The sequence below is a fragment of the Tripterygium wilfordii genome, chromosome 17, assembly GCF_013401445.1.
Source record: "Tripterygium wilfordii isolate XIE 37 chromosome 17, ASM1340144v1, whole genome shotgun sequence".
Lineage (NCBI taxonomy): Eukaryota > Viridiplantae > Streptophyta > Magnoliopsida > Celastrales > Celastraceae > Tripterygium > Tripterygium wilfordii.
This window is the reverse complement of record NC_052248.1, coordinates 4,836,004-4,897,644: the sequence shown is the minus strand read 5'-3', so window position 1 is coordinate 4,897,644 and position 61,641 is coordinate 4,836,004. Positions and strand designations below refer to the sequence as shown.

Sequence of the window (61,641 nt, the reverse complement as noted above, 5' to 3'; positions counted from 1 at the left end):
TAATGCAATAGACAGGATCTAACAGAAATAAACAAAGCAGCCATCTCAGCTCAATCAAACCATATGCAAACAACTTCAACACAGATTCCAGCAAAGAAAATCAAATCAAACATAAACAAAACCCACTTCAAAACCAGAAACATGCAGAGATAGAACCGTGGAACAAAACTAGATGTAAAACCACCAGAGAAATGGCAGAGAAATAGAACAAAGAAAATGTACCGATTATTACCTTCTCAGAGAAATAGAACAAACGAAACCCTCTTTCTCTCTTTGCTCTCTATGTTGTGCAGCGGCCAAATCTCCTCAAAGAACACTTCCTTTTGTTCCTTTTTTCCTTCTCTGCTCTTGTGTGGCAGCTCCTTTCTTTTTGCTCTCCGTTTCACTTGCCTTTCTCTTACCGCAGATCTCCACCCGATTTCCTTTTTCTGTTCTTTCTTTTCTGTGTGCGGCTCTCTCTTTCTCTCTTAATCCCAAAACCCTCTTTTCTTTTCCTTGTTTTTGTTCTGTGCGGCTGGCCCTTTCCCACAAGCTTTTCTTTGCTTTTTCTCTCTTTGTTGTGTTGTGCGGCTGCCCCCTTTCCCACTTATTGTGTGCCTTTTATATTAGGCAATCATCTCCCCACTAAAACCCTATCTCTTTCAATTTTTCATTTTTGTCCATACTTTTCCTCTCCTTTTAACCAAGATGACTACCCTTTTTGGTATTTTTCATTTTCTAATTTTTCGTTTAATTTATTTATCTTTCATACTCTAAATATTTTCTAGGGCTTTGTTTTTTTGCAATTGGACCAGAACTAGGACGTGGGTCCTAAATTTTGATTTTATGAGTCCACGGGCTTTTAAGTAAAGAAACGAGTTTGGATTTCATTTTTCTTCCTTTAATTTTTATTTTGGATTTTATTTTTTTATTTTTTTGGGTTTTTTGGCCGGACGAAAACCAGTTACTACAATAGCGAACAAAGAATGACACTAACCTAGCTGAACACTCTTTTGTACTACCAAAGACTGTTCGCCCAACTTGATCTGGCTATCCTAATTCTGAAAACAAAGACGATCAGCGAGCCTGACGGTCGTGGTTCGACTACAGACACTTCGACACTCAACTAAGTCCTCAAGATTGTTATCAATCTAATAATCACAAAATATAGCTTAAAACTATACCTTGAGTGTTTCTCCTCTTTTTATGGTCGAGGAATTAAATACTTGTCTGCCTATTCCGACTTACTAGCTGGGATCTCCAAATCAATTACCTGATTTGGAGGCAGATCGTGCTCGAAAATTATGGGTCAGTTAATTACGACTGGGTCAACTCGTTGACATGACTAATAGGGTTCTAACACGTGTCCATCTTGAATTATCTCCCACATTTGCCCCCTCCCGAAGTCTTATTCGGGCTTGTCGATCTAGGCTTTGTACTGCGATATCCTTTCAGTTCGGCCTACAGTGGCCATTCAGTCTAGACTCTGTCACCAGGGGCGGAGGGAGGGGGAGACTACACTAGGCTGTAGTCCCCCCCAACCCCCACACCCTAATACTATATATATATATATACACCCTAATACTATATATATATATATATATATATATATATATATATCCTACAACACACATATATATAGCATATATATACTACATATATATCCTACAACATATATATACATATATATACTACATATATACATTACTATATATATATATATATACATATATACTTATATATACACTATATATATATATATATATATGTTTGTATATATCTTTTATCTGTATTGTTTGTAAGTGTGTGTCTATATATATATGTTTGTATCTTTAGACTATGAGGTTTTATTACCTAATAGTAATGAATGATACATAACAATAGTAACTTTCATTCTATTATTATTTATATTAAACAATAATACATAACAATACTTATGTGTTCTAGTTGTATCTTACATGGTCTTTAATTAATTTTCATCAATTTTAATATGTATTTATGTTAAACTATTGGGTTACTTTATGATACCAAACATTAAGATGAATTTTCATCCATAATATCATTTTAATAAGTCGTATTGTTGTAAAATTGTCCTAAATTTTTTTTTCAGGGGCAGCCCCCCCCCCCCCAAAATTCCCAAATAAACTAAAATGCGTCAGCCCACCCCATGATCAATTCCTAGCTCTGCCCCTGTCTGTCACTACTAATTTTCGGTTTTGTATGTGAATTGACTAAGACAAACGTATATCGGCTGACTGAAATACGTAATAAGTAGTTCGTTTTTCAATGAAGCAGCATATATACACTTTTTAAATAAATAGTAGTTCCTCATATTTCGTGATTTCCTTTGGGAAGCGTTCACCTTGCTGGGTTGTTTAAAGGCATGGGTGCGCCTCTCACTATATATTGAAAAGATTTGTCATCTACTCGCTTTTGCGAGATCTATTTCTCCTCTCTTGCTCTATTATTTTTTTTATAGAGATCAACTCTAGAAGCCCGAAGATACTTTTCCTTCAATCGGATCTTCCATGTAAGTTGCTGATCTCTTATCTACCATGCCTTGATTTGATCTTCCATGGGGAAGTATTCGGATGTAGTTCTTGATGTTGTGGAGCTTCGTCGCTGGGCAAATGGCTTTGTCTTTCTCCATGATTGTGAGCTCGCCCTTGCCCAAGAGGGTGATCCTCCTCCCGGATGGGTCAAGCTTTTGCGGTTGTCATGGTTGAGGGTGGACTAAGGTTCCCCTTATCTGACTTTTTCAAGTAAGTATCGTCATTGTTCGGTCTTGCTCCTCACCAAGTCAATTCCAACTTCTATAGGATAATAAACGGCGTGGACATATTGAATAGGGTTTATGGGTTCATCCTAAGGCCGGCTAACCTTGAGAGGGTCTACTATCCTAAATGTTGTGGCCATCAAAACAAGTACCATATTTTCTCTAGAGAGTTCGAAAAAGTGCTTATTCATTGCCTTCCCTCTTCAGCCAAGCATAGTGAAGAAGAATATTTTTTGATAGGAGATTATGGATGGGAGTTTGACTCTAGATTTAAAGGGATTCCAAACACTACCCTTTCTACGTCTGGAGTACCATGTTGGTTCAATCTCACCTTGGGTTATTATGTTCTAGTTGGATAATCTTTTCCCTTGTGAGCTAACCATATTGGTGTCTTCTTTTCACACAACTTTCCATGAATCGAGACATTGAAGATCGTGGGGATTGTCCAACCTTGAATCAATTACTGGAACTGGACCATCAAGGTCCTCATGGGATTAAGCCATTTGGCCATTCAACCTTGTACAATCTTGGGTACAAGCACACAGTTGGGCCGAGCAACTTGCCTCCTTGCGCATCCAAAGTTGATGTAGCCAATTTTTTCAGACACTTCAATCCAGCCAACAGATTGATAAATAGGGTAGGTAGTTATTCAACCAATGACTCAAGTAACTTGATACATTCAAATAACCTCCAAGGTTTTCAATTTTGATGATTGGATATGGGATTGTGAGAATGATGAGGTTGGCCTCATGGACTTTGATTTTTTTTCTCTTGTAATCAGATAGTATGTTTTTCGACTGATCTCAGTTTCTAGATAGGTCTTGCATTTCTTTTTGTGTTTTTCTGATCATTCCTTCTTTGTTGTTTTTACAGGCTTTTCTCATGTGCCGTTTGAAGATATACGAGGCCAATGGCTCCATTGTTCTCTAGGCCATCCTCTAGTGTGTGCCAAACTATAACGTCTATATCAATCCCACCTCTTATTGTTTCAATCCTGATATGATTGTTTGACAAACCCCCATACTCTTTGAATATCATATCCATGACATGTCCAAGAATTAGGAACCTTGCGGTCACATATTCAATCTCATTGTAATATATCCAAGGGTTCTATTTAGATCTCTTTTGATGTGGCTTCAAGATAAAATATGTCTCCAATAGCGACCGTGATCACTCGAGAAATATTCATTTTGCTCTGGTGAATTCTTTCCTTAAGTGGAGGCAAACAATGGTGAAGCAAGAGCGTTGTTGTTAGGAATCAACAAAGCAGAGTCTAGGAGATTTTCTAGCATTATCATTAAGAGTAATTCTTTGGTGGTGATTAATTCCCTCAACAAAAGGGCCAATGATGAAGACCTAAAGGGTTAGGTGGACTCACAACTAAAAGAGTTTCCCATTAATTGAAACTATTCACTAATATTATAAGGTCATCCCCTCTAACTATCCTAACCGATGTGAGATCTCAACATTACCCACCCTTCCTAAGCCAACATCTAATGTTGATTTTGGCAACTCTACGGTTTTGTATCTTGGGTTACTAATGACCCATTTGACTACTTAAATACTTTTTTCTTTTCTTTTCTTTTTTCTCTTTCATTTTTTTTTACGCCTTTCATCATTCTTTAACTATAAGCGGTCCTATACATAATTAGGCCCAACCACAGATAACCTGTAAGGGCCTTTGGCCTAAGTTAGTGAGGCGTATATCTGATATATACACTCTGGCCAGGATGTTCTCAACGAAAACACACTAATGATGGAGGGCTAATAAGTTGACTGAGCCTACAACTAAAAGAACAATCTATTAATGAGAATTATCCACCAATCTTATAAGGTTATTACTAGCCGATGTGAAATTGTAATAACATGGGAAAAGAATCGAAAATGCCCTTGAACTTTGATCACTAGGCCGATTGAGCCCCTAAACTTCATTCCGGGTCAAACATGCCCCTTAAATATGATGAATGATGTCCGTTACCCCTCCATCATATTTTCCATCCAAATTCACTTATTTGACCCATTTTATCAAAGTATAGGGGCTTAAATGGACCATTTTTGCAAGACGTGTGCCGTCCATGTCGGCAACATGTAAGGCATTTAACAGAAAAATCTTGCCAATTTGTGAATTTGGATGGAAAATGTGAGAAGGGGTAACGAACATCATTTATCGTAGTTCAGGGACATGTTTGACCCGAAATGAAGTTGAGGGGCTCAATCAACCCAGTGATCAAAGTTCCGGAGCCTTTTCGATTCTTCTCCCTAATAACATTAACATTGATGAAAACCCCACAAGTAAGATGAGCTCATGAATTGAAAGACCAACATATTAACACTCTAACGGTCCTGACTGATGTGAGATCACAACATTACCAATGATGAAAACTTCATAACTAAGATGGTCTCGCAACTAAAAAATCCATCCTTTAATTGGAGTTTTTCACCCAACTTATAAGGTCACCCACTCTCCGTCTCTCAAAATTAACCCCAAGATGGGGAACATAATTAGATTTTAATTACAAAATATTGATTTTCCATCATGTAGTTGATCCAGCAAGTCAAAATCAAATGAGATAGATAAGTGGCATAAACTGAATGCCATACATATTGTATGGGCCAAAAATCGTTTGCCCGAAATACTTGGGCCCACGCCAAAAGGCCCACGAAATCCTTGGTTAAGCCGACTCAAACGTCCGTCCAAAGACAAGCCCATATTAGTCATGTGATATGGAACACTATAAATAAAGGATGACCCCTCTCATTTTCCCTCTCAACTACTTGGTATCTCTCTCTCCCTCTCTCTAAAAGACATTCACTTTTCTCACTAAAGTATTTCCCATCGTTAACATAGATTTCGATCGATAATAACAAATTAATTGCAGATTTGAAGATCTACACATATTTTGAAAAATGCTTAACAAAGCATAACATAAAAGCCAAATTTTGATGGGTCGTGGCCCCAGAAAGGGAGACGTATAATTAAGGTACTAATCACTGAACACAGTCGTTTCCTTCATACCAGATAATTATCAACTCTCCCAATGCTCTATGGTGCCAACCTTTGGGTTTAAGGTATCACTTTGGCTTAATTCGCCTCTTTTTTTTGTTTGAAATATCATTGATAAATATGTTTTGTATTGGAATCGAACATTGAACACATATGTCTAACTCAACCAATTACCAACTGAGCCACTTCTCATTAGTTTAATTCGCCACTTGAGACATTCAATAATTATTGCGTCTTGGACGAGTGAAATTAGGGTGGTCAATTTTCAAAATCTGAACAAGAAAGACGAGTTTCGCGGGACTACTATTACCCCACAACCACACACTGCGTTCTATCTGCCTCAACCAGACAAGTGCAGCCTCCTCCTTTCAACAAGAAAGAAAATAAAATCGGGAAAATTTTACTTTCTTCCATTTTCCGCCCAGATTCAATCTGAACATCAGATGAACCCTCGGCTGGAGAATTACACTGTTCACAACAAGATATGCAATTGAAAAATATGGTAATCGTCGGGACGATTACATACATGGTACAGAAATTCCGTTTTGGTTATTCTCAATCAAGGTAAAGTACATTGTTCATGTTGATGTTTCAAAGTTATAGTAATTAATGGCAAAACGCATTAGCAGATTTTGATAGTCAGCTTAGCTGTGCCAACGAATGGAGCAGTTTCGGCAGATTGGAGAGGTACTGGGAAGCTTGAAGGCTATTATGGTATTCCGCGACAACATCCAAATCAATCAGCGACAATGCTGTTTGTTGTTTGACATCTTCAATTTCGCATATGATACAATAGCACAAGAGATGGCAGAGAACCTGAGATTCGAAGAGAGGCAGGCGAAATGGAGGATACTTGATTTGCCATTGCGAGAGATGTGCAGGATATTCAAAGAAGGAGAAGGTTACATTAGGCAGTGTCTTGAGACAAGGGACTGGTGGGCAAAAGCCATTACTCTCTATAACAGCACATATTGTGTAGAGTTTTGCATTCACAACTTACTTAGCTGCATTCCTGTTGTCATTGAAGCAATGGAGACTGCAGGAGAATTCTCGGCCTCCGACTACGACGAGATGCAGAAGAGGAGACTTGTCTACTCCTTTAAGTATCACAAGGAATTCAGAGATCCAAAGCTATTTCAGTGGAGATTTGGCAAGCAGTACCTTATAACCCAAGACCTTTGCGACCAATTTGACATGGTATGGAAGGAAGATCGATGGATTCTTCTAAGTAAAATTCTTGATAAGAAAATTAGTGGGTCAACAAAGCAAGAGCAGCGACTTATAGATCTGCTGAACAGAAACTTGGATGACTCGGAGAGTTCGAATGGGAAACTCTTGCCCTCTTCAATCCTAGTGGGATCAAAGGACTACCAGGTGAGGCGGCGGCTAGGGAGCGGGAGTCAGTACAAGGAGATTGTGTGGTTGGGTGGTAGCTTTGCTTTAAGACATTTTTTTGGGGACATTGAGCCTCTGATTTCTGAAATATCTTCTCTGTTATCTCTTTCCCACCCCAATATAATGCACTTCCTCTGCTGCTTTACTGACGAGGAGAAGAAAGAGTGTTTTCTTGTTATGGAACTCATGAATAAGGATCTGAATAGTTACATCAAAGAGATTTGTGGGCCAAGGAAGCGGATTCCCTTTACTCTGCCAAATGCAGTTGATATCATGCTTCAAGTAGCAAGGGCAATGGAGTATCTGCATTCAAAGGGAATATATCATGGTGAATTAAATCCGTCTAAAATTCTGGTAAAACCAAGGGGTAACTTTGGAGAAGGGTACCTGCAGGCGAAAGTGTCGGGCTTTGGCCTATCTTCTGTGAAGAACATCAAACCCAAGAGCTCTTTAAATCAGAATGGAACCCTCCCCTTCATCTGGCATGCTCCAGAAGTCCTAGAAGAACAAGAACAGACTGGGTGCACAGAGAACTTAAACTACACAGAAAAGTCTGATGTGTATAGCTTCGGAATGGTATGCTTTGAACTGTTGACTGGAAAAGTTCCATTTGAGGACAGTCATCTTCAAGGAGAAAAAATGAGTCGAAACATTCGAGCAGGAGAGAGGCCTTTGTTCCCATTTTATTCACCCAAATACGTGACCAACTTGACAAAGAAATGCTGGCATTCTGATCCAAACCAGCGACCAAGCTTCTCATCCATATGTAGGATTCTACGTTACATAAAACGATTCCTTATGATGAACCCAGATTACAATAGAGAGCCAGACCCACCAATGCCACCAGCTGACTACTGTGAAATGGAGTCAAAGCTCTTGAGAAAATTTCCTTCTTGGGATACTACAAATTCAACAGCAATATCACAGATACCATTTCAGATGTTTGTTTATAGAAATCTGGAGAAAGAAAAGGCAAGAGAAAATCTTAGAGAAACTTCAGAATCAGGTAGCGATAAGGCTTCAGTTAGTGGAGACGAAGCAATTACCCCAATGGATGATCCACTCCCAACAGCAACAGAAAGAAAGTTTCTCACTTCCCCTGAAGCTATGAACAAGAAACTATTACATTTGAATAGATCTCCAGAAACGAAAGCAAGCAAACAGCCAGGTAAATTCTAATCCTGGCTTCTGTTTATGATATGTCGTTTATTTATTATAGTCAATGCATTGAAGCCAAAAACTGCAATGCAGATGCAATGCTTAAGCCTATTCTGATTGCCCTACATCAAGAATGAGACTGTGACAATAGGAGCTCATATGCTATAGATGACAGACCTGATATTTTTACAAATTGATTTCTGGTCATATGCTTATGTTCAAGTCGTCCATCATCTCCATATTAGCCCCCAATTATAGAGAAAATTGTAAATACAGGAGTAGTGAAAGAGCAACAAGTAGAGAGCAATAACTAAATGGAAATCTAAACAAATCCAACAGTATAGAACTTATAATTATGGTGCAAAGTAATTAAGGGGAAAGATAAAAAAAAACATATTTTTTTCCTACTTATCTAATACTAATAGCAAGCCTCTTGCTGCTTCGTGTTTGCAGGAACCCCGAAGGGAAGATCTCCAAGACCTCCACAAATGATGACCTCTCGTAGTATGAGAATGAATTCAGAAAGCCAGCTGATGGTGATGAGCCCGAGAACGATGAGCCCAAGAATGATGAGCCCGAGAATTAGAAGAATATCTTCTGGTCATGCATCAGATTCTGAGCTTACATAAGCAATTCTGAAACAAGGAATGCTATCTTTGGGATTTTGAGTGACAATCCTGATCAAATATTACAAGAGAGGTGAGAACTCTAACTACGAAAAATAATTGCTTCGTCTAGCTGCAAATTGCACTATTAGCTAATGAAGAAATCAGGCACAGTACAGAAATTCAATTGAAAACAAGGTCAATAAGTAGGACCATTTTGTTCAGGTCCATATTTTGTTGGCGCATAGACATTATCGAAAATAAGCACCTGAAACTCATATGCGCATATATATATATCAAGAATTCTCTTGCAGAAAACAAGTGATACTCTAGTAGGATGAAAAGGCTCATATCTAATCTGCTACAGTGGCTTAGAGTTCATGAAAGGCCCTATCGAAGCCAACCGTACTAGTACATGAAAACTCACCTATGACATAGAAGAAAAATTAATAAAAAACAAGATAAGGCGTATGAAGTAGTCATATTTAATGGTAATTCTATATAGATGGAGAAACATATTCAAAAAACTGTCTTGGTAAAAAAAGTAAGTACCTGACTCCTTGAAAAGCATTTTTAGAAGAACAAGTACTGTGGAGGACAAATGATGTCTTATAATTTGAACGTCCACATATTATAAGACATTATTATGTGAGAGTAAGGTCTACTTACATCATGCTTGTCCCCGATCCCACCCACTGCGGGAGCCTTGCGCAAGGGAGTTGCTTTTTATAATTTGAACCTCCATGAATAGATAGATTAACTAGCAATGAAATGAGGAGTTCATGCTGACAATAAATTTTTTAGGAACATAAATAATTCCTATAATGAATCCATAGAGAAAAAATGTGCTGGTGACACAGCTTTCATTTTTGTCATGCTTACAATTTAGTATGCTCCAACAACCATGCTCGATTTTTTGTCTCCAATTGAAACAAACATTCCATCAGCACTGTAATCGTCACAAGCTCCTGAAATTAGAATCAATGGTTAGTGGGAAGCAATTGGCTTTCGCAGATATGTATAATAACTATATGCCTTGAGAAAAATAAAATAAGACGAAAGTTATCTTGCTTCCCTTGTCTCTTACTTGGGACATGAAGACATGCATTATCACTCTTGTTATATGGTAAGTATATTGTTTCATCTTATCCACCATTAAACTTATAAAAGGTTGGTGTTACTTAAATGAGGGGGTGCCCATAGATACTAGGAGCAAGGTAAGCCAAAAGATGGCCATAATGGCTGCTTCCTTCAAATGGACCAACCACTTCGAGAAGGCTAATGTGGTGTTTGATAGAACTCTGTAAGTTCATCATTTTCAGGAAATGCAAGTACTTTGTTTAAACAGGAAAGGAAAGAGAATAAAAGTACCTCGGCTCTAGTAGTTTTGTAGTAAGTGTGCCAGTTAATTCAGTGTATATAGCTTCTAGAGAGAGCTTTTTTCGAGCACTTCTATGTTTAGCACTTCAAATATAATATAAGGGGTGATCAGGGGCTAGCAATGTTGAAGAGGAGGATAATATATCCTATCATATTCCCCCATCCAGCTTTAGACCTCTTGGCTATAATATCAGCCAAAGCCTGTTTAGCATAATAAGCACAGAAAGCATTACATGGCAAAATTTTCATGCTCGGTTGAGTTTTGAGGATAGATAACTCACCCGGATTCCTGTATTAGGTCTCCAGTTAACTCGTATAGTTGATTGAAGACGAATGCTCTTGGGAAGATCGAATTGTCAAGACGGCTAGCAAGTTCTCACTCTCTTTTTGTCGGCCTAAAATATGATTCCAATTTTTCCAGGGGGGGATTGTGTCCGTTTGTAGACTTGACATTTCCATATGTGAAAAGTTACAAAATTTACAACATAATTGAATTGTTTCTAAGCAATCGTTTAGTATTAACTGCCCAATTGAATCATTTTGTATTTTCAAATTCTCTGTTGCTGCTTTGTTCTTTTTCCTTATTGGAGATGAGTACTTCCCGAAATACATGCCCACCAAATCATGAAACATTTGGCACACCTCAAAGAATTATTCAATCATAATAAAGCACTGCAATACATATATTCCAGACAAGCAATCCACATATTTCAAACAGCAAATACTATATTCACAAACCTTAGCAAAGTTGAGTTCCAATGATTGACAAGAGCATCCCATTGATTTGAATTAAAATCCTTTGACACATTTCTCAGTAACTCTTTCTCTGATTTACCATGGTAGACATGTTTTGCCTCCAATTGAGTTTTCCACATCCTCCAGTAGGAATTCTTTGAAACACATTACCCAACTCGAACCTCAGCTACAACCTACAATACTTATAACTTTCAAATAAAAAAGAAAAGGTTAGTAAGTTCAATACACAATACATTTTTCCATCAAAAATCCAAGTCAAATACATCATCATGTGTTACAAGCCCACCATCTTTCCTTTGTATTTTGTTGACATTCTCCAATTTGGGTAATTCAATAGGCAAAATTACCCATCCCTGACTAGTACACCACAACAACGCCGAACCCCCTTCCACCCCAAATTCTTTTTACGACAAACAGTGTTTAATAGTACATAACCCTAAAATCAAATATGAAATCTGTGTCAAAGAAGATCAAAAATTTTAAAGAAAAAATCAACAGCAGGCATATCTGCTTTTGTTCTGTAATAATCAAAACCATGTATAGTCTGAGTGAACAATTGTTAGAGTACAACAGCATCATTAACAATTAAATGAAGACTATTATTATAAATAACCACTCTACAAAGAACCAAGGGTTCCTGCTAGACAACAAAAATTATAGATCAGTGGCAGCCTTCTTATTTCTGGAATGAATATTCTTTTATAGGGTTTTAATAATTGGGCATTACCTTATAATCCCTCAGGAAAGAGAAACCCACCATGTACTCAAGTGAAGAGATCCCGTCCAGATAGGAAGAGCGCTACATAGAGAGGGGAGGGAAAATTGAAATTTAGAAAAGCATATATGTTTTGCCCCAATGGATCGGTCTACACCTTGACCCGATCCAAATCAGAATTAATTTTTTTCTTAAAGGTTTAAACCCCATCACTTCATTTCATAATAACAAATGTTACACCTAACATCACGTTAACCTCATAGGAATTTACAAACACCAACAGTGGAACTACAAAATCGAAAAATAAACAACAGACTAACACGGGCAACACCGAGTTTTACACGAATATGGATATGGATAGTTAATAATACTAACTCGAGTTTAATTAGATCATTTTTGTGTTTCATGGTTTTCTTTTGCAAGTTTGCGTTGACTTTAAATTTTTGTTTAGACAAAATGACATTTTTCATGGCTCAACTATTATATGAATTTTTCCCTTCACAATTGGCGCTTCGGAGTTATTTTCCTCTTGCATCACATTATTCACATATATAATCCAAACAGATATTACGTATCTCTCTAAAATGGTAATGGGTTTGACTCCTATTTGTGCTCCGGCACTACTGCATGAAATTATCATGTACTTGTCTAGTGCGCGTGATTTCTAAGCTATTGTGCATGCTTGTAGATTAGTCACTACACACTATAACCCATATCACAAAGATATTTGAGTACTTAAATCAACTAACACATGTTGTACGTATGGTTGTCAAAATCTCGATTTTGATAGTAAGATCGTACAATCTTAAGTAACCAAAACGATTCGAATCGATGTAAAATCTCAAAATTGATAAGATCTACCGATTTTACCGATCTTAACCTTAATAGACTTATGGAGTCATGGGCTTATGGGTTGTGATCTACTAATCATGTGTTTATGTTTCTAATCCTAATTTTTGTTGAAAAATTGGTTATAATATACTAACATGATATAATCTTGCATAATTATTGTGTTTGTTTTTCATAGTTCTCTGGAAGTCTTAAAAAATTATAATTTTTATGAAATATTAACATGTCTATAAATAAATAATAATCACATTTTTGAATTTTTTATTACTTATAAATAATAATATATTATATAATGTTAATTATTTATTTAGAAATAAGTAATTATATTATTTTACATTTATTTTTTAAATTTTATAAAATCTTACGATTTCACGATTCGATTTTACATGTCTTCCATCGATCTTATGTAAGTGTTAGGTGTAAAATACACCTATTTTTCTGGGCTTAAAGTTATTATTTTTCTATGTTGTTTAGTGCAAAATACTGTTCATATTGGTATTTTTATGAATAGGTACTACTGGAGGGTAAAGCTGGCATTGGACAGAATTTGCAACCTGTTTTGCAACCTATTGCGGCCGCAGAACGCGGGAATTAGTCTGCACGTTTAAGTTGTTGATGTGGCAAATACAGCTGGGCCAACTTAGGGTTTTAAAGCTATATAAAGGGGCTCATGTGCTGGGGAAAATACACGCTGCAGTGGGTGAAAACAGAAACCTAATTTGGACAAAGAGTGACAACAAGAAGGAGGAGAGGAGGCACATCAAGCTTCGGCAAATCTCAATTCTCCCATTGATTTGAATATTGTTAATGAGTATCTTTATGGTTTTTATTATGATTGTGTGTAGCTAAACTCTTTTCTAGCTAGGGTTTGGTAATTCTTCTACCATAAACCTTGTGCACAGATTTGATTGACAATCAGACTAAGTTTAATTCTTTGTTCTCTGAATTGATTGCTTATTTACTATTGTTATGCATGCCCGATCAACATCATAATTCTAGGAATTGTTAGTTAAACATATTCGGCTGACCATGACCCTGTGTTTGACGAAGTAACAAGAACTTGCGTAAAATCCAAGTTTTGGGAACATAGAACATAATTGATTGGGTAATAGACCATTATCCTAGATTGTGCAACTGTCGATTTCCTAGTGCTTATGCTTGTCTTAGGAAACTCTTAGCATAGACCAACCAAGACTCCTTTGATAAGAAAAGATCTTGCAACTGGATAAAAGTCAGGATCGTTGTTTAGGGAAATCTAATTGACTGCAGCTGGACCAAGGCCTTTCAATTGACATTGTTAAACTTTTAAATTGTGTGATTGCGTATTAATTTGTGTGCACAGGTGGAGGTAGTTGGCAAGCCAAACCCAAGCTAGTTTTCATCTATTGATATTTAGTTCAACTTTATTTAGTTAGTTAATATTAGAAGCACCTGATATTTATTCTACACTATTGTTAGTGGTTATAGTTGGTAATTAATACAGTCCTCGTGGATTCGACCCCATTCACTATTTTATTGTCAGACAGCACGTACACTTGCTAGTGGGATAAACCCGTCGGTATTGAGTTGTAAGTATTTCTTGCAATAAAAAGTATCGATCAGTAAGATCCCGATTTTGACAACCTTGGTTGTACGCATTAGGTGGGTTTAGGTAACTAGAAATATATTTGTAACGCGAAGTGAGAATTTTTCTTTGGATTTGGCTCTCAGCTTGCGTAAATGTTTTGTGGGGAGCTTAAATTGATGTAAAATGATTATTCAAGTAGTCTTGATCACTTTGCTTAATTGCAGATATAAAGAAGAAGGAGATGAGAAAGAGAGAAGAAGTGAGAAGGAAGAAGAACCAGGGCATACAAGTTCAAAAGATACAAGAGATGGAGAGCAGAGTAAAAAGAAAGTGTCACAATGATAATGTTGATTTTGGCCCCCGAAGACAGATAAATACAAAATATGTAAAAATATATTTACTTGAAAAGGACACTTGTCGAATTTGTATACACTCAAAAATATATTTGTCAAAATAATAGAGATAATTATAAAAACATTTTTTTTTTAAGAGAGAAGATAGATAGATTGGATGCCATGGGTCAAATCCTTTTTAGCACACAATCAAGTCCCAACAAGTGGAGTTTTTGTGCTAACCAGTATTTACGTATGAAATGAATTATGTTAATATATATATATGTATACCCAACATATTCATTTTCTGGGGAAAAACTTGTTATCCAATTCCTTGAGGAAATGTATTCGATCAATAGTAATTTGACAAGGCAGCAGTAATGGTGGTGCTGAATTACAAGTGATCATGTGACACACCCAGTATGGAAGTGTGGAGGGCATAGTTAAAGTTAGGTTTTTCACAAAAATGTGAATGCCTCAACATGATGTAGAGAGGATACAGCATGGAAAGCAAAATATTTCCACATTGAATACCCAAACATGAAGCATGTAACCTTCACAAACCCAAACCATAGGCACCACCATAACTGTGCATAGGAGACAAAATGGGGGGACCAAAGTTGAAAAATCATATGCCCAAGCCAGAGACTTGTCATTGTTACCGTACCTGAAATGGGTTAATCAAGTCAGTCAATTTACAGCTTGAAATGTTTTTTTTTTTGACCCAAAAGTCCACAACACTAGATTTTCTTGAGAAAATATTAGTGTGGATTGGAGTGGCAAGCACGGGATCGCTCGCACAACTAATTTGTTTAAAGAAGGCAAATGGTCTAACTCTTTTATTTAATCAAAATATCTTGCCTGCCCACAAAGAAAAGTCATAACTCATATAACATAGACAGAGAAAAGTCCTTAAACGTAGACAGCAGCACACATATAAAACCCTTTTGTAGTACAAGACCAGACCAAGACCCTTCATTTGGAAACTAAAAGATAACTTAATATTATTTACACATTTCAATAAGCAGTTAACAAGGCAAAACTTGATGTAGATATGTACCCAAAAGTAAAAAAAAACTAGTCTTGAGAAGAATTTACCATCAATCAATGGAACAAAACTTCACATTTTGTAACTTTTAACCAAAAGCAGCTGAACAAGTCCCATAGACCAGAAAGGATTCTTAAATTTGGCCAACTGACATATTCACTCGAGTGCCACTGGATCTTGAAAGCAACTCTCCACATCCCACCATGTACAAGACCCCAAATCTTCATCTAAACCCATTGAAATATCACACAAAATACTGTCATCTTTACTTAATCCTGTACCAACTACTTCACTGATCTCCTCCAAAAATATAGGGGCAGGAATTTCTGATTCAAAGTACTCTTTCAACCAACAATCATCTAATAACAAAAACCCATCTGACTCCAATATTTGCTGCTCATCGTTTTTGACCACTCCTGCTTCTGATTGTTGGAATCTGAGAACTGATGTTGGAGAAGGCAGGCATTGAGATTCTTTACCTGAATCGTACCCTGAAACAGCAATACATGGAGGAGGTGGAGGTGGTTTTACAATATTAGTTAGAGCATTTGGTCCTTGGAGGCGAATGGCCGCCTCGTCGTAAACCACAGCAGCCTCCTCTGCTGTATCAAATGTTCCCAGCCACACCCTTTTTTGACGAGTAGGGTCTCTAATCTCCGCCGCCCATCTCCCCCAAGGCCTCTGTCGAACTCCCCTGTACTTATTACCCTGTAGATTGCTCTTTGATTTATGTTCACGTGGCTTCACTTGATTCACTCCTCTGTTTTTTGTGACAGCCGCGTACTTTCTGTAATCCTCCATCCTTATCTCGTTAATGTGCTTCTTCACTCTCTCATAACAAACCGAGTCATCTTCGTCGGAATCGGAATCGGTAGCATCTCCATCAGTTACACAAATCCGAACGATTCTAGTCCCGGTCTGTGTTGATTTCACCATTTTGTTTGTGATATAAATGTGTTCGGTGTACTTGATCCGACCCGATACAGCTCCCATCGTCTTCATCTTCCTATTTGGGACAATCATTCCGGCACTTAATTAATTTCACAAACAAATAACAAAGATTGAGAAGAAGTGAAGATTGGGGGATTTGGAGAGAGACAGAGAGAGCAGAGCTTCCGTTGCATACATAGAGTCAAAATGCCAAGAATCGCTCTTTTAAAGGAGTATCTCACGTTTTTTAAAAAAAATATTATTTTAAAAAGGATAAAATCAGAATTAATTAGATAATTGGTTGATTAAAAATAAATTACAGCCGGAGATTCCGGTCACCATAGGAGATCCGAAACGACTCGCCGCATCTGATATTTCCACCGTACGATTTCCGACACGTTGCGGAGGTTGGCCTGGTAAAAGGTTGCTGGCCCTCTGATTGAACTTGCTCTCCAAGGAAGTTGCGAAAACCGGGTTACGTGTGCGTGAATTGGACTGCCTCTTGATAAGTCGTAACAAGAGATGGAGATGACAGCATGTGACACTAGAATAGCTTTGTGAGTAATATTAGTCACGTGAGGGGACGAGGAGAGATGTTACATATGTTCCTTATATACTTCACATGTCGGTCCGACATGTCAGCTAAAACATTTACCAGGTACCTTTTCTTAAGGTTGTAGCACTAAATCACTAATCAGTAATCACAAACCTGGTATGTGAATTGGGGTATTTTTATAATTAGGGGTGGCAAATCCAATTCGAATTAGAGTTTAGACATAATACTATTACCTGACCTAGGACCAATTTGGAATCGATTTTCTTTTCCACTCATACTTTTATAATTAACACTTTAGTAAATTTAAGGAAAAATCCACTCTAGGTCCCCTCACCGTATGAATTCTATACAAATTGCTCCCACATATCTCTCTATTTCCTTGATTATTGGTCTCTTTTTTTCTCGGATTCGTTGTTTTACTTAATTGTATTTTATTCAATAAGACAACAACCATATATAATATAGAAAAGCATGTATTTTTGGTTGACATGGTAAGATTCTTGTGCTTTGGGTTTCATATTTGATTTTAATTATGGAATTTTAAAATTTTTTGAAGTCAAATAGTGATAGAAGTCAAGAAGCAATAGAAAATATATGAACAAATAAAACTTGATGAGCAAGGAAGAACGGCAAGCCAATTTATTTAATTCATTCTCGTGGGAATCTATGAAAATTCAGACTTGGGCCATATATGTATACATTTCTTAGAAATTAAAACCTTAGCACGATTATTTTGCTATAACGGATACAATCAATCTTCTTAAATTCCTCAAGAAAAAGGGATGAACTCAAATGGGAATTTATGCTACATTATTTGTGCCATAGAAAGAAAAAAAAAAAACAACTACTATTATTATTACTATGAAGATGACTTTTGATTGAAACACCTAATTTTGTTTTTCAACTTATTTCAAGGAAGACAAAGCCAAATATGGGCGCGCGGGTAGCGGTCCTGATTTTTTTTTTGCTTATTAATTAATTATGTCTTCAAAAGGTAGAAAATAACACTAAAAAAAAATTAGTAACATTAAATAATAATTGAAAATTGATTTTGTACGAGCCAAAAACAATATGTATGCAAATCTACTAATACACCCATGAGAGCCCCGATCGACACCTTGGTCCACGAGAGCCAGAGCCGAGCCCAACTAGGCCATGAGAGCTAGTCAACACGTTGGCTCACGAGAGCTATGGTCGAGTCCAACACGCCCACGGCCCAAACAACCTACACAATGAAGGCTTTTGAGCCCATCATATGGGTAGGGAAGCATTCTACAAGTCAACCCAATTGCAATAGGCCCAATACTTGCCAGCCCATTGGTCACTTGCCCATCATGTGATCAATGACTTACAAATATGTGAGGTTCTAACCTCATTACGACTCTCAACCACTTGAGGTATCACTCTCTCTCTCTCTCCAAAGGTCTTTCACTTCTCTCACTACAAATTACCCTCCAAAATTGGAGAAAAAACCATGGATATCTTCAAAAGACAATTAGAAAAGATTTCACTGTGTAAAAAATTTGTACAACCATACACTCACATTTTTTCTCACCAATAAACCTAGGTAAAACCCAAGAATAAACCCTTTTATTTTCTTTCAATGCTTATCACACACAGCCCTTTGATTCTCTATCAAAACCCTCATGAAACACTAGTATTATAGAATAACAACGCCTTTGAGTTTAATTATATCTAACAGTCCCTCCCTAGGATGTTTCTGATTACAAATATGATAGCAATCAGGTCCGTAACTAGAGTTCAACTCGAAAACCGAGATTCGTCAAAGCGGACTTGAGAGTGGAAGGAGTGGAACCAATGGTTTTGTGAAAACGGACTTGAGAGACCCTTGGGATGTAGAGAGCTGAGCCATCAGTAGCTTGACTTCGTTCTATAGTGTGATATTTACAGCGCGTATGGTCGCACTCTCTGCTTTTACCGCAACATTCTCCTTTGCTAGGACTGTCAATTGAGTGACTTGTTCCTCCATATGTTCTTTCAACACTGCTAGTTATGCCACGAAGTTGTTCGTACCGTCTATGGCCATTGGTAACATCGAATGGACTATTGTGAACTTAACTCGAAGTTGATTGTCGAGGCCCCACAGTGGGCACCAAATTATAGACATGATGATCTGCAATCAAAGAGATGTCAAGCAAGGCCTTCGACACTAGGTTGACTGTGAAGCTTGACATCGGTACGGTGCCGACGGGAAAAGCTTTGACGGTCAAGTCAGTTGACACATATATTCTTTTATTGAGATCATTGTTATTCTCTATTTCAATTTCCCTATTGTTCGTTTGATATTTCTGTTAAAAAAGAACCAGGTCAATTTCCCAACATCTAGCAATCTCCAAATCATCCAATCAATTTCACAAATACTGTTGGAACAATTACCATTCTATTGTTGAATTGTTCAAACTATGCTAGGACTGTCAATTGAGTGGCTTGTTCCTCCATATGTTCTTTCAGCACTGCTAGTTATGCCGCAAAGTTGTTCGTACCGTCTATGGCCATTGTAACATTGAATGGACTATTGTGAACTTAACTCGAAGTTGATTATCGAGGCCCCACGGTGGGCGCCAAATTATAGACATGATGATCTGCAATCAAAGAGATGTCAAGCGAGGCCTTCGACACTAGGTTGACCGTGAAGCTTGACATCGATACGGTGCCGGCAGGAAAAGTTTTGACGGTCAAGTCAGTTGACACATATATTCTTTTATTGAGATTGTTGTTATTCTCTATTTCAATTTCCCTATTATTCGTTTGATATTTTTGTTAGAAAAGAACCGGGTCAATGTCCCAACATCTAGCAATCTCAAAATCATCCAATCAATTTCACAAATACTGTTGGAACAATTACCATTCTATTGTTGAATTGTTCAAACTATGCTAGGACTGTCAATTGAGTGGCTTGTTCCTCCATATGTTCTTTCAGCACTACTAGTTATGTGATTGGACCTCTATTTTGAGGTTCTAATGTCCTTTAATTAGGATGTTCTAGCACTTAGTTAATGTATTTGATTGCATTTTAGCTTAATTTTACACTTACAAATATTTCCCCTTGGTTTTGTAGGAATCGGACCTTGTTCGGGCAAGTTGGAGCACTTTTTGGGCACTTTTTGCTGTGAGGTGTCGGGACACTTACCGTCCGAACACCCACAGTACCCGTCCGGACACTTTCTTCACAAATTGAGACAGAGGCTCACAAAGTTGGAGGCATGAAGCGTCCGGACACCCGTCCGGACACCTACGGCGAATCTGTAATTTTCTGCACCGAAATTTCAAGGGCATTTGGGGTAAATCATGTATGTAACCAATGGGAAACGATTTTATGAGGGTAGTTAGGTATTTTCTATTGTAAAAAGAGAAGAAAACCCTAAGATTTGGTTGGCTTCCTCATTATTCATCTCCTCCAACTTCTTGCCTCCATTGTTTTTCTCTCTATTTCTCTCTCTAAGTTTTTCTTGGTTTCTTGTGATTTCGTGTGTAGACATTGATTTTCATCTATAAAATTGATGTTTATGTCCATTATGATGAGTGGCTAAGTTCTCTTTCTAGTTTCTAGTCCCAAACGGTGGGTGCTCGGTTTCAATTGCTCAAGGTATGCTCAAAGAATCGTAGCTTCGATTTCTCTCTTTTAATTTCGTGATAGTTGTGTGATTGGATCTATAGGAATGACATATTTGATTGTATTCTTGGATTGTCTAGTCTAGGGATTGCATCTAATGTGTTCGATTGAGAATTGTTAAACCCATTGCATGATTTCCTTAATTAATTGAGTTTTTCATTGCATATCTATTAATTATGTGTATTGATGATGGGGTTTTGGATTAATTTAGGAATGTGCATGGGAGAGTTATGGTTAATTGATCTTTGAGTGTGAAACTAGGGTGTTAGCCAAGCCGAGCCCCAAGGGGGAACATTAATCCATAATATTAGGTGCTTATCCCTTTGCATTCATCGTAGATTAAGAGACCCGATGGCCTACATGTATGAATTGAAGTCTTATAACCCAATTCTCTTTGCATATGCATGATTGATAGTATCACACAATGCATTGTGTATGGTTGTGTGTGTTTGCAATGATACCTTGAGTAGGAGAACCAAGTAGCCACCGGGACGGATTAGAGACTAGGTTTTTAATTAATTGTTTTAAATCCAATTCGTGCTTACTTTGATTACAAAATCGCTCATGCTACCAAGTCATTCGGCCCATTTCTTTTACTTGCTTTTATTTGATATTCATTGTGTTTATTAGTGTTAGCTAGTCATTTGCATATCATTCACTTCAAATTTGCATTGCTTCCTCGTGGATCGATACCGGACTCACCGGTTTATTACTTGACGATACCCTACACTTGGGGTAAGTACACACACACACTTTGGTGTCGGTCATTATGCCGCGAAGTTGTTCATACTGTCTATGGCCATTGTAGCATTGAATGGACTATTGTGAACTTAACTTGAAGTTGATTGTCGAGGCCCCACGGTGGGCACCAAATTATAGACATGTTGATCTGCAATCAAAGAGATGTCAAGCGATGATGAATACCCACACCGGCCCATAAGACCCAAGGTAGAACTACAACCCAGAAAACCAGCTTACCAAGTGAGGGTGCCTTGGATCCTTATAAACTAGAGTTGGTAGCCCTATTTTTTAGATGTGGGATACTCATCAAACCACCCCCCCTGGACAGCCGACGTCCACGGCGGCTACGCTCGCCTGGCGGCTCCGCTCGCCCTTCAGATGGCAGCCCTTTCCCGGACGGCAACCCTCTCCGCAAACGCGACTCTCTTAATGAAAGCACCAATGATGAATACCCACACCGGCCCATAAGGCCCAAGGTAGAACTACAACCCAGAAAACCGGCTTATCAGGTGAGGGTGCCTTGGATCCTTATAAACCAGAGTTGGTAGCCCTATTTTTTCGATGTGGGATACTCATCAGAGGCCTTCGACACTAGGTTGACCGTGAAGCTTGACATCGATACGGTGCTGGCGAGAAAAGTTTTGGGGGTCAAGTCAGTTGACACATTCTTTTATTGAGATCGTTGTTATTCTATATTTCAATTTCCCTATTATTCGTTTGATATTTCTGTTAAAAAAGAACCGGGTCAATTTCCCAACATCTACAATCTCAATGTCGCAACCGGGGTCACGACGCAGTCCGACGTTTGAAAGGATGAAAAATGTTTAGAGTCGCCACCAATTGATTTAAGGTGCAATTGGACACCGTAAAAAACCTGCGAACCAGAGAAAAGGGTACAGGGATCGATTGAGTGTGGGGAAGGTGTTAGGCACCCCACAACTCCCGTTTGAAAACGGTTACCCGGATTAATCTAATGGCTATCTTATGGAAACTTGCTCTCTGCAAGATATAATTATTTTGAGAAAAAGGTTGGTATGAAAAATACTATCAACTCATGATAGCTTTGGAAAAAGGGTTTGAAATAACACTTATCAACTTATGATAGTGTTTGAAAAAAGGTTTGGAATATTACTATCAACTTATGATAGTTTTTATTTGGGAATACACTGCCAACTTTGGTAGGTTTAAATTTAAATACCAACTTATGGTTTATTGAACAAAATGCCCTACCAACTTTTGGTAAGTTTGATTTTAAATACCAACTTATGGTATAAATGATTATATGTACTACCAACTTTTGGTAGGTTTAATTTTCAATACCAACTTATGGTATAAATGATCTTATGGAAACTTGCTCTTTACAAGGTGTAATTGTTAAAGTTTGAATTATTACTTTCAACACACTTATCAACTTATGATAGTGTTTGAAAAAAAGCTTGGAATATTACTATCAATTTATGATGGTTTTTATTTGGAAATAGGTTTGAAATAACACTATCAACTTATGATAGTTTTGGGAAAAGATTTGTAAGAATACTATCAACTTATGATAGCATTAAAAAAAATTGTAATTTTACTAAAAACTTATGATAGTTTTTATTTGGAGACACACTACCAACTTTTGATAGATTTAGTTTTAAACACCAACTTATGGTGTTAATGATAAAATACCCTACCAACTTTTGGTAGGTTTAATTTTGAACACCAACTTATGATGTAAATGGTAAAATGCCCTACCAACTTTTGGTAGGTTTAATTTTGAACACCAACTTATGGTGTAAATGATAAAATGCCCTACCAACTTTTGATAGGTTTAATTTTAAATACCAACTTATGATGTAAATGATAAAATGCCCTACCAACTTTTGGTAGGTTTAATTTTGAACACCAACTTATGGTGTAAATGATAAAATGCCCTACCAACTTTTGATAGGTTTAATTTTAAATACCAACTTATGATGTAAATGATAAAATACCCTACCAACTTTTGGTAGGTTTAATTTTAAATACCAACTTATGGTATAAATGATTATTTGGAAAAAATGTCATTTGCCAATTTAATCCATTATTGCCAACTTATGGCAAATTCATAAATGAAATCAAATATGGTCCATAATCCAGATAAGTGAAATCAACTTATGATTTCCTTAATTTATATGACAACATATCAAAGAATCAAGATTTGCACAAAACAGATTTTCAAACCACACATTGCGCACAGATTTTTCAACTCTGATTTCACCTATCAAATGAGGTCGAAATGCAACGAAATTTTATATACAATGTCACAACACCTCAATAAACACTATATCAAAATTTCAGAGCAAAATTCAAAGTTTAAAGCAGTCTGCTAATCTCGGACAGATTAGGGTCTTGAAAATCCTGCAGTTTGAAGTCCTTGATTGTAGAGGCTCGCATTGGAGAAGATTGTTGTAACAAAAAAAATAACAGGAAAGCTTGATGATTGATGAACTTGATAGCAAGAAGTTTCTCCCCTTTTCTTTCTCTCTTTTTCTTTTTCTCCCCCCTAGCTCTCTATTTTTGCTCTCTTCCCTTAGCTCTCTCCCCTAGCTCTCTATCTTGCTCTCCTCCTTTAGCTCTCTCCCTTAGCTCTCTATCTTGCTCTCCTCCTTTAGCTCTCTCCCCTAGCTCTGTATCTTGCTCTCCTCCTTTAGCTCTCTCCCTTAGCTCTCTATTTATAGGAAATTAGGAGCTACCCATCCATTGAATGACCAACCATGACAACCTAAGTGGAGTCACCACCATTGAATAACCAATTTGCACTAAGTAAGTGGATTCACCACCATTGAATGTAAATGGAGTCACCACCATTGAATTTGCACTAAAATGATGGATTCACCACCATTGAATGTAAATGGAGTCACCACCATTGAATTTAAGTGGAGTTGCACATCAATTTGCACTAAAATGATGGTGATGCATGGAATGATGTCAAGAGAGATATACATATATGTGTATATATGTATAGGTGGAAATAGTAATGGGTTTGACAAATCATGTGGTGGGCTTTCAAATGATAATCAAGACATTGGTCAAGATGGTAGTGGACACAAGCAAATTAGCTCTTCATGAAATGGGTCAACAAATGTTGAACATAGGTTGGTATGAATTGGGCTAAGATATGAGTATTTGTGGGCTTAAGAATCCAAGAAAGAGAATATTTATGGGCTTATAGGTACAACAAATGTGTTTTTTTTGCATTTTTGTGTTTTTTCTCATTTTTGTATTTTTTGTATTTTAGCCGGACGAAAATCGGGTACTACAGCTGCCCCCCTTTGTATGTCTTTTATGAAATAAAAGGCAAACAAAGGTATAGTCAACCGAGTTTCGTACGAGAATTGAAATGCACGGGATCACTATGGCCATTCCCGGCTTGGCCAAATATTTGTGCAAGAAAATAAAGGGGCACGGGATCACAAGGCCATTCCCGGCTTGGCCAAATATTGGTGCAGGAAAATAAAGGGGCACGGGATCACAAGGCCATTCCCGGCTTGGCCAAATATTGGTGCAGGAAAATAAAGGGGCACGGGATCACAAGGCCATTCCCGGCTTGGCCAAATATTTGTGCAAGAAAATAAAGGGGCACGGGATCACAAGGCCATTCCCGGCTTGGCCAAATATTGGTGCAGGAAAATAAAGGGGCACGGGATCACAAGGCCATTCCCGGCTTGGCCAAATATTTGTGCAAGAAAATAAAGGGGCACGGGATCACAAGGCCATTCTCGGCTTGGCCAAATATTGGTGCAGGAAAATAAAGGGGCACGGGATCACAAGGCCATTCCCGGCTTGGCCAAATATTTGTGCAAGAGAATAAAGGGGCACGGGATCACAAGGTCATTCCCGGCTTGGCCAATGTTTTTTTTTAATCTTTGACTTTTTTTTTTGGTGAAAAGGTGCTCGGGATCACTGTAGCCATTCCCGGCTTGGCTGAAAATTTTTTATTTTTGATTTTTTTATTGTGAAAAAGGTGCTCGGGATCATTGTAGCCATTCCCGACTTGGCTGGAAGAGATTTTTTGATTTTTTGAGAAAAAGGTGCTCGGGATCATTGTAGCCATTCCCGAATTGGCTGGAAAAGATTTTTTGATTTTTTTGATTTTTTGATTTTTTTTTTAGAAAAAGATGCTTGGGATCATTATAGTCATTCCCGGCTTGCCTGGAAAATTTTTATTTATGCAGCGATGATGCATGCACTGACCTATTTTGCTCAATTATGAATGTCTCATGAATGAATGAATGCATGTTTTCTCAAGGCTTTGCCATCCTCCAACAAGCGCACAATTACGAATTGCTAAACCAAATTTGTTTCTCTGTTAGGGTTGACCTTCTGACTCACTGAGCTTTCAATGTATCTTCTCTAATCTGATTAGTGAAGGCCTTTTTCCATTCTGGATTCTAGCTCTTGGGCTATCTCTTTTCTTTTTCCAATGTGCATTCTCATAATCAATTGATTTTCCTTGAAATTTGCATGTTCGTACGCATCTGAGTTCAAAGCTACCCATTTATCTGAATTTCTTTATTCAATTTAATTTTTTTTTTTTGCACGGCTTAGGAATGTGAGCTTCTCTTTCCTGCTAACACCTGCTTCAGCTTCAGGCTTTTCACTCAGATCCTTTCCAGCTTAGGATGCCAAAATCCATCAACTTCCTATCAAAAGTATTGTCCTGATGCACTCATTATATTTCCTGTCAAAACTTTGTCAGTGATAAATTCAAAAGTACAGCCATGCTTGTCAATTATTGAAAGCAAATGATAAATTTTTGGAGTATGAAATGAGAATTGAATTGGGATGTGGAAAAGGAGACAACAAGCAACAAAATTGAAGAAATGAATTTCCTCACAATTTGTTTCTTGGAGTATCAAATGAGAATTGAATTGAGATACGTAAAAGGAGACTACAAACCACAAAATTGAAGAAATGAATTTCCTCACAATTTTTATTGAAAAGGATGGGTGGTAAGAAAATATTTTAGAATGAAATATGTACAAGAAATTAGGGAGGTCAAAGGCAAGAAGGACAAACCGAACTTATTCAAGATGAAATATGTGATAATTCAAAGATTGTACCAAAATTGCCCCAATTTTGGTGTGCACCCAATTAACAATAATCAAAACTGACTTGTATGAGGCTATCTCTGAACCTTCCATTTCTGCCAACAAACTTCTTCTTCTATGTAACAGACTAACACCTTAGCAAGGTAAAATATCTGATGGTATCAAGAGCACCCCAAAATCTACCCCAGTTTTGGGTGCATGTCCAATTAACTGATCTACAACCCTTCAATTACGAAATTAATTTTGCACTCCCACCTATGTCAATGTGAGACAAGTTAACAGTCAACTCAGGCAATACTCATCAATTCAACAGATTCGTGATCCAACCATCTTGCAGCCCAAACTAAAATGCCAATAAGGGTTTTTTTTCACTTTAGCAGAATTCTTCTTGTTTTTTTTTTTTTCCCCTATTTTTGCCTAGAGCGCCCTTGCGGGTTTTCACTCTAGCGGGAATATTTTTTTTATTTTTTTTCTACCAATAAAACTTAACAACTTCCTTGAAATTGTCCCGAATGTGCATTTTGAGGGGTTCAACTTCAACTAGCGTCTTCTCAACCTCTTGAACAAACTTTTCCAAGTTAATCATGTGATCTTCATCCTCACTTGGCTTGGCAATTATGTTATCCCCATGCACTTCAATCTCTTTATGCATCATATCATGAAACAGAATGACCTTGGTTTGCTGATAAGTATCTCCTGCATTTTTAGACCAAATGGCATGACTTCATAGCAAAAGGTATCACATAAAGTGATGAAAGTAATTTCCTCTTTATCTTCTAGTGCCATCGTGATCTGATTACAATCATCCTTCTTCAGTACTGGTGCAATATTTCCATATCATTCGGGGTATTTTACTACAGCAAGACATCCCGCATCAAATTGCTTCTTTATTTCATCTCTAATCTTCCAAGTTTGCACCAATTCAAATTTCCAACCCCAAATTAACAACCTCATCCATTTGAATTATCTTTTCTTTTTGATTAAACTTGTCTCAACATTTCTGACTATATCTCAGATTCATCCTCAATGTTCAAGTCAAACTCGACATTGTTAATGGGTGCCCCAAAATCTGGTTCATTCGGTTCATCTTTTCATTATCATCAATTTCAATCCTGTTAAAATGGAATATGTGAGATTTGGAATTTTGGAGGTGATGGATGAAATGAAATGAATAGATGTGAGAATTATGAGCAACGATTTTTGTGTATGATAAGCATATCAGAATCATCAGAAACATGAGAACATGCAAAGGCTTTACTATGCGAATTCATCAAAAGATAAAGTAAAGACATGCTCATTACAAAAACCCAATCAGTGGCCATGAGCTGGGTCACAGATCATAGTGCACATGGATATTACTCTTGAAGGCTGTTGATAGAGACTGGCAATTCAAAACTGGTCCAGTTGTTGAGCTTAAAACCTGAAGGACATGGCAAGGCTTAACAGCAAAGTTTTGATCATTCCCCATAATAGCAACATGGAATTCCTCAAACTGCTCACATAACTCCCCAAAATTTCTGACTGTTGGATTGCTATGTTTTCACTTCCGTATCATATCCATGACTGCTACCATCATGTGCTCCAGCCTGTGTTGTCCATCTTCTAGTGTTTGTAGCCCCATCTCTAGTCGAGCTATCACTGCACGCATGCGATCTGATTGTGGAGATGCTGCAATTACTGATGAGGAATCACCAGGTGGTGATGCTGAGGGACCTTCTTGGGTCTGCTTCTTTCCAGCAGAAGTTGTTTTCAAATGGCTGATGCTCTGACGCCATGTCCTTCTTTCCAGCATGGTGACTTGATATCCCAAAGAGGCTCGAGGCCGAGGAGGTCGAATGCTTTTGAACAAAAGCAACCTTGTGATAAGCCGTGGGAAAAATAACTTCCCCACCTTTGTTGGCTTCTTCTCGACAAAATCCTTGGCTTTGAAGATCGTGGCCAGATAGATCTTCCCAATATCAAACCACTGCCCTTTATACATAGTAATAATCATACTGTTGGACAGGAATTTTATTCTAGGGTATAAAGAACACTGTCTATTCCATCTGCAACAGATCCAAGTTGTACTGTGATCTCAGTGATTGCTTCGTGCAATTTATCTGGGTCATGAGCACTTGCTTGTCTGCCCCATGACATATATCGAACACCTTGTATGGCATGCTTTGAAACCATAAGTTGCCTTTTGTAGTCTTGAACTTTGTCGGTTGCTTTTTTAAGTCTCCTTTTGATTTCCCTCAAAGCTTCTTGTAGAGATTCGATAGTTTCCTGGGGATCGTCTTCGTATTCGTCTTCCCTTATAGGGGAGAGGTTGAATCTGAGATCATTTCCACCTTCATCTTCTTTAGAAGTAGAACCTTCATCAGTTCTAGACCTTTTTGCAGGTGGAGAGTTAGGAGTATACATCCTTGAAGATTTCTTGAGGAAGAAATTGGTTTCTGCTGATTCTTACTTTTGAATATTTATACGAATGGAATATGAAGGAAGTGTTGGACCAAGACTTAGCGTCTAGGTCAACATTGTGAAGATGGAGACGGAGATGAAGGTGGCTCAGAGAGAAAACACGCTTTTGCCAGAAATGATTGAGATTGAGATGAAGACGAAAATGGCTCTGCATATGCGAAGACATTCGCGGTGCCTGTCACATCAGTACTCACTTTACTGTCACCTTCCACTGTTATTTTCCCGCTTGAGGACGAATTTTTTTCTTCCTACTTCTCTTTTCAACTAGATAATAATCAAAAAAACAAAACTGTCACACTCAACTGTTCATTTCCCCGCTTGAGGACGACTCTTTTCTCTTTTTTTTCTTTTTTTTTTCTTTCTTTTTTTTTCAACTAGATAAAATAAAAATAATAAAAGAATAATAAAAGAATAAAAAAAAAAACTGTCACACTCCCCGGGAAATTACGAATATCTGCACGGTGAGCCAGGGTACATAACGGACGGTCAGGATCTAATCCAAGCAGGGTCTTTTAAACCGTCTGGTAAGAGATTCCAGCGATGGTGGAGAACATGGCTCTGATGGTGATGGTGGTAATGACCATAGATCACAAGTCTCCGGAAGCTTTCTCTTGTTGTTGATGCATCTCTCTTGGTTTCCATCTCTGGTCATGTAACCTTTCAAGCGCTTCACATCTGACAACTTCACTGGCTTTACAATAAAATCCTTTGCTCCTTCTCTCAAGCATCTGTTGATCGAGTCACTACGTTCTCAGATGACATGATTACCACTGGAATCTCTCTCAAGGCAGACGATCTCTTGATTTTCTTCAACAACTTGTATCTTGTCATTCCAGGAATACAGTAGTCGGTGATAATCAAATCCATCTTCAAACTATCAAACCCAACAGAACAATTATTCTCCTCGTCTAATCCCAGAAACTGAAGTACTCTTATTCCACTATCCACCGCCATCACTTTACAGGAAGTAATCTTGAGCAACCTTTCAATGACCATTCTATCAACAAGGTTGTCATCGATAGCCAAAACATGAACCTCCTCATAATCAGATATAAAATGATCTATTCCAACTCGATCAACAAGAAAATTAAGAGTCAATTTCCTCAAAAACTGCCCCATTATATTTTTTTGTTGTTCATTTTCATTGTTTTAGCAATTCACAACTGTAATATTGTACTATAAGGATGGCAAAGACATGAGTGAATTGGTGTTTTTTCTTCTTCTTTTTTTGTTTTTTTTTCATGCATGACTATGAACTTATTTAGTTTGACAAAATGCAATGACTATACCTACGTGAATGCATGAGAGAAGAAACCAGTAATGGAAATTACAATTAAAAATGTGTAAAACAAAACGTCAACGGTAAATGAATAAATCACACAAAAATAAAAATGCCATTATATGGGGTAACCTAAATTTCTGGAGGTTTCGGACATGGATCTAGGGTTTTATAAAGTGCTTGGGTAAGTTTATCTAACTATTCCGCGAGGCCTCAGATCATGTTGCTTTTAAAATCCCAACTATTGGGACAAAAGCTCCTCCCTTAACTTTTAAGGGAAGTCGATCCGGTGAGGATATCTTCCACTACCCATGCGGAGACGGAATCTCAGGAGAATAGTGGTCAACCCTCTCTAATACTAAAGGTAGAGCCCAGCTGGTAGGCTACAGTGAGTGTAAATGTATGAGATGACAAATACTTTACCACAACAAAATAAATCAACATCTCTGACATATAAAGGAAACAAACAATTAATCATACAAGAAGAAGTAACCGTAGCCAATCAATTTAATCATATGGGCTTGACCCTCTTAGGTTTAAAAAAACCTGGTGTCCCCAGCAGAGTCGCCAGTTGTCGCAACCAGGGTCACGACGCAGTCTGACGTTTGAAAGGATGAAAAATGTTTAGAGTCGCCACCAATTGATTTAAGGTGCAATTGGACACCGTAAAAAACCTGCGAACCAGAGAAAATGGTACAGGGATCGATTGAGTGTGGGGAAGGTGTTAGGCACCCCACAACTCCCGTTTGAAAACGGTTACCCGGATTAATCTAATGGCTATCTTATGGAAACTTGCTCTTTGCAAGATATAATTATTTTGAGAAAAAGGTTGGTATGAAAAATACTATCAACTCATGATAGCTTTGGAAAAAGGGTTTGAAATAACACTTATCAACTTATGATAGTGTTTGAAAAAAGGTTTGGAATATTACTATCAACTTATGATAGCATTAAAAAAAATTGTAATTTTACTAAAAACTTATGATAGTTTTTATTTGGAGACACACTACCAACTTTTGATAGATTTAGTTTTAAACACCAACTTATGATGTTAATGATAAAATACCCTACCAACTTTTGGTAGGTTTAATTTTGAACACCAACTTATGGTGTAAATGATAAAATGCCCTACCAACTTTTGATAGGTTTAATTTTAAATACCAACTTATGATGTAAATGATAAAATGCCCTACCAACTTTTGGTAGGTTTAATTTTGAACACCAACTTATGGTGTAAATGATAAAATGCCCTACCAACTTTTGATAGGTTTAATTTTAAATACCAACTTATGATGTAAATGATAAAATACCCTACCAACTTTTGGTAGGTTTAATTTTAAATACCAACTTATGGTATAAATGATTATTTGGAAAAAATGTCATTTGCCAATTTAATCCATTATTGCCAACTTATGGCAAATTCATAAATGAAATCAAATATGGTCCATAATCCAGATAAGTGAAATCAACTTATGATTTCCTTAATTTAAATGACAACATATCAAAGAATCAAGATTTGCACAAAATAGATTTTCAAACCACACATTGCGCACAGATTTTTCAACTCTGATTTCACCTATCAAATGAGGTCGAAATGCAACGAAATTTTATATACAATGTCACAACACCTCAATAAACACTATATCAAAATTTCAGAGCAAAATTCAAAGTTTAAAGCAGTCTGCTAATCTCGGACAGATTAGGGTCTTGAAAATCCTGCAGTTTGAAGTCCTTGATTGTAGAGGCTCGCATTGGAGAAGATTGTTGTAACAAAAAAAATAACAGGAAAGCTTGATGATTGATGAACTTGATAGCAAGAAGTTTCTCCCCTTTTCTTTCTCTCTTTTTCTTTTTCTCCCCCCTAGCTCTCTATTTTTGCTCTCTTCCCTTAGCTCTCTCCCCTAGCTCTCTATCTTGCTCTCCTCCTTTAGCTCTCTCCCTTAGCTCTCTATCTTGCTCTCCTCCTTTAGCTCTCTCCCCTAGCTCTCTATCTTGCTCTCTCCCTTAGCTCTCTATTTATAGGAAATTAGGAGCTACCCATCCATTGAATGACCAACCATGACAACCTAAGTGGAGTCACCACCATTGAATAACCAATTTGCACTAAGTAAGTGGATTCACCACCATTGAATGTAAATGGAGTCACCACCATTGAATTTGCACTAAAATGATGGATTCACCACCATTGAATGTAAATGGAGTCACCACCATTGAATTTAAGTGGAGTTGCACATCAATTTGCACTAAAATGATGGTGATGCATGGAATGATGTCAAGAGAGATATACATATATGTGTATATATGTATAGGTGGAAATAGTAATGGGTTTGACAAATCATGTGGTGGGCTTTCAAATGATAATCAAGACATTGTTCAAGATGGTAGTGAACACAAGCAAATTAGCTCTTCATGAAATGGGCCAATAAATGTTGAACATAGGTTGGTATGAATTGGGTTAAGATATGAGTATTTGTGGGCTTAAGAATCCAAGAAAGAGAATATTTATGGGCTTATAGGTACAACAAATGTGTTTTTTTTGCATTTTTGTGTTTTTTCTCATTTTTGTATTTTTTGTATTTTAGCCGGGCGAAAATCGGGTACTACACTCAAGATCATCCAATCAATTTCACAAATATTGTTGGAACAATTACCATTCTATTGTTGAATTGTTCAAACTATGAACGTCTAACCAATCTCTTCAAAAAAACATTTTGGTATTTGTGCTTGCCAAGTATGACTTCTAGAGTTCTAGTGAAAAGAAAATAATAGAAAATCAAACCTGAATCATTGAGCTGCAATGATACTTTTCTACAGATGACATGTTTCAGAATTAATCAGAAAATAAAAAGAAATTCTTTCCAGGATTCGTGAAGCAGGGTTTGACAACCATCTCAAAAACTTTAGGCCTGCCACCCTCGCTGTGGAAATGGAACCCTTCAGTGTCTCTCTCAGATACTTTCAGGTTCATACTTACAGTTGATTTAAAATTACTGACGATGATTCCTGAAATTAAAGCTATGAGCAAGGCAAAAAACTGCTCAGAAACTTTGCCTCTGAAGATCAAACTGCTCGCTACAAAAACTTGAAGACACAACCGAGAGCTCCAATCGCCCTGTCCATTCCTCACCTGGCTTCAGGGTGATAGGCCTCCCAATGGCAGCTCCATTAACACACAGCATCTGCTTGTACTCCTCATCACCAAAGTCTGCCATTGATTTTGATTTCTTCTCCCATGGATTCCATACCACTTCATAAAAGGGATAAAAGAAAGGTTAGAAGGGGAAAATAGGAGGATCCATAATCTTTTATCCAGTTTCTAACACTTGATTATCCAATTTCTTGTGAACATAAGAACCTACCTAACTACTTGTTACGTCTCGTGTTTTAGTGTTCATTGTGCAAACACAGACAAATATATCAACAAAATGTCCATCACTGGGATTGCAGAACATATGTCCACACTCATTTTTCCTATTGTATAGGCATAAGTATAGAAGCTTACCGCAGTCTGGTAGTCCTTCCTTTTTTATAACAAATGTCCGCTTCTTTTCATGATCAAGTACGGCAACAATACTTGGAGAATTAAGGTAGACTCGATCAATCTGTATGACAAGAACAAAATAACCTTTAAGAGTGGCACTTTTAACTCATCTCATTCAGTTTGCTCGAAAAACAAAAAGGGTATGAAGCATAACAGCGTCGTTTAATTAAAAGCATCTCTAACATAGAATCCTCCATTCTTTACAAATCGATTTAAAATTCAGGAATTTTTTTTGAATCTCCTTCCTTTAATAGAAGCATTTTTGCAAACAGAATATATCTCAAAGTAAACTAGAAAGGAAAATGAGGAGCTAAAAATAATAAGTAAAAACACCAACAATTCTATTCAATGAAAATCAAGAAGAGAAGTTAATTTCATACATGAATTCAAACTTAGACCTCAGTTTCACAGAAAACGCTTGACCTTTTGAGAAAAACTTAATAAAAAGACAAAAGAAATGATAGATCTTCCTTTTTTCAGCGTAGGTAGTCACAGGAAATTCAAGGAAACACCTACTATTTAACAATCTGAAATTGAGGAACCTCAAAATCAAAATCTCTGCATTTTGTCAAAGCCAAAAATTCATTCAAGAGTAAAATACACAATAAGTTTCACGAAAATGGAATATTCTTGGCCGGAAATTGATAAAAAGAAAAGCAAGACTCCGAATTATATGCCTTATAACATCTCAGAATGGAAGTAAAGTTCACTATTTACCTCGGATTCAAAAGTCACGGCATCTCCTTGTTCTGTAAACCGTTCTCTTTGGCAAAGGCTGTCTAGGTAGTCAAGAGTCTCCAATCCTTCTATCCTAACTTCACTGTAGTAGATACAAGTCTACTTAAACAACAAATATCAAATGCAACTAAGACTATTATGGGGCATGTAGTTGAGATATCCTCTCAACGATCGTAAATCATTTATAAGTAAACGAAAATAAAATGGCATGGAACAAATAATATATTCATAGTGCTCACATGGATTGCAAAAATGATACTATCAAAAAAAGGAGAGGGAATTTCATAATAAATAACTCCAATCAAAACCATTCACCATTCCCTGGCAGGGTATTTGAAATCCGTGTTGTTTTGTTATGGCAACTATCCATGTTAAATATCTAAATTTATTTCTCGTATCAGAAAACATACCCCAAGATCAGCGACAATCGAAATCAACATTCAAATACTAAATGTAGAACATAAGAGAATTCTAAAACCTCGTACTCTTTGGTCAAACAGCCTAAGATTCAATATTCTTGGCATATGCAAAAAAGAAAATGATTTTTAGAATATAAAGGAAATATTCCTTGCCTAATGTCGGACACCAACAAGTATGTATGAAGGAATAATCCTTACCTGATATCAGAAACTGACAAGTGAGTGTGGTATGCAAACGAGAAACTAAATGGCTTGCCATTGACATTTCTAACACGTGATATCAAAATCAGATCACCATCTGCAGAAAGGGATACCCTAAGACGAAACTCGAAACTGAAGAAAAGGAAAAAAGAAAAGAAACACTGTTAGTTCTAATGAGCATTCTTACTGAATGTGAATACGACATAGCGAAAGATCAGTAATGCTTTCTGACTTGTCCTAACAAAGTCCTGATTCAGATCTAATAATTCAAAATTAAATACTCACTTTGATTAAAAGTTTATCAAGCTATCTGGTCTCCTATCCACACAAATACAAATCTCACAGCAAATAACACTTTAATAATGAAAATTTTCACTACTATAGTTTCACTGTGTCAGTCAATTAAATAAGTCATTCATGCCGGCAAAGGGCTCATTCTCCATTGAGTGAAATTTTGAATTCAACTAGTCTAAATAAAAAGAACAACTTCAGTTCTTAGTTTCATTTCCTTTATACTGATAGTTTTAATGAATTGACAAGGGATTTACAGGACAAAGCTTGTACCTATGGGGCCAGCACTTGAGGTCTTCTTCGGATGGTTTAAGCAGCAAGTCAATAAAAGATTTGCAATGGGAATCATTAGGGTGCAGCTGTGGTGGATTTTCATCAATAACCCAAATCTTGTTCCTAGCGAAACCATGCTGCTCCGGTGACCCACAATTTCCAAACTTCACAAACATTAAACAATGTTTCTGTGAGATAACTTTTTGTATAGTTGAAAATATGTATACGTGAGAATTAAAAACATTACCTGTGGGAAGCAAATGGGGATTCCACCTCGAATGTCTTTCGGGGGCTTAAAGATTGCCTGCATTTGATACAAAATTCAATCTCTACTATTTTGTACTGAAAGTAACTTTAATATCTCAGCGAATTGATTAAATTACATTCCAAGATTACTAAATCAGTGTCATCTCAAGCATAAGATTTAATAAACGATAAGGTGAGGAACATAATAATTTAGTCAACTTGTAGGAGTTCATGTCAGCCTTGGTAAGCATCAAAACAATCCTAATGGTACTCGAAACCTAAAGCCACTTTTGTAACTTAGTTTGTCAGCCAACCATAAGTAACATCGACTCTCTTGCATTCAAATTGTACTGCTTATCGAACAATTGTTTACAAACAAATATCTTCCTCTAATTTAGTGACTCAGGAAAAAAAAATAAGGGATACGAAGTTTCATTAATGTAAGATGAATTTTTTTAACTGGGACCATAGTTTTTCGTTGAGAAAACTCGGGCAGATAAGGGAATTATATATCACAGCAATAACAACGGAAATCCTACTACTTTGGGAGATAATTGCCCCAAACTTCCAGACATTGACCTAACAAAACAATATAAATCGAAGAAAATTATTAAACCAGATGATTTTAAAAACCACACCTTACTGCTGGTGAATAGGAGTTCCTCCCCTCGTTCATTCCTCCAAGAAACAACCTGTCCTCCGTGCACGCTAACCTACATTATCCAAACAAAAAATGTGAAAAAAAATTAACACTAGACCATTAATTGATCCCAGTAAATCAAAATCAAACATGATTTCCTCCCCTATTTGGCTGCAAGTACTCATAAGTCATACTATAAATCAATTAATATGCATAACAGAATTGATGGCTTCAAAAGAAAAGCAAGAGAATCTCACCCGAGCAGAAGCCCCTTGTGGGTTCCTAAGCAGGATCTGTTCGATCCCATTCCAGTCCTTTGACATCTCAATGGCTGCCTTGCAATCCCACACTGCTGCAGAATGTCCCATCTGGTCCTGAACGACAAAGTTCTAAAACACCAGTCTCAAATTTCACTGGGAAAGGCAACAAGCACTGAAAAGCTCCTCAGATCCAGAGAGTATATTCAACGACAATGGCATTGAAAACCCTAAAACCAGCGAAGACCACAAATAAGGGAAATATATGAAAACTGTGTTTCCATATGGGGATTCATCAGAAGAAGAAAATTTTGGGTACTGGACTCGAACAATTTTTAACTTTCTTGAAAAGGTTCAAACTTCTAATAACTGAAACTGAAATTGATTACTGGGGTTAATGACATTGGAAGGAAAATTTGCTGAAACTGAACTGAATCATTTTTAGATGAAATATATTATTATTTTAAAGTTGCAGAGATCTAGGGTGTGGAGATACGAGGAAGTCATAAAAGCGGTCAAATTTTGAAATGACAAGAATTTCTGATTAGGACAAGTCAATTTTATTTGTCATTTGTATTTAAAAAAAAAAAATTATTTGTCATTTATTCGGTCTATCTCTTCTAGGGTCAAGGATGGCAAAAAATCCCGATCCAAGCACAATTGGCAGGGTATCCGGTCCATTTAAAATCCGAAAATCGATCCTATAGGTTTTGAAAACGGTTTTGGTTTTGATTTTCAAACCGGCCATGGTTTAGGGTCGGGTTTGATTTTTTGGTGTCGGGTTTAGGGTACCCGAACCATTTAATAAAAGGATTCATTATAGTAATAATATTATAAATCATCTATAAAGGTATACTACTAGGATACTAAATTATAACATGATAAAACATATTAAAACGTATATATTTATATAATCATACTAATAAAACTATAAATTACACTAATTTATTTGACTTATAAAATCATAATTAATATAAATCATACTCAGCATTAATTTGTATTAATATAATCATCAAAAGAAAAAATAAAATATTAAAAGTTAAATGGTAAATGGGTACCCGATGGTAAGCGGTTATGGAACAGTTCCGGATTTGGAAATTTAAATGGTTTTTAAAATGGTTCTGGAACGGTTTTGGTATAGAGTATCTTAAATGAGAACGGTTTTGATATTTTCTAATTGGAAGGGTACCTGACTCGTTATCATCTCTATCTAGGGTTGATCATGGGTCGATAGGCCCAGAAATTTACGGGCATGGACATAGATAAGGGGAGTTTTAGTCACACCCCGATATTTACTAAATACACCCCTTATTAATAGTAACCCATGAACACTCTAAACTTTTATAAATACATCAAAACTACATAAATCTTAGACATTTTACAAATACACCTCGTAATCAGATTTGCCATTGCCGGTTATATTGTCGTCTATTGGGGTCATTCTCGATTGAAGCTTGTCAAAAATGTGAAATTTCGGCTCATACTTATCCCAGAGTCAGTATTCGAGACCAAAATCGTCCAAAAATGTCTTGTTTGGGATCAAACTCGGATCGTCAATTTCTGGCAGCGTCTTGACCAGAAAATTGGTGGAATGGAAGCGTCTTGCCACGAGGAGTCCAAAGGTGGTGTTGGTTTCCTCCAACGGTGGCCAAATTATTCGGATCATACGACTTTTCTCGCGGTGGCCATAAACTTTCAAACGTGATTTCGACGATTACGGTGGACAAAACTCATCGGGGTTGGTCGGGTTTAGTTTGTGGTGGCTTGGGCTTCAATTTGGTGGTAGTGGTTACCGGATTGGTGCTCCGATGGCAACGACACCATGGTTGGTCATGGGTGCTCATGAGGAAGAAGAAAGAGATTGTGAGGGGGTGGGATATGAAGAGCATATGTCTTAAAAAAAGATAAAGTCAAAGCAAAGTCAACAAAGTCGGGGTACACTTAGTAAAAATCAGGGTGTGACTAAAGCTTCCCCATAGATAATTGATGATAGGGAAATTTTATAACTTACTATCTTTACACCACTGATGATGTCTAAAACAGGTCTACCCTATCAGACAAATCAGCCAAGTCAGACTGAGCTGGAATAACTTATTTCTCCTTTGTTGGTACGTGATCTCTTCCTTCCTTCCTGCACAAGAAGCGAATGTAAGCTTCGGTAGGGCCCCGAGGGTGTACTCGGGGGGACCTCTCCGACGCTCAAGTCAGTACCGTACTAAACTTGGGAGGATGGCTCGTTGCTTCGAGCGTTGCCTCTTGCTCAGTAAGTATTTTAGAGTGCAGGAGTTAGATCGCTTACCTGAGGGCAGAGGTTCCCCTTTTATATGAGTTTGAAGTGTTTGAGTTGTAGTAGGAGTCGGACTCTCTCTCATTGGTTTTCCAGAGGGTTTCTCGGATGGTAAATTCTATCTGTATCCCTCTCCAAAGGGGAGTAGGACTCTATCTAGAATTGGCGTCCTATGAGGACTCTTCATCAGTTGAACTTCGTGCGTACATGCTTCTGTAGTACGGTTATCGAAGTGCGGTCTTCGGTCTGATAGTGCAGAGGAATATACTTCGGTCGAGAACCGAAGTGTACCCTTCGGTACGTCACCCATATTGTCCTCACTGGAACTTATTCTGCCACGTGGCTTTCTCCCATTAGTGGGGGTATTTTGGGAATATCAGTTGCCCCCCACACTCGTACCGAGGTATCTTAACGATGAACTGGGTATGAGTGTAATAATGTTTGTTCGACGGTTCATCTTTGCGGACAAGATCGAAGGATGCAGAGCGTCTCAACCTACGCACCGTTAGATCAGATCTTCCCCCTATATAAATAGGTGGCCTGCAGTTCTCTTCAATTTTGACTCGCCTCATTTTTACTATTTAGAGCGTTTAATCTGACTGACCGACCGAAGCCTTCCTTTGCAAAACCGAACATACTTCAATCTCTAGTTCTCTCAGTTTCCATACCATAAGGTCAGTCTTTACTTCCTTCTATTGTTTTTGTTTTTATTATGTCTCTAAGTTCCTCCACTTCATCTTTCTCTTCGGGGGACGCGTCCTCTTCCTCTACTTCGAGTGAACGGACTGCGTCTGACTCTGAAGTGAATATCATCGATTCTCCTACCCCCGGCCTTAACGAGGCTTCAGTCCTTCAGTCCTCTTATCCCGAAAATCCTACACCCGGCCTTAATGAGGCTTCAGTATTTCGGTCAGATTATCCCGAAGTTGCTGATCGAAGTGAGCTTCCCCCAAATCAACAAGCGGGGGGAGACGAGGTTGATTTCGAACCGACATGTCTATCTGGTTCAGGATTAGATGATCGTGGGGTGTCAAATATTAAGAGGGACTTCGGTATCCCCTGGGCCTGCCGTCGTATACCTTCAGACGAACACCCCCTTCATCCAAAGGAAGGGGAATTCGCCGTCTCGCTCCATTCCATAAAATACGGTGCAAGGATTCCATATCCTCCTGCATTGACCAGTTTCTTCCGCATCTTCAATATTTGTCCCGCACTTCTAGCCCCGAACTCCTGGCTCTTCCTTAATACCGTTCTTAACCTTTGTGTCAAATATACTATACCCTTCAATTCTTTTATCATCCAACACGTTCTCAGATTAAGTCGCCATGGTAGGGAGGTCGGTCTATACTACTTCCAGTTTCGGCCACCCATTGAGTCTCCTCGTTATCAGGCTTCAATCAGGCATTGGAAGAAGGGTTACTTCTTTGTGAAGGCGCCCCTTCAACCTGGAGAACACCTCCCTTTTCGAACTGAGTTCGGCATTCCACACATCTTTCATTTCAATAACCCTCGCGAGCTAAGGCATGAGACAGATAGGGATTTATTGGACCGACTAAAATCCTACCTTCCTCCCAACCCTTCGGTCAACCTATCTTTTAGTAAGATTGACTCTACGTACACCTACTCTTCGGTCATTCTTCAGAGAGGTGTGCTTCGGTTGGTCTTTTTAGACTTAGAGAAATTCACTTGTCTATATTACTTCTTTATTAACATGTTCGGTCATCCCTTGTGCAGATATGGCGAGCATGGAGGACTACGTCAACATGTTCAGCGCTGGGGCTTCGAAGGGCAAGAAGCACGGCATTGGTAAGGGAAACAGGAGGAAGCCGAACCCGAAGCGTTCAAGGAAGAACACAACGGGAGAGACTTCGACTGCAGCCAACGTGCTCAACGCTCCCACCACTGTTCACAGTTCGGTCAGGGTGACTCAACTGGGATCAAACCCCTCTCGGACTTCGGATTTTGTCAACGTCCCTCTTCCAGTGACCCAACCCCCCCCGAAGGATGGATATTGAAGACCTCACTATTCATACACCGAACTGGGATGTTTTGGTGAGTGACTCTGCCAATAACCCAACTATTGAGGGTAGGATGGTTGCGAAGGCTCCAACTCCGGCTGACTTCAGTCGATACGAAGCGCTTGCTTTGTCAGACAAGGTGTCAGAGCTGAACGTTGCAGCTATGAAGGTATAGTAATTTCACCTAACTTCAGTCTTGCTTTTTTGACTTGTTCATTTTACAAATGAAATTGATCCCGAAGTAATGAAGTCCGTCTTCATACCTATGTAGGTTGTTTCTGTTCTTGCCACATTGCCTGGAGGTATTGCCAACATGGCTCATAATGAAACAGCGGCCATTGAGCGGGCTGAAGCAGCTGCTTTGGCAAAGGCTAAGGCAGAAGCTGAGCTAGAGACATTTCGGGCCGAACTAACGGAGAGGACCGAAGCTCTAAATGCCGCTAACGCCAAGGAGCTCAAATACCGTAAGGAAAAATCCAGGCTGGAGGCTGAGGTCACTAGGCTTTCCCAAGCTGCTGAAGCTGAACGAGTGAAGGCTATTGCCAAAGGCAAGGCCCTGGGGGTTCAAGAGTTCAAAGCCTCTGAGGAGTTCAAGTTAACTCTTCGTCAAGAAGGCTACTTCGGTGGTCGTGGTGCCTTTAAAATGGCCAGGAAGGCTCTAATTGAGGCTGGGCAAGATCCAAGTGTTCTTGATAAGCTTTGCCCAGTTTTGGTTGGAAAGGACGGACTGGAGGAGTCCAAAGAGGAGATATATGCTGAACTTGCTAGGGCTGAGGAAGAAGTTCGTCGTCAGGCTGAAGATGAGGAGAACTCTGAAGAAGATTTCGAGGAGGGGGATGAACTCCCTTCAACTGTTGACCTTACCGCAGTCACATCCGATGAAGATCCTCCTCGTGTCATCCCCGCTGAAGGTGATTCTCCTATTCAAGCAACTGAGCCAGGTGAAGTTCGTGCCTTTACTCCTGAGGATGTTCCTCCTTCAAATCCTCCCGATCTTATCCAGCCTGAAGCTAGTCTGCATGAGCCTTCAGAGACTGAACTGCCTCCTTCAGTTGAAGATATTTAGCTCCTTTTTTTTCTTTTCTTTTTTTTTTTTTTTTTTTTGTAAACGATTAAGTATCTTTTGGTAATGATATCTTTCTCTTTTCATATTCAGTTCGCTCTACTTTGTTGTGAATGCTTGAAGTGTATTTTTTTTTTTTTGACCTTACTTCGGTTGAAGATGCTTGAAGTGTACTTCGCACGTGAAGTACTTGTCGTGGCCGAAGGGTTGGCTTCGGATGAAGTATACACTTCAAGATCGAAGTACTTGATTCGACTGAAGGGTCTAAGGGCCAAAGTGGCCTAATTTTGAGACTTAGAAAATTTTTCTAAGCTTTGGGCCGAAGGGCCTATTTGGACCGAAGGGTCTTATGTGGACCGAAGGTCTTGTTTGGACCGAAGGGTCTAAGGGCCGAAGTGGCCTAATTTTGAGACTTAGAAAATTTTTCTAAGTTTTGGGCCGAAGGGCCTGTTTGGACCGAAGGGTCTTAATTGGACCGAAGGTCTTGTTTGGACCGAAGGGTCTAAGGGCCGAAGTGGCCTAATTTTGAGACTTAGAAAATTTTTCTAAGTTTTGGGCCGAAGGGCCTGTTTGGACCGAAGGGTCTTATTTGGACCGAAGGTCTTGTTTGGACCGAAAGGTCTTAATTGGACCGAAGGTCTTGTTTGGACCGAAGGGTCTTATGTGGACCGAAGGTCTTGTTTGGACCGAAGGGTCTTGTTTGGACCGAAGGGTCTTATTTGGACCGAAGGTCTTGTTTGGACCGAAGGGTCTTATGTGGACCGAAGGTCTTGTTTGGACCGAAGGGTCTTGTTTTGGGGCGAAGAGATTATGCAACAACTTCTGAACTGTTGTTTTATTAAGCTGATTAACAAGTAACAACTTATTGAAAAATTATTGTTCAACTAAACAAAATATCTACGCAAGTTATCAGCATTCCAAGGACGCATCTTCTTCCCCGGGGTTTCTGGGTCTTCAATCCTGTAAGTCCCTTCCTTGAATGTTTCAATTACTCTGAAAGGTCCATCCCACGTCTCCCCTAGCTTTCCGGGGTGCTTTCCTGCGGCCTCCTTCTTTCTTAAGACAAGGTCCCCTGGGTTGAACTTTCTTTCTTTGACCCTTCGGTTGTAATACCGGGCCGTCCTCTGCTTGTACGCAGCAGTTCTGATTCGAGCCTCTTCTCTAACTTCCTCCACCAAGTCTAAATTATTCAGAAGTGCTTCATTATTCTCTTGGATATTGAAGTTAATGATCCTTGTAGATGGGATTCCAATTTCTACAGGTATCACGGCTTCGGAGCCAAATGCCAGGGAGAAGGGTGTTTCTCCAGTAGAAGTCCGTGCTGTGGTTCGATAGGACCATAGCACACTCGGTAGTTCTTCCACCCATCTTCCTTTGGCACTATCTAGTCTTGTCTTCAAACCTTGGAGGATCACTCGGTTTGTCACTTCGGCTTGCCCATTAGCTTGTGGGTGACTGACCGAAGTGACTCTGAGATCAACCCCCAACTCTTCACATAGCTTTTTCATCTTTCCTCCGACAAATTGTCTGCCGTTATCAACAATAAGAGTTCTTGGTATCCCATATCTACAGACAATGGTTCTCCAGATGAAGTCTATTACCTTATTCTCGGAAATAGTTACAAGCGGCTCCACTTCTACCCACTTAGTGAAGTAGTCCATGGCTACTATAATATATGTCCTTTGACCCGATGCTGGTGGGAATGGTCCAAGAAGGTCCATACCCCACTGAGCAAATGGACACGGACTCTGAATAGGCACCATCTGGCTGGGAGGAAGGTGTGGTACATTGGAATGCCTTTGGCACTTATCACATTTTTGAACAAGCTTTTTGGCGTCTGACACCATTGTAGGCCAGTAGTATCCACAACGTAGCACCTGATAACTTAATGTTCTCCCCCCTATGTGACTTCCACAAATTCCTTCATGCACTTCCCTTAGGGCATAATCAGCCTCTCTGGGCGCCAAACATCGCAGGTATGGAAGTGTGAAGGACCTTCTGTATAATTCTCCATCAATCAGAGTATATCTTGCTGCCCTTTTCCGGAGACTCCTTGCTTCATTCCTATCTTCAGGAAGTTTCCCTTCAAGCAGGAATTCTCTGATCGGGTCCTTCCAACTTGGTTCAGCTTCAACCGGAGCAACTTCTAGTTCAGCCGAAATACTTGGTTGAGGAAGTACTTCAATTCTGACCGAAGTAGGTCCTTTGGCTGAACAGGCTGAAGCTAATCGAGCAAGGACATCTGCTTTTGCATTTTCCTCCCTAGGTATTCGATTGATCTCTACCTTGGGAATCTTGGCCAGTAATTTCTTGACCGCAGCTAAGTACTTGACCATATTTGAGCCTCTCGCCTCATAGTCTCCCTTCATTTGTTCAGTTACTAGCTGAGAGTCACTGTTGATCAACAAATACTTAACTTCAAGTTCTACAGCAAGTCTCAATCCAGCTAGTACCGCTTCGTATTCTGCCTCGTTATTTGACGCTTTGAAATGAAAATGAAGTGCATGTTCAATACATATGCCCCCCGGACCGAAGAGGAGTACTCCGGCTCCGCTACCCTCTTGGTTAGAAGAACCATCAACGTAAAGGTTCCATTTTGGGTAGTCCTCTTCGGTCAGTGTCACTAAGGTTGGGCGACGACATTCAACAACAAAATCTGCTAAGGCTTGAGCCTTAATCGCATGTCTTGGTTTGTATTGAATGTCGAACTCACTCAACTCAATGGACCACTTTATTAATCTTCCTGATGTGTCCGGCTTCTGAAGTATGTTCTTCAATGGTTGGTCAGTAAGAACTACTACAGTATGGGCTTGGAAGTAGGGTCTTAATTTTCGAGCCGCAGTAACCAATGCTAAAGCAAATTTCTCTGCTTCGGTATAACGAGTCTCAGCATCTATCTTGACCTTACTAACATAATACACTGGCTTCTGAATTTTATCTTCTTCCCGGATAAGGACAGCACTTACTACATGATCTGTCGTAGCAAGGTACAAGTACAATACCTCTCCTTCTTTTGGACATGTTAGTAGGGGAGGATGTACGAGGTATTCCTTTAAACCCTCAAATGCCTTCTGACACTCTTCAGTCCATTGAAATTCCTTGGCCTTTTTTAAGGCCTGGAAGAAGTGTCTACACTTATCACCCGACCTAGCAAGGAATCTCCCAAGTGCCGCTGCTCTTCCCGTTAATCTCTGAACCTCTTTCGGAGACTTCGGAGGTTCCATCTGAAGAATGGCTTCAACCTTCTCTGGGTTTGCTTCGATTCCTCTACTAGTGACAAGGAAGCCTAGGAATTTTCCTGAGCTTACTCCAAAAGCGCATTTGTCTGGGTTCAATTTCATTTGAAACTTATCTAAAGTGTTAAACACTTTTTGAAGATCTGAAGGATGATCTTCCGCCCTTCTACTCTTCACGACCATATCATCTACATATACTTCTACTGATTTTCCTATCTGATCAGCAAAGACATGGTTTATCAACCTTTGATAAGTGGCACCAGCATTCTTAAGTCCGAAGGGCATAACCTTATAGCAATATGTCCCTTCTGGAGTTATGAATGAGGTGCTCTCCTCATCTCTTGGGTTCATCTTGATCTGGTGGTACCCCGAATAAGCATCCAAGAAGCTAAGGAGTTCGTGGCCTGAAGTTGCATCCACTAATTGATCAATCTTAGGAAGAGGATAGCAGTCCTTAGGACAAGCTTTGTTTAGATCCGTGAAGTCAACGCACATACGCCACTTTCCATTCGCCTTCTTTACCATGACCACATTGGCCAACCAATCTGGATACCGCACCTCTCGGATGAAACCGGCTTCAAGTAACTTCCCCACTTCTTCCTTGATAGCAGCTTGTCTCTCTAAGGCGAAGTTACGCTTTTTCTGTTTGACCGGTTTAGTCCCCGGTATGATGCTCAAACTGTGGGAGATGACTTCCCTACTAATTCCTGGCATCTCATGCGCACTCCATGCGAAGTTCTTTATGTTAGAGAGGAGGAGCTTGGTTACCTCCTCAGCTAACTTTTTATTTAACAGAGACCCTAGAAATAACTTCTTTTCAGTTCCTTTCTCCACAGTTATTGGAAGAAGTGCTTCAACCGGTGTTGGCTTCAGTATCTTCTCTTCTTCCGAACATCTAAGCATCCAACTGATATGGAGGTCTTCTTCTTGTCCTTCAAGTCCGTATAGTACATCATTCGAGCTAACTTCTGATCCCCACTCACTTCTCCTACCCCATTAGAAGTTGGAAACTTCATTTTGAGGTGGTAAGTAGAGACCACCGCCCGAACCTTGTGCAGCAATGGTCTGCCAATGATGGCATTGTAGGGGGATTGAACATCTACTACAAGAAGATCGATCATATGCATAACCGTCCTTGGATAGGTTCCCAGAGTAACAGGTAGGGATATGACTCCCTTGGGAACTATGGATTCCCCTGCGAACCCATATAAAGGAACCGAAAAGTTCTTCAATTTTTCTTCTGAGATCTTCATCTTTTTGAAGGCGTGATAGAACAAGATATCTGCTGCACTTCCATTATCCACCAGAACCTTTTTCACTGTGAAATTTGCGATGACTGCATCTATCACTAGGGCATCATCATGTGGATCCTGGATACCTTCAGCATCTTTTTCTGAGAAAGTAATTTTTTCTTCATCCCTTCTCGGCTTCTTTCTTTCCTTACTTACTTCATTTATTCGAGCATAAGCCCTTCTTGCTGAGGAGCTTTCTCCTCCTGCGGCCAGACCTCCTACAATAACTCCAATTGTCCCAGCAGTCCCCCTTTGGTGACGAGGAGACCTATCCCTTCTTCTTTGTCTCCTTCGGTCGTTATCCCTATCATCACCATCGGTTCTTCTTCTCTTTTCTTCTCTATCTGAAGTGAACTGCTTCAGGTAGCCTCGCCTTATGAGGCCTTCAATCTCATCCTTGAGATGCCTACATTCTTCAGTGTCATGACCATGATCCCTATGGAACAAGCAATACTTATCTGAAGTACGCTTTTCTGTCGGGGCCCTCATTTTCTTAGGCCACTTCAGTATATCCCTGTTACTTATTTCAAGAAGGATATTATGCAATGAATTATTAAGAGGAGTATAGGAACTATACCGAGGGACTGGACCCTGGTCAGTCTTCCTACTAGATTGATCATCCTTCTTTTTGTCATTCTTTCCTTCTACTCTTCCTTGCTTCTTGCCTGGAGGGGGTAAGTCTTTCTCCGTCTTTCCCAGGGCGCTCGAGCCTTTTTTGGCAGGGGCCGAGGAAGAAGAGAACTGAGAAATTTTCATCATGTCCTCTGACTGCATGAACTTATCTCCCCTAGCGTAGAGTTCTCCCATAGTCTTCGGGCGTTTTTTCGTTAATGAGCGTACATACGCTTCATCCCTTACTGTCCTTACCAGGGCCGAAATAGCTACTTCTACCTGGACATGTGGGATTTCCAAGCATGCTCTATTGAACCTTGCAAGAAATGATCGAAGTGATTCTCCATGCTCATGGTCAAGATTCATCAAATCCAAACTAGTCTTTGCCGTCCTTCGTGCGGCGGAGAAGTGAAGCGCAAGTTTCTCGGAAAAGTCTCCAAAACTAGTCACACTGTGTCTCGGTAATCGATTGAACCAAGTTCTTGCTGGTCCAAAAAGGGTTGATGGGAATATCTTACACATTATCAGGGCATTTGCCCCCCGACACTCCATCATTGATTTGAAACCCTGGATATGATCACAGGGGTCAGTTAACCCTTCATACTTCTCCAGCTTTGGAACAATAAGGTGACGCGGCATTTCAGCTTCAAGTATTTCAGGAGCTAAAGGGGTCAACGTACTGTCCCACACTCCCTCCATTGGGGACACTCCTTGTAGTGCTGCAATCTTCTTGTTCATCTCATCTAGGTGTCGACCGACATCTTCATTGTAGGTAGTTCCCCTTCTAGTACTTTCTCCAATGGTACCATCGGGATTCACCCTTCGGCTTGGTTCTCTAGACCTACCTGAGTGTGAACTTCGCACCTCCTCATTGTGCGGGATTTCTTGGTTCACTTGTGTCTGTTGGTTCATGATTAGTTCAGTCAACATTTGCACCTGCTGGGAAAGTTGTTGGAATTGTTCCTGAGTGCAAGGTACTTGGGACGGTCCAGCGTCCTGGTTATGCTGGTTGGTTCGGTCAGCAACATCCTCCTGGTGTTCTACCTCCTCATGATGGGGGTGTTCACCCTGCCCCCGGTCGGGAGCATTAGGGTCATTAACTCGACGGCTTGTTTCTGAAGTAGAAGCGACATTCTTTCTCAATCTGACCATTGTGAGTTTCTTTAGGGAAGTGTACTTCCTTCCCACAGACGGCGCCAAACTGATGATGTCTAAAATAGGTCTACCCTATCAGACAAATCAGCCAAGTCAGACTGAGCTGGAATAACTTATTTCTCCTTTGCTGGTACGTGATCTCTTCCTTCCTTCCTGCACAAGAAGCGAACGTAAGCTTCGGTAGGGCCCTGAGGGTGTACTCGGGGGGACCTCTCCGACGCTCAAGTCAGTACCGTACTAAACTTGGGAGGATGGCTCGTTGCTTCGAGCGTTGCCTCTTGCTCAGTAAGTATTTTAGAGTGCAGGAGTTAGATCGCTTACCTGAGGGCAGAGGTTCCCCTTTTATATGAGTTTGAAGTGTTTGAGTTGTAGTAGGAGTCGGACTCTCTCTCATTGGTTTTCCAGAGGGTTTCTCGGATGGTAAATTCTATCTGTATCCCTCTCCAAAGGGGAGTAGGACTCTATCTAGAATTGGCGTCCTATGAGGACTCTTCATCAGTTGAACTTCGTGCGTACATGCTTCTGTAGTACGGTTATCGAAGTGCGGTCTTCGGTCTGATAGTGCAGAGGTATATACTTCGGTCGAGAACCGAAGTGTACCCTTCGGTACGTCACCCATATTGTCCTCACTGGAACTTATTCTGCCACGTGGCTTTCTCCCATTAGTGGGGGTATTTTGGGAATATCAACCACTTTTAAATTTTTTGTCGTTTAGATAAATATCCTTGTATACAATGACATATTAACCCTCAAGCTAAAATTTTAAAATAATAATTTTTACATATTAACCAATTAAAATTAAAAAGACCGAATCTTCTAGGTCTCCTCTTCTAATAGAATTCTTCGGTTGCGATGACAGAATTCTTCGATTCTTTTTGAATTTTCGTCAAGCTTCTTCTTTAGAGGTTATCGTTGGTAACTCAAGGCAATAGAATATAGTAGTAATATACATGTTCTCGTGCTTAATCTCTTGACTCTCTCTTCTTATCTATTCTTCTTCATGATCTTCCACTCTCAATCTCACTTCAGATCATTCACCTGCAATTAAACATCAAATATAAGTTATTTAGACAACTGCTTCCGCTCTCTGCTTGTTGGGTTCATGTTTTATATGTAAGTATTATTCCTTAATTTCATATTCTGTTTGTCTAAATTTATATATCGAAATTAATTTTTTGAATTGATAACTTATGGGTTTTCTGTATTTGAAAAATATAACACAATACCAGATTTTGCAAAATCAAGTGCTAAATATGCCATGCCCCAGGTAGAGCATCATTTGATTTAGCAAATTTGGCTTCAACCATGGAGTCTCGAGTTGAAAGGAAGCTTCCCGTTGCATTATGCCATGATGGGATCATCAGTGAAGCTAATCTTCTGGTAAGCGTATGCTTTGCCGAGGTCAGAACCTCTAATGAGTCTGCAGGAGTGGCACTAACAATGTGCAAATTGGTAGGTAAGACAGGGTGGGGTTGAATTGGGGTTTAGAGAGACCATGTGTGTGTAAACTTAACAATAAAAATTCTAATATTTTACAAATCAAGGGTATAGTCGTCTTTTCACTATAATTTTGTGTGTAGACTTATAACTTTTTTGTGTAAACTTATCATGTTTAAAAAGTGATGTAAAGATAGTATATTAGTGGTGCATAGATAAAATTTCCCTTGATAATAATGTTGGGCATGATAAGAAAGTAGACTCAACTTAGAAAAAGGGTTAGGCTTGGATTTTATTCAAGACAGCCCCAGTTTGGTCAGGCCAGCTCGATATACATAATTAGGTTACGTTTGGTTGGCGTAGAAAATGGGAATGACCATTACAATGATCCGTTTGGTTACATCAAGAAATGATGATAGTAATGAAGGATTACAAAGTTTGGTATGCAAAATTTTTGTTGGAATGGAATAAGAATTAAATATTAATTGACCAAAATACCCTTATTATATATTTTTTAAAATATAATTTGATTAAAACATTTATATTATATTATTTTTTAAAATGTGGTTATATATATTTTACAGATTTTAAAATATAGTATTATTATAGATTTTAAAATATAATATGATTAAAAATTTATATTATATATTCATATCATTTTTTAAATATTTTTATATATTTAAATTTTAAAATATTGTATTATATTTTTAAAAATATATTCCAATAAGTATAATTATAATATTATTTTTGGTATGCAAAATATATATGAGAGTGGAATGAAAATTAATGGGGGGTATAATGGTAAAAATGTAATAGTTGAACATTCCCATGGGAATGGGAATGACGATCATAAGGGGAGTTGGGAATGGCCATTACCACCAACAAATGAATGACCGTTCCCATGGGAATGCCATTATAATTCTCCCAAAACAGACCAAACATAGAAATGGTAATAAAGTGGTCTAATGCCTATTACCATTTCTTGGTCAAAGAGGCAACCATACATAACCTTTTAGAATGTATAAATATTCTTTGAAATTAGAATGTTATATAACTTTAGAGTTAATTAGGGGTTAATATAACTTTTGGCATTGAAAGATTCCTAAAATTTTCAATTTAGTCATTAAAAGATTAAATGTGTCACGTTGAAAGAACAACCAATTTCGATATTAAGATTATATCAAAAATTTACAAATTAGTCACTAGAGAATTGTATGTGTATCAAATAGATTACTAGTAAAACTTACATCAAACGGTAATATTGAAAAAGTTATTAAAACTCATAGATGTAAGATAAGCGTAAACCGGTGTAGATCATTCAAACACACTTTAAAATCAAGAACTCGATTAGGGATACCATATTGGTAGGGTTGTTATGGTAGCGGTAAAATATTCAATACCGTACCATTATCGACACATTGGTTATCGAGATGATAGTATACTGGTATAACGGGAATGAAAGTTTAAAATTGGAAAATTTATCTATTACCGACATATATATTTAAAATATATATTAATATTGTTTTTAACTTTAGTTTTATTTAATTACTGACATATATGTTGCACTCCCTGATTTCTCATTTTACGAATAATGAATTCCTACTTCCTAGTGTTCAACTATTGAAATCAGTAGAAAGATCCCTATTTCTATAGATAAGTTTTTTGAGTTTTACTTCACAATTTCTTTTATTGCTCATGGAATGGGGACAACATGGAGAAAAAGAAGAGGATTAATATTATGGGTAATTATTTGGCTTATGAGTTAGGGAAAAGCTAAGTGCGAAGATAGTCACTGAAACTCTGAGAAGCAGAAGGATTAAACTGATTTTCAATATTGGTAAATTTACCAATTACCTGTCTACCATTATCGATGGATCGGTATACCGATTCTACCAGTAACGGTAGCGGTAGCATTTTTTTAATTACTGAAGGGATTGGTATAGTAATGATATTCCGTGTTTGGTAACTGTAACCGTTACTATAACATCCTTACATACTGGGGATATGGCATTTTAGATTAATCTGACGTCTTGTAATGTAAAATAGAGTACCATATGTTTGTCGGGAACACATACACAAATAGAATTTGTACGAGACAAAATGAATTTAACATAGTGATTTTGATAGAATACTTTATTAGAAAGATGACTCAAGTAATTTATCTACAATAAGTAACTATTTATCTACATGTAAAAACATAACTCTATATTGATAAATGAAAAGTTATCTACAATCAATATCTATTTATTTGCATGCAAAAACATAACTCCGTATTGAAATTTATCCACAATCACTAAATATTTATCTGCAAAAATAACTACCTTGGTCACAATCTTTTACAGTAGTAGCAAGCAAAATGTCCCATCAAGAAATAGAATGGGACGATATAAATTGAAACCTAAAATTGAAGCATTAAATGCAACAAAACCTATCTTAAAATAGCAATTCAACTCGTCATATTTATCTCAAAACAACTACTCGGATTACACTTCATAACTTCATCAAAATAAAACTAAATCAAATCAAAGGAAGACCGATCTTCTCCATGCTTTAACGTCTTTATCTTCTCAACATTGGTCCATGCAGTATGTTAACTAACATCGAACCCATAATCAAACTTAATATTCGTTATCACATCAACCAAATAAACTGTTGGAAGATGTGAAACACATTTGACAATAATATCATAACTCAAACAAGTATTCATACAAATATGGACAGTACAACCACAATGTGAATATTATTTAAAGTCCCAATATAAAAAAAACCCATTAGACTTCTCTAAAGACGATAAACTCATCATTCACATTATTTTAAAGCACTCTATTTATACTCAACAGTAAATCAATAATTATGTCCATATCATTCTTTACGAAAATAAATGCAAACCCAATCTCAACATCAAACTTGAAGATGGAATGTTAAGATTGTGTAGTACAACAAGATCTAATGATCAAGATTGAAGGAGAGGTTAGGTTAAGATTAGTGTGTCTCTTGCCTCTCACTCTTGCAGAAGAAAATCGAAAATTCTTGAGAGAGAGTGCACATAACCTTCATCAATCTACAAGTTATTCTTGCAATTGTTGTGATTCAAGCTCCACCCGATTACTGCCAGCATTCTTCCTGCTTATTGTCAAGCTTCTATTCTTGATTTACAAGGCCTCTTGCTGTTGAAAATTAAGTCCTAACCAAGCCTCACATTTCAAGAGATCCTCCATCTATTTGCTTGGTGCAAAGGAAGGATTCTCAACATCTTTCAAGGTCTAGGTTAGATATAATCTCAAAACACCTATTGCTCTTAAATCTCAAACCCCACACGAGAGGGGCATACCATATAGTATTTGAGAGTTCCACACTTAAAAAGCTTAGTGCTTACCTTATGAGAATACCATTCTTATATCTTGTAAAAAGTGCCTTGTGAAGGACATTTGTATTGTGAAGTTTGGGGGTGTTCTAAGAACCCTTGTGTAAGGAGTTTTGAGAAGTTATTCAAACCTCACCTTAGTAGAGTTGTGAAAAGTCATAGGTTGGGGAACCTAGGTAGTGGATATAGGAGGAGAGCCTCCGAACCACTCAAAATCGATTGTGTTTATTTATTGCTTGTTTTGTTGATTGCTTGCCTATTTGATTGCCTACTTGTTTATACCTTTTCAAAATTGATTTTGGTCATTCAAACCTTGCATTTAAAACAAGTTTTCTGCCCTTGTGTGTTAAACATTTGCTTGAGGTTGTTATTTGCATTAGTAGAGGTTTCTTTAGACCAATAGGTTGATTGTTTTGATTAAAACATACCCCTACCTCAAATCTGTGCAATCTGTTTGTGCATAGTTACCGCAGCTAGGATTCAAATTTGAAGTTGAAATTGTATTATATTTTTATTTAGGGTGTTGTGAACTTGTATATAAAATTTTGTGTGATTTGGGCTTTATTTGCTAGGTAAATTGATTGAAAATATTTTTTTGCGCAGATTTTTGTTTGAAAAACAGATTTGATGTTATTTGATTATTTGATAATTTGACATTCATTTTACATTGTATGACATATTGAATTTGAGTGAAATTTGACTAGGACACATATTTGAGACCTAATTTGTGAGCTAAGTTCTATTTAGTTTTATCTAGGTTAAATTTGTAAGGGGGATTCCTAATGAAATTTGGGAACACAATTCAACCCGCTCTTGTGTTGAGCTCGATCCTTCACAAACAAGTTTGTTCTCAACTGTTCTAATATTTCTAGTTATGGTAGAATATATATGGGGTTAATTATATTTTTCATCACTGAAAGATAGGAGTCGTTCACTTTTAGCACCCAAATTTTTTTGTTACAAAGTCATCACCCATTGATTCAAAATGAGACATTTAAGGGATTTGGTTAGAATTGCTACAGTAATGTATTGGGTCAACGCTGATGTGGCATTAAGTCAACACATTTGGTTAATAAATGCTTATGTGGCAACAAATCTGAAATTCCAACTAGATTTTTTGAAAAGAAAATAAAAAAACATGGCATTAAAAGAAATATCTCTACAAGAGAAGTCGGTGAAGATGACAACACCATCTGGTCTGGCAATGAGAAAGAAAAATCTAGACACATTCGTAGTACATACCGATCAACCATTATAGTCCTCTTAGTGCATACCAGCCAACCATTATAGTCCTCTAGTATACTTCTTGGGTTATGGGTCCTAGCAGGCATAGGCAGCATTTGGCGGATCGGCGTCATCTGGATCAGGTGTGACAAACGGGGTATATGGTTTTCAGGGTGTGTTGTTGAGCTCCAAGTACTTGAAGGCCGCACAACAGTTACTCGATCTAGTCCTCTTAGTGCATACATGCTTGATGAGGTACGTCCGTATGTGTTCATATACTAAGAATTCATTGTGAAGAACATACTCTGTAATTTTGGTCAATTGTTCCTTCCATGCAGAGTAAAATTCTTTGCTAATTATGGTCTTGATTATTAGAGAGAGAAAGGAGAGGTAGAGAGTTGCAGAGAAGTATTAGAGTTGCTTATAAGAGAGAGAAGGGAGGTGGAGAGTTGTAGAGGAGTTTTTTTATAGGGGGTAAAGACACGTAAAACATACACATCAACACTTTAATGTTACAATAGTTGACCATATGCCAAATCAGCTTTGACCCTGCTCGTTACTATAGCAATTCTGACCGAATCTTTTAAATGTCTCATTTTGAATCAATGAGTGACGACTTTATAACAAAAAATCTTTCGGTGCTAAAAGTGAACGACGTCTATCTTTGGGTGACGAAAACTATAATTAACCCAATATATATGCCAAGAAAGCTCCAATTTTATGCTTTTTAACAGCCAAATTCAAATTGCAGCTTGCAAGTGATGTACATACATATATGCATACATAACACAATAACCTTCCCTAGGGCCAGCCCAAGCCCAAAGCAACCAAAGCTAGGGCTTTGGGTACAAGGACGGCCCAAGGATCAAGGGCACCATATTATTTTAGAATAAGTATATATATATTAGTTTACATAGATGATAAAAAGATGCAGTTGGTATGGTGTTTAACATGATTGTTTTCTCTTCACTCAACCCAAATTCGAGTCCGCGAGGCCGTCATTGTACTGTTAATTCAACATTACTCTCCATCTCAAATCAAATAGTTTATTTATTATTTTTATTATCAAATCATTGTACCTTTAACATTACTCTCCTGTTTTTATCTCTCTCCCTCTCATGTTTAATTTCTGTATTCTATGTTTTTTATTAGCAAATACAAGATTATCTTTAAAATTTAAAAGCTCAATTTAGTGGAGATATTTAATATTTTGTGTTTTTTTATTTATAAATACAAGAATTATCTTTAAAAACTCACTTTTGTAATTTTTTTTCCAATAGGACACCATTATATCGTACCGTTGTAGGCACCAAAATGGTTAGGGTCAGCCTTCCCTTTGGTTGGGATGACTATTATTGCATTGGCGTTACTTCACTTGGGAAAATGTCGACCAAGACATCAAATAACCCTTTACGACTTCCATTTCTGCACGCTCATTTTCCTACCAAGTTGACGAAAAGATCTCTAAATGTCATTTTCTTCTGACAAAATTATACCCCATACATGGACTCATTAAACAACGTTAGAAAATGAAATTGGCTTTAGCCCAAAACCAAATGTTTGTGTTCAACTCTAAAAAATTTGTAATTGGTAAGGATACAAAATTGTACAAGAAATTAAAAAAGAAAACTAAGGAGCATACTCATTCTCAAGCTCCGGCTGGGTTCTAACCATGGAAGCAGAAGGCATTTTACTTCTTCCGACCCAAATTGTGTCGATCGTCACCCCTTTATCAGACTCATTCTCCATTTCTGTAATTTGCTTTCTCCTAACTAGTTTATAGATAAACAACCCAACCAAACCCAACAAAATCAAACCAATAAACCCGGCAACAAACACAATCGCCCACCATTTCCGCAACCTCTCTTCCTTCTTTTGCAGAGGCAGAGACCGGGCGACAATGGAGAAATGGCCTTGATTTTGTGTCATGCATGTGTTATGACTAGTAACGTTGCTGAACTCAACAAACCCACCAGTCCCAAACATGACACATTTTAGTGTCACGTTTTCATTTTGTTGCACAATACCAGGGAAATAGATCAGAACAGGATCACCCATAAAACTCAAATTGAGCTTCTCACTCCCTAATCCTCTGGACTCCGATGAATCATAGGCCGCGAAACCAATAACAGGAGCGACCAACGTATGATTAGGCACTTTATGGTAATAAGAAGACCAGTTCCCCAAGTTTTGATACACAATGGCTAGTCTCTTCACATAGGGGAGAGGAATAACCCTTGGAGGGATATAAAAAGTAGTGAAAGTGGCTCCTCTTGACCAAAAACTGCTGCTGCGGAGCCTTACAACTGAAGCTTCAATCCCGGAAAAATTAGATGGTAAAGAAATGTTGTGAAGAGTACCTGTACGTTGCTTTCTTAGCGCTTCATTCGCGTGACTGTGAATTAAATCATCTAAAGCTTCAGGGTCGTAATAGTTGTTGTTGTAGGTGCCATTAACGATTGACGAAAACATGAATGGAATAATCAAGTATATGACAAGCCAATTTCTCTTGGACCCCATCAACGTGTGACCAAGATTCATCCCAAAAGCCGCGGCCGCCTCCTGCCTTTCATGTCTGCGTTTGTGAAACTCAAAAGGAGATCATAAGATAAGAAGGCTTCGATTGAAGGAGAAGGTAGAACAGAATAAGAACATGTGTGTGATTTTTGTTTTTGAAAAAGAGATCACAAGTCTGAATTCTTCAAATCTAAAGAGCGATCTTCTTGGCGTTTCCTAGAAATCAGAGGCAATTAGGGTGAGTTGGAGAAGATGAGAACACTATGGAAGCCATGTTAAAGAGTTGTTAAACAACTCAGCAGGATTAGCTGGTCATGAAAGCTCAAAAAGTGGCGTATGTGTGACTATTTTAAGCAACTAATTATGGGACTTCTCCATATATGCTTGAAATTACTTTCCAAAATGAAGAATTTTGTATGACCGAAGACCACCATTTGTGATTGTCTTATATATATGTACAAAGTATCCAAGTTTTCACAATTTTTTTGTCAACAAATTAAGTGTAGTTGCTATTAAGTGCAAACATATATAACAATGTCGGCCGGCTCCAAATTGAATATTTCTATATATTAATTTTTTTGTACTCAATTTTTTTTTATATTACCATATATATTATATATCTTGGTCAATAGTGAAAAAATCGTTCTTGTTCTTCTAAAAAATTACATGGGATCGTACATCACAAACAACAATCTACATTAAGGGTGCAGGAGGGTGCCTGCAGTATAATCAATGTTGTAAAAACCGTGTTGGACATCGACATGAAAGAGATTGAGTCATTGGTTTACTAGTTCAATCAAGGGGGTCATCGATCGAATAGCAGGTTTAACTAAAAAAAATAAAAATATGTACTAATATTAAAAATAATGCTAAGAATAAATACTATAATAATATCATATGATTATGTTAGAGATTTTTCAAAATTATTTTGATTTTGTTTTCCTTTGAAAAGTCATGATTATTTAACATATTCTTTCATTTGAAAAGACGTGTTTTAATTGGTTTAGAGACAATTCTTCACATTGTAAATACATGTCATTTTATGGTGTCTTTAATAAAGAGTCACAATTGTAAAGATATGATCATTGATTGTAAAGACATGTCCTATGTGAAGAGTCACCACAAACTCTATAAATAGAGTTATTCTCTAACCATTTGAATGATCCAATTTTGTATCAACTTTTTCCCATTCTCTCTTCATAAAAATTTTATGTTGTTTTTCTATTGCTACAGAAATAGAAAGACAAATATCTTTCTCTCTCTTAATTGTTCTCAAAGTACTCTAACCTTCTACTGTCATTGCATCAAGAAGAAGGTAGTCCATAGACCAAGCTTCATTGTATCCTGGAGGCGGATTTCCTGTAACCCAATACAACCATTCCATTTGGTAGGGACAAATACTGTCTTAAGGACAGCGACTACACGCCTTGAAGCACCACCAATTTCATACAAGATTGTTGCAATCGCTACTTTCCTACCCTTGGTTCATGAGGTGGACACGTGTAGGACTAAATTCTCTTTAATTCTGATGACCTCTCCCTTCCCTTTCTCTATCAACATTCTCACTTCATCCTCATGGAAGCACTTACATCCATCATCGCTTGAGGGCCATTCAATAAAATGAATTGGAGAAAGACAACAACTATGAATTTGGATTTGAACGACTTTCCCACAATTTCTCAAAAACCATAGCCTCCCTTTGTTTCTAAGTGAGCAACAATGGCCCTGGAATATTAAAAATCATGAAATTGACTCTGATGATGATTGGGACACCCACGTCCACACCGTTCTCCATGTCTTTGTCGACAATCGTAACTCGACCCATTTCAACCCAATTGACGCCGACCTGACCTACCTGACTAATTCAAAATAACATTGCAAAAAATTGACGAAATAAAGGAGAGAGAGAGTGGTGTAAATTTAATCGTGTGGTTTATATGTGTTTGATGAAATGGATGGCTTAGATTAAAAATATTTCAAACATTGCAGGGGTAAGGGATTGTAGGCCCCCATCCCCATTTTCTCCAACAAATCATTCATAAAAAATTTAAAAATTAAGTTCACATCACATATCCAATATAGAACAATACACCTAATATATATATATATATATATATATATATATATCTATCGGTAGTACTAGTTATACATAACCAAACATCCATAATTGTCCATAAAAACACCTGCCATGTGACCGACACCAAAGTGTGTGTGTGTACTTACCCCAAGTGTAGGGTATCGTCAAGTAATAAACCGGTGAGTCCGGTATCGATCCACGAGGAAGCAATGCAAATTTGAAGTGAATGATATGCAAATGACTAGCTAACACTAATAAACACAATGAATATCAAATAAAAGCAAGTAAAAGAAATGGGCCGAATGACTCGGTAGCATGAGCGATTTTGTAATCAAAGTAAGCACAAATTGAATTTAAAACAATTAATTAAAAACCTAGTCTCTAGTCCGTCCCGGTGGTTACTCGGTTCTCATACTCAAGGTATTATTGCAAACACACACAACCATACACAATGCATTGTGTGATACTATCAATCATGCATATGCAAAGAGAATTGGGATATAAGACTTCAATTCATACATGTAGGCCATCGGGTCTCTTAATCTACGATGAACGCAAAGGGATAAGCACCTAATATTATGGATTAATGTTCCCCCTTGGGGCTTGGCTTGGCTAACACCCTAGTTTCACACTCAAAGATCAATTAACCATAACTCTCTCATGCACATTCCTAAATTAACCCAAAACTCCATCATCAATACACATAATTAATAGCTATGCTATGGAAAACTCAATTAATTAAGAAAATCATGCAATGGGTTTAACAATTCTCAATCAAACACATTAGATGCAATCCCTAGACTAGACAATCCAAAGATACAATCAAATATGTCATCTCCATAGATCCAATCACACAACCACGAAATTAAAAGAGCAAAATCAAAACTACAATTCCATGAACATACCTTGAGTAATTGAAACCAAGCACCCACCGTTTGGGACTAGAAACTAGAAAGAGAACTTAGCCACTCATCATAATGGGTATAAACATCAATTTTATAGATGAAAATCAATGTTTACAAACAAAATCACGAAAAACCAAGAAAAACTTAGAGAGAGAAGTTGAGAGAAAACAATGGAGGCAAGAACTTGGAGGAGATGAATTGTGTGAAGGAAGAAGAAATCTTAGGGTTTTCTCCCCCTTTTACCATTGAAAATACCTAACTGCCCTTATACAAACGTTCCCCATTGGTTATATACATGATTTACCCCAAATGCCCTTGAAATGTTGTGCAGAAAAGTTGCAGTTCCGCGGTGGTGTCCGGACAGGTGTCCGGACGGGTGTCCGGACGGGTGTCCGGACGGGTGTCCGGACACTTCATGCTTCCATCAACTTTGAAGCCTCTGTCTCAATTTGTGAAGAAAGTGTCCGGACGGCACTTGAGGCGTCCGGACACACTGTCCGGACAGGTGTCCGGACACCTGCTGAGTCCCAGCTTCTTCTTTCAGCTCTAAAGGTGCCCAATTCAGTCATTTAAGCCCGATTTCCTGCAAAACCAACGGGAAACATGTATAAGGGTAAAATTACTTTATTTAAACACAAATGAATTACTATAAACACTAGAACCTCCTAATTAGATAGTATTAGGACCTCAAAATAGAGGTCCGGTCACACCCCCCAACTTAGACGTTGCTAGTCCCTAGCAATGCAAACACTTCTAAAAATAAAATCCTAACTCACTGACGTAGGCATCACGGTTGCATTTAGCATATGCAACAAGCCTTTAAACCCCTAGGTCACCCTAGTGGACGAGTTGTAGTCTCGTGAGGGCTTATCAGAGCGATACCCACAAACACTTGCCAAGGGATCCACTATTACTTTGAAAGCACCATAAATGATTCTTAAGTTCTTACATGCAAGAAATAGAGCTAATCCCCCAATTTCCCCGCTAGTTGAAGGCATGCAAAATCTTTAGAAAATCAATCTCAAATCCCCTCAAAGATGACTAAGAACATTTTTATACTATGAAAAATATAAGTGCAATCAAGCAAGACAACTCAATACATTCACACAAGTAAAACCTTGTTACGGAACCTTTTGGTGTTCATAAATCCCCAATCCCAAATGTACACAAAAACATAAAAACATTGTGCTAAGTAAATGACTTACACAATTGAATTAAATATATGTGTTTATAAAAGATAATTTGGATGGGCATAGCTTTGAGAAAGAAATCACCTACAAGAGCAATTAATGCATCCGCCAACTCACTTGCTTACCTTGAATCAAATTCATCAAAAGGTTAAATGGTTTGTAATGTGGCTAAGGGACAAGGTAGGAAGAATTTGGAACTAGGTAACAAGTTGCAAGGTTAAGTTCAAACATGTGAGCTAAATTCTCATTTTGTCACCCCTTCCATTGCACCACAAATTCAAACACTTCTCATCCTTTACACACAAAGGATTAACTTTATTGCATACACCTCTTTTTGATTATTTTTTCTATGCGGTTTTTTTTTTTTTTTTTTTTTTTTTTTTTTTTTTTTTTTTTTTTAATGGCTACAACCACCCTCA

The 61,641-nt window shown here is 38.0% G+C and overlaps 4 protein-coding genes and 1 long non-coding RNA gene across 14 annotated transcripts; 1 reads left to right on the top strand and 4 right to left on the bottom strand.

Moving 5' to 3' along the window:
• The first annotated feature begins 6,134 nt into the window (after positions 1-6,134).
• On the top strand, positions 6,135-9,460 carry LOC119981647 (mitogen-activated protein kinase kinase kinase 7-like). Its single transcript, XM_038824721.1, has 2 exons — positions 6,135-8,322; positions 8,766-9,460. The coding sequence occupies exons 1-2, from the start codon at positions 6,420-6,422 to the stop codon at positions 8,939-8,941; spliced, it is 2,079 nt and encodes a 692-aa protein (XP_038680649.1). The 5' UTR covers positions 6,135-6,419; the 3' UTR covers positions 8,942-9,460.
• On the bottom strand, positions 8,595-11,885 carry LOC119981648. Of its 9 annotated transcripts, none has more exons than XR_005464211.1 (7): positions 11,781-11,885; positions 10,579-11,241; positions 10,289-10,498; positions 9,800-9,885; positions 9,587-9,702; positions 9,470-9,505; positions 8,595-8,989 (listed from the first exon to the last, which is right to left on the bottom strand). It is a non-coding gene; the product is annotated as an uncharacterized LOC119981648 (long non-coding RNA). The 9 variants fall into 9 exon arrangements; XR_005464214.1 differs by having other exon boundaries at positions 9,587-9,677; XR_005464216.1 differs by having other exon boundaries at positions 9,587-9,885; positions 10,579-10,742; positions 11,036-11,241.
• A 3,509-nt stretch (positions 11,886-15,394) lies between these two features.
• Positions 15,395-16,675, bottom strand: LOC119983057 (pathogenesis-related genes transcriptional activator PTI6-like). Its single transcript, XM_038826714.1, has one exon. The coding sequence runs from the start codon at positions 16,585-16,587 to the stop codon at positions 15,721-15,723; it is 867 nt and encodes a 288-aa protein (XP_038682642.1). The 5' UTR covers positions 16,588-16,675; the 3' UTR covers positions 15,395-15,720.
• A 16,262-nt stretch (positions 16,676-32,937) lies between these two features.
• Positions 32,938-37,207, bottom strand: LOC119982231 (putative glucose-6-phosphate 1-epimerase). Of its 2 annotated transcripts, none has more exons than XM_038825497.1 (8): positions 36,846-37,207; positions 36,587-36,661; positions 35,950-36,006; positions 35,703-35,866; positions 35,136-35,270; positions 34,498-34,600; positions 33,742-33,841; positions 32,938-33,486 (listed from the first exon to the last, which is right to left on the bottom strand). In XM_038825497.1, the coding sequence occupies exons 1-8, from the start codon at positions 36,954-36,956 to the stop codon at positions 33,278-33,280; spliced, it is 954 nt and encodes a 317-aa protein (XP_038681425.1). In that variant the 5' UTR covers positions 36,957-37,207; the 3' UTR covers positions 32,938-33,277. The 2 variants fall into 2 exon arrangements, with proteins under 2 accessions (XP_038681425.1, XP_038681426.1); XM_038825498.1 differs by having other exon boundaries at positions 35,136-35,235.
• An 18,955-nt stretch (positions 37,208-56,162) lies between these two features.
• On the bottom strand, positions 56,163-57,830 carry LOC119981847. Its single transcript, XM_038824991.1, has 2 exons — positions 57,796-57,830; positions 56,163-57,108 (listed from the first exon to the last, which is right to left on the bottom strand). Exons 1-2 carry the CDS (start codon positions 57,828-57,830, stop codon positions 56,163-56,165), a joined length of 981 nt encoding a protein of 326 aa, XP_038680919.1.
• Positions 57,831-61,641: the final 3,811 nt, after the last annotated feature.

Coding starts and splice junctions, on each gene's coding strand:
- LOC119981647 (XM_038824721.1), top strand. CDS start 6,420: ATGGAGCAGTTTCGGCAGATTGGAGAGGTACTGGGAAGCTTGAAGGCT. Junction 8,323..8,765: donor GAAAGCAAGCAAACAGCCAG/GTAAATTCTAAT, acceptor TCGTGTTTGCAG/GAACCCCGAAGGGAAGATCT.
- LOC119983057 (XM_038826714.1), bottom strand. CDS start 16,587: ATGATTGTCCCAAATAGGAAGATGAAGACGATGGGAGCTGTATCGGGT.
- LOC119982231 (XM_038825497.1), bottom strand. CDS start 36,956: ATGGGACATTCTGCAGCAGTGTGGGATTGCAAGGCAGCCATTGAGATG. Junction 36,007..36,586: donor TCCTATTCACCAGCAGTAAG/GTGTGGTTTTTA, acceptor TATCAAATGCAG/GCAATCTTTAAGCCCCCGAA. Junction 33,487..33,741: donor GGAAGGACTACCAGACTGCG/GTAAGCTTCTAT, acceptor CCTTTTATGAAG/TGGTATGGAATCCATGGGAG.
- LOC119981847 (XM_038824991.1), bottom strand. CDS start 57,830: ATGACTCAATCTCTTTCATGTCGATGTCCAACACG. Junction 57,109..57,795: donor TCATGTCGATGTCCAACACG/GTTTTTACAACA, acceptor TCACAAACGCAG/ACATGAAAGGCAGGAGGCGG.